The sequence below is a fragment of the Helianthus annuus genome, chromosome 1 (assembly GCF_002127325.2).
Source record: "Helianthus annuus cultivar XRQ/B chromosome 1, HanXRQr2.0-SUNRISE, whole genome shotgun sequence".
NCBI classification, from domain to species: domain Eukaryota; kingdom Viridiplantae; phylum Streptophyta; class Magnoliopsida; order Asterales; family Asteraceae; genus Helianthus; species Helianthus annuus.
Window position 1 is genome coordinate 146,004,105 of NC_035433.2, and position 72,089 is coordinate 146,076,193.

General features: G+C 36.2%; 5 protein-coding genes across 8 annotated transcripts in view; all 5 read left to right on the forward strand.

Annotated features, from left to right (window-relative positions):
• The first annotated feature begins 5,678 nt into the window (after positions 1 to 5,678).
• Positions 5,679 to 6,700, forward strand: LOC110934722. Its single transcript, XM_022177561.2, has 2 exons — positions 5,679 to 6,093; positions 6,172 to 6,700. Exons 1-2 carry the CDS (start codon positions 5,694 to 5,696, stop codon positions 6,627 to 6,629), a joined length of 858 nt encoding a protein of 285 aa, XP_022033253.1. The 5' UTR covers positions 5,679 to 5,693; the 3' UTR covers positions 6,630 to 6,700.
• Positions 6,701 to 11,417: 4,717 nt separating this feature from the next.
• Positions 11,418 to 13,743, forward strand: LOC110936590. Of its 2 annotated transcripts, XM_022178997.2 has the most exons (3): positions 11,418 to 11,632; positions 11,753 to 11,884; positions 13,322 to 13,743. In XM_022178997.2, exons 1-3 carry the CDS (start codon positions 11,521 to 11,523, stop codon positions 13,441 to 13,443), a joined length of 366 nt encoding a protein of 121 aa, XP_022034689.1. In that variant the 5' UTR covers positions 11,418 to 11,520; the 3' UTR covers positions 13,444 to 13,743. The 2 variants fall into 2 exon arrangements, with proteins under 2 accessions (XP_022034689.1, XP_022034688.1); XM_022178996.2 differs by having other exon boundaries at positions 11,421 to 11,884.
• Positions 13,744 to 17,638: 3,895 nt separating this feature from the next.
• LOC110936591 (monoacylglycerol lipase) lies at positions 17,639 to 24,006 on the forward strand. Its single transcript, XM_022178998.2, has 7 exons — positions 17,639 to 18,085; positions 20,339 to 20,377; positions 20,503 to 20,573; positions 20,707 to 20,771; positions 21,771 to 21,860; positions 21,943 to 22,035; positions 23,452 to 24,006. The coding sequence occupies exons 1-7, from the start codon at positions 17,673 to 17,675 to the stop codon at positions 23,863 to 23,865; spliced, it is 1,185 nt and encodes a 394-aa protein (XP_022034690.1). The 5' UTR covers positions 17,639 to 17,672; the 3' UTR covers positions 23,866 to 24,006.
• A 10,128-nt stretch (positions 24,007 to 34,134) lies between these two features.
• LOC110936592 (ABC transporter G family member 32) lies at positions 34,135 to 49,163 on the forward strand. The gene is made up of 22 exons (XM_022178999.2): positions 34,135 to 34,699; positions 35,796 to 35,916; positions 36,297 to 36,385; positions 36,857 to 36,941; positions 37,048 to 37,207; positions 37,291 to 37,367; positions 38,171 to 38,224; positions 38,315 to 38,707; positions 39,414 to 39,692; positions 40,394 to 40,710; positions 41,216 to 41,376; positions 42,156 to 42,259; positions 42,371 to 42,530; positions 43,227 to 43,349; positions 43,451 to 43,545; positions 44,440 to 44,772; positions 45,791 to 46,081; positions 46,170 to 46,387; positions 46,531 to 46,758; positions 47,664 to 47,835; positions 47,917 to 48,171; positions 48,741 to 49,163. Exons 1-22 carry the CDS (start codon positions 34,440 to 34,442, stop codon positions 49,011 to 49,013), a joined length of 4,248 nt encoding a protein of 1,415 aa, XP_022034691.1. The 5' UTR covers positions 34,135 to 34,439; the 3' UTR covers positions 49,014 to 49,163.
• Positions 49,164 to 70,063: 20,900 nt separating this feature from the next.
• LOC110936595 (putative disease resistance protein RGA3) overlaps positions 70,064 to 72,089 on the forward strand; it is a 4,541-nt gene continuing 2,515 nt past the window's right edge. For all 3 annotated transcript variants that reach the window (XM_022179003.2, XM_022179002.2, XM_022179001.2), the window contains exon 1: positions 70,064 to 72,089. This exon is cut by the window's right edge and continues 1,104 nt beyond it. In XM_022179003.2, coding sequence (XP_022034695.1) covers positions 70,269 to 72,089 — 1,821 coding nt within the window. In that variant the 5' untranslated portion in view covers positions 70,064 to 70,268.

Genomic DNA, 72,089 nt, shown 5'->3' on the forward strand with positions numbered 1-72,089 from the left:
TAAACTTGTTGTATTTGAATTTCTTGTAATGTTGACTATTTGAAGTTATGAAATGAAATGAAATTTGGATTTTCTAAATATTGTCACAAATAGCGTTATGATGTCTCTAGCAATCTTCACACTTCGTCTCATCCCGATGTTTCCGCCATTGGTTGGGGTGTGACAGATTGGTATCAGAGCCATAACTATAGGGAATTAGGAAAAGTAGGAATGCTTTAGCCTAGTCTATAGTTTTAGAACCTTATTCGTATGCTTTGCTTCTACTACATGATACTTTATTTGTTACTTATTTATGCTCTTTTAAACATGTATGTTACTCATGTGTAATATTCGACATGTTATTCTTACGCATTAATGCTTGTTTTATTATGTGTTAACACTTGTTTCGTTGTTCGATTCTTTATGTGTTATTCTTGACATATTTCTCTATGTGTTAATACTTGTTTTATTTCATTATTTAAGTATCATCCTTGATATGCTTTCTTATGTGTTTATACTTGTTTGTGTATCTCCTTCGACATACACTTCCCTCATGCATTTTACTCGATTATTCTAAATCCGACAACACTCATATTGTACAAATGAGACGAATTCACCAAAATAGGCGTGAAACCCACAATTTGGTGAACGACTCTCAATCTACCTATTCTTTTTTTTTACACGAGATATCGCGATTAAGCTAGGAGTGAAATCCACATCTTAATGGTAAATCTCAAATTTCAAGTTCTAGTGGACCCTCGTCAACACGTCGAAGTTAAATTTTGACCCGACGAGTACCAACCACACTTAGGATACGAAATCGTCAAGTTAGGGGTGAAACCCGCACCTTGTCGACTAGTTCCACTCCTTGGCATTTTTTTTCATAAATCCCGCCAAGTCTCGAAATTTCGATTGATTTGGGACATGTAGTAACCGGAAGGGTAAATACCGTTAACCGACTTGTCGGCGAGAGTATTTTACCTATTAGGCCAAAACATGCTCCTCAAATTCAAAAGACTTATCGACCACTTTGGTTAGTCAAAGTTCCGTTTTGGAACACTCCAAACTTTGGTCAAACATGTGTTTCTATTGTTCATTTTATACGATGCAATCTTTCAACCTCGAGTTTACCTTTGATTTCTCTTTTCACACGCACAACATATCGAACCTTTTCGATACACTTATATACGCATGATTTTCATATAATTTAAATTCATATTCCTTGTAACAACTAGTGGAGATGTATCATCGAGATTGGAGTGACTTCCTTACCTTGACGATTGACTCCACCCCTCTTCCCTTAAAACGACTTCACCAACGAGTTAGGGGTGATTCCCTTACTTAGGTGACCGTTACCCAAAACTTATCTTTCAAAATATTTTATTATGCAAACCCGATCATGTTTTATACCTAAATCATTTATCATTATTCAAAATACCTACTTATACCGATTTCAAAATACATTGTTTATCAAACGTACTTCTTATTCTACCATCCATTTTCACTCAAATCATATACACGAGATTCTTAATCATGTCTTTACCGTTTTACTACACGAATTTCCAAACCTTACGAAATGCTACCTATCAATTTAATCGGTCTAATGAATCTCTTGCCCATGAACTTCACATCTGATTTATTAACTGAAACACGTTCACATTATATCATCATACTAGAGACTTCCACTCTTAATCGAAATCAAACTAACCTTTCTCAATTACTTATAAGACCTCGTAGATGTTATATGACCGTTTACCAAATACTCTTTCCAACATCAATAAATCCTTTGTTAAAATTATTTTTAAACAATCACTAAATTCTTTTACTAAATTTCTTTTCTAAGGGTCGACGTTTTCACAAGAACTTTCAAAGTCCAAAATTTTCATGTTTTGATGCAAATGAAACAAACCCGTTATATATAAAAAAAAAAAAAAAAAAAAAAAAAAAAAACCTTCTCTACAACGCTTAACTCGTCATTCAAATTTCAAAACACGTGGGCTAGAAGACTTCATGGGGACCGAAAATTTTCAACATACGTGAACTCCTTTTTTTTTTTAAACAAAAGTAGCATTTCAATCATCACAAAATACGTTAAGCATGACCAATGAGTACTTTATGTTCCTTTACATATACAAACTATATTCTACCTTTCAAACCAAGCTCAATCTAATTTTGATTCGGCAAACTCAACGTTTTGTTTAAACAACTATACATGCACATCATCATACACATTTTAGTCGATATCTCGCGATAACATCATTTATATCGTTCGTACCTACATACTTAACTTTTTTTTTCTCCGCAATGTCTCAACGTACACCATATACGCAATATTTATTTTCATACCTACACCTATGTTCATACGTTTTATGCTTGTACTCATACACATACTACTTATACGTTTTACGCTTCTACTTGTACACATACAACTTACACGTTTTATGTTTATGCTCATACATACATGCGTATTCATACTTGAACTTATGCTCATACTTTCATCCTTACTCATGATTCGTACATTCGTACCTATACGCGAGCGTAATCCGAGGGATTCGCTTACGTGGGTCCCATACATGCTTAAACATAAACATGCTTACATACAACATTCTTCTACGTACACATTCTTATTTTCAAATTCATGTATACCTTGATTCATACATAACTAGTACAAGCTATGTGGATCATGCGACGATCAGTATAATCGCGGGTGCACACGGGATTATAGTGATAGGCGTATGAGAACCATAGAGTGTACTACTGTGTATGGTAAGACACGGAACGTAACATGACCCCGAGTAACGAAACGGACGTAATGTGGTTAAAACATGGTGGATACGCCGCTGGTACTTCCTATATATAAGTGTTTTCACCATGTTACCAAACTTTCGTAAAACGTGCCATGAGAAATTCAGTGTGTTGCAGACCTTTTGGACCTAATACAACTTCACGCAACTCACAAACGCATTATATCCGATTATTCATGACGAGACTTCATCCTTAACACACTATGTTCATCTATCCAACACTTATGCTATTCACATACTTGTACTCTTTAAGAGCCATTCGTTCATTCTATACTCGTATTATTTTATACAAAACTCGTTCGCAATCCAGCTTGTTTAAACATTTGAGTCCTAACTTACCTCATTACCTATAAAATAGCCTCCCTATTCTTGATTCTTGTGTAACTATACTTAGTATACCTCTATTGCTTTATTTAAAGTAACAAACCTTTTCGTTCCTCTCAATAAACAGGATTTACGAAAGTATGATTTTTTTATACTATCCTTAAAAACTTCCCCTTGCAAATCTACCTTGATGTTCTCCAAAATTTGGTACTTTTCAAAACTTTCAAACTTCCCAAGTTTCAATTCTTAATGATCACCTTTATGCCAAAAACTCTTTCAAGCCTTCCTCTTGAATAAATTTCGGGACGAAATTTCCTAAAGGAGGGGAGACTGTAACGCCCTGCGTTTTCAAACATCCTACATTTAGAAACCTTACGTGAAATTCTATCTTTGGAAATCTTGTGTTCTTATAACCATTCTTTCATCGTAATCGTTGTAAAATACGGAACTTGCTTCGTAAATAAAGCTTGTACATTACACTTTTTACCTAGTTAAATCATGTTTTATTTCATATTTCACCTTGTTACAAGTTAGGGGAAACATTGTTGCATATTATTACACAACTTAATTAACAAAATTACTCATTATAATGTTTTAAAAAAATAAAAAAATAAAGAAATATGGCAGCCCAATTCAGCAAAATTCAGCCCCATATAGTTGGGTTTTGTGGGCTAGTTTCAAGGTGTAACCCCTTCTAAACACTTCCAAAGCCCAACCCATTGAAACCCTAATCCTTCCCCCTATAAATACCACTTATAACCAGCCTCCCTACCACTTTTGCAACCCTAAAAACTCACAAAACATCCACCAAACCGTAGCTGAAAGTAAGGGTTCGAGTAGATTGACACCCCTTCACGAAAATGAGCATAACTCACTCAATTCTTATCCGATTCACTCGATTCTTTTTCCTACTTGCTTGTATAATCATGGGGTTCGATTCCTAGACTTCTCCTTGGAGAAATCAGACCTGGAAATGCCCCGAAATCGTCCATAAACTTTCTGTTTGTTTTTATGTTCATCAAAAACTTGTTTAAACCTATGTAACTTGTGTTCAACACATCTCATACCTATGTCCTAATGCTTACAACTTATCCCATGGTTGGTTAAGCTTAAAAACAAGGTTGAGACATTTAAAATCAGAGGATTAAACCTCATAAACTTGGTGTTTTGTTTAGGGTTTCAACCCACAAATCATGTCAAACATAGCCTTTGATACATGAGTGATTATGGAACAACTTGGGTTGTCCTACATACAATCCTCACATGATTTGATGATTTCTCAATAGTTAGGTTGTTTATGTTATTGTGCAAATCCTAGTTCGTGACCCTCCTTGGTTGTTATTACACCAAGTGAAGTGGTGAACATTCAAGGGGTTCCTAAATGGAAGCATGTCCTTCCTACCCCATACATGACATCTATGATAACACGAGGTGCCTAAATGAAGATTCTAATCTTCTACCTCCTACTTGAATTATTGGACTAAATAATATGTAGTACTTAACCTAGATATATATATACACTCATTCGAACCTTTAATGTTGAACTCATGTTTATATGTTAAAGTAGTAGAACATCACCTAAGACCTAAACCTTGTTGTGATTCTTATGGGTGTTCAACTCATGAAAATATTATCATAACCCTTGTGGTTACCAAGTGTCATACAAGTGTTATGGGTTGAAGATGATTACTTCCACATGCTATTCTCATATCTTACTTTTATGTTGTTTTTAAATACCGAATCTCGACTCTAAGCATACATGAACTTTAACCCTACACATTCAACCTTCTAACCTCATCAACTCGTCAACAATTGGATAATCGGAAAACATATGCAAACTTTGTGAGTATACTCGTACTTTTCCCCTTTTACTTTTACCACTTTTGGGGGGTAACATGTTTACCTATTGAAACTTACACATGAACTTTTGTCTAAACACACGAACATTCCTATAACAATGCTTGTATATGTGATGGCTTGATACTTTAAATTTGGGTGATTCTTATGTGTTGAACTTATCATTAACTTCGTACGAGCCAAACCTTGACATATGTAGCGCTATAGGATTAACGACCCGCCTCTACTGAAACTTTGGTTATGTCATGAGCAAGTTGCGTTTTCTTGGTTTGATATGTTATACACATGCCATATTTAATGTTTATCTTGAATCGCATGCTTGCTATGAGGAATTGTTCACATTTTTATCTTATGCTATGTATGTACCAAACTTGTATACTCGCCTTTGCTTTTGCATTGAATTATTTTAAACATGTTACAGGTTGATGAGGACGATGCTAAGAAAAGAAATAGCGTTGATGCCTAGATACACATATAGACGTTAGGGTTTAATATGTTGTATCAAATTTTGTTATGTTATCATGTTGTTTAGTTAAACTTGTTGTATTTGAATTTCTTGTAATGTTGACTATTTGAAGTTATGAAATGAAATGAAATTTGGATTTTCTAAATATTGTCACAAATAGCGTTATGATGTCTCTAGCAATCTTCACACTTCGTCTCATCCCGATGTTTCCGCCATTGGTTGGGGTGTGACAGATTGTCATAGGACATAATGAGCGATTTCAAATGGTTAAGCGAAGGTTTCAACACTCAACAGAAACAATTCATAGATGTTTTCATGAGGTCTTAATTGCGATGATGAATTTCGCAAAAGAAGTTATAGTTCCGACATCTTCTAATCCAATCGCGAATGCTTCAGAAAACCATAGAAGGCTAAAACAAATATTTCCTAGAGCAATAGGTGCGTTAGATGGAACTCTTGTACATGCAGTCGTACCTGGTGATCAACAGACTCGTTACAGGGGAAGAGGAAAGGGTGAATGCTTTCAAAATGTCTTAGGAATCTGTAATTTTGATATGATATTCACGTTCGTATGGGCCGGATGGGAGGGTATTGCACATGATTCACGTGTTTTGAAAGAAGTTGCTTTTAATCCGAGTTCCGGCTTTTATTTCCCCCCACCAGGTTTTTAACCTTTCCTTAGATTTGAAGTAATTGTTTATCTAGTTTTTTATTTAATAGTTTTGATACTAACATTTGCAGACAAATATTACCTTTGCGATGCCGCATACACCAACACTCGTGGGTTTATGACTCCCTATCGTAATACGAGATATTGGTTAGCCGATTTTCGACGACAACGTGCATTGACTAAGGAAGAAAAGTTCAACCATGCTCACGCACAACTCAGAAATGTGATTGAGCGCGCATATGGTGTTTTGAAGGCAAGATTCCCAATCCTAAAACAAATGGCCCCCTTTTCATTTCCAATACAAAGAGACATAGTGATTGCGTGTTTCACCATCCATAACTTTATAAGGAAATGGAATATTCATGATCAGTTATTTGTGGAGTACAACGATAACACTTTTTTTGGAGAAATGCAACAGGAGGAAAGTGATGGCCAGTCTGTACACGACATGGAATGGGGCTCACATGGCATTGAATATATGACTACTTTGCGTGATGAGATAGCTACTCAATTAATGTCAAATGCTTAAAACCAAAATTGTACGCGAGTTATTAATTTCTACTTGGATTATTATGTTTTCAAGAATTATTCATTATTAGGAGTTATGACCAAACAGATACATTATACTCAGCAAGAAATAATTCAGAAGGGTAAAATCGTCATTGTACACAGTCATTCAGAGATCCAACCAAACAGACTTAAACTGGTTCAGCACTTACTGGTTCAGACCTCTTACTGGTTCAGACCTCTTATTCATTCAGAAGTTGCCAAACAGCCCCTTACTCTTATAATTTGTTTATCAATCAATGATATTGATTTGTTTACATCATCAACAATTATATGATACCTTTTATTCTTGTATGTAATGGCATTTGTACTAGGTACAACATGAATTTAAACCTAAGTTAATTTATTAAAAAAATGAGATAAGATGAAATCTTGTACAATAATTCCTTGTGATATATGTTTACCACAGATAATGAAAAGTTTATATTCTTGAGATTTAAGTTGGGCAAGGATATTCTGCCAACAACTAAACACACTCCATCAATAATAAAATAACTTTCTTTGTTTTATCCGATGCATTAATAATATTGAAGACTTTTTATACGCTAAGGACAAAAAGAAAAGTTTTATCACACGCAAATCAATAATAGTTGTTTTGATATCTCCACATACTGCATCATTGATCACTAGGTTGTTCTTATCCGAGCGTTGTGGCGGGGAACCAATCCATTTTAAAAGAAAAAATAGCTAAAATAATTAAGAACATGATTATTGATGATGATTTATGTTTCAGAGATTCTCAATATAATAATATAAACTATCTGTAAGCCCATAACTAACTTTAATGACGCCACCGCTTCCCACAGCTAACCGTCCTATGGTAACTCACACACCCAAAGAAATTCTACTTTCAAGACTCTTTAGCGTTAGCATCACTTCCTTCGAACAAACAACCACCCAAAGGTTGCTTTTCACATATAGTGAAATATGTTGTAGTGGGTCGGTTTAAGCGTAGATAAAAAACACGTAACGGTGTATTTTTACATGAGTGCTAGATGGTCTAAAAAACCAAACACTTCGAAAATGTCTAAACAACTGGCCGGTTTAAAAATAACGTTACGTAAATGAATGTTGAAACGTAAATAAAAATAACTCATGTGCACCATTAATATTATTTGAAACAATATACAAAAAGATGAAACGTGTATACAAAATTAAGACGTAGTAACGGAAAATTCATGTAAAATTTCAAGCGGTCACTTTATTAAAGTTTCGGGATTGTGGTATAAAACAGTTTAAAAAAAAGATAAAAACAAAAAATTAATTAAAAACTAGTATTAACGGGGCCGGCATAAATCGTGCCAAGTAGCACTAATGCTATATCCGACCAGCAACACCGAAAAAATGGGTAAAAACAAAATAACAAAAACGGAAAAACAACACCGAACGAAAAACATACGTAAAATCATTGAACCATGCATGTATGTTGTGTCGTATTAATGCAAAAAATTTAGACTAAAACATAAAATATAGAAAAGAATAACTAAGTCGATCTAGGACCCCGCTCGTTGCAATGAATTTGTCAAACAGGGAAATAAAGACGCATTGTGACGTGCCTGTCAAATGGAAAAAAATTAGATGAAAAAACATTGAACCCACACGCGCATTGCGGCGTATTCACTGGCAAAATTTAGAACGAAACGTAAAACAAAAAATTTAAAAAAGATGAAAAGTACGGGGGATCAAATTTGAAAACAAAAAAAAATATTAGGGGTTAACTTACAAAAGTTGAAAAGGTTTGGATAAAAGTAAAAATAAAAATAAAATCAAAGAGGTTAAAATAAAAAAAAATGAAAACCTTTAAACTAAAAATGAAGGGGAATTGGCCTGTAATGATCCCACCTAGACCTTATTGGCCATTAATAATCTCACCTTAGAATATTCCCCCCACCAGTCCTACCTTTCACATATTTTTCCTACAATGGTCCCTCGTTAAATAAACTTAACGGAGTTAAGCTTTTTTCCAAATTACAAACGGATTTTTAGGGCTTTTGATCAGAACGATGATACAAGTCCATTGATGTAAAACTTGCCTCGAAACGGTGCTCCAAGTGACTTGATTTTGGTTAGTTAGAAATTTAAACACCTGAATTGAAGTGTCGTTTTCATCGTTTGGAGCACCGTTTCGAGGCAAGTTTTACATCAATGGACTCTTATCGTCGTTCTAATCAAAAACCCTAAAAAAATCTGTTTGTAATTTGGAAAAAAGCTTAACTCCGTTAAGGTTTTTTAACGGGGGACCATTGTAGGAAAAATATGTGAAAGTTGGGACTGTAGGATCGTTCGCACGACCAAACGAGTCGTTCAGAAGAGATCTCGTCCAATACGAAAGGCGGAAACAGACGTACCGGAGTAGAAACAGCTTGATATACACTCTAATTGTCTTGTTTATTGATATAACAGCAATTTACAGCCTGGAGACACTTCGACAGCACCTCGGCACTGGAATCACAAAAGTTACAAATGAAAGACTCAAGCACACTATATATAGGCAATGCATTTCGCACGAAAAGGCTCATACGAAATTACCAGATGTCATTTCGTACGAAATGAAACATCATTTCGTGCGAATTGGCTACTAGTCATTTCGTACGAGATGGCCAATCCATTTCGTGCGAAATGGCCTCTACACTCATGTTTGACATTTTTCTCGTATATCGTGCCCTGATCTATCATTCTAAATACAAGACTCGATATAAGACGAAGTCGACAGACATATGCACCAACAGGGACTGATGGGGGGGAATATTCTGAGGTGAGATTATTAATGGCCAATAAGGTCTATGTAAGATTATTACAGACCAATTTCCCAAAAATGAAAAGTCCAACTTTTTTTTAAAACCTCCCTATTCTTAGATTACAACATTATTAAGCACCAACATGTTATTAATTTATAGTATGAAAATTGGGTCACATGAGCATGAGCATGAGCATTACACCCTTTAGTGAGTACGTGTGAGGCCACTCCGGCCTGCATGGCTTCATTTTTTCACATTTATTGCTCGTTTTTATATGTTCGTTGAGCATTGTACTCGATTATATTTTCTTGCTCCTCGATCCAATTGTATTCTAGAAGTAATGAGAAATAAAATTTGCTTAGGAGAAAAGCTTGTTGTTTAGAGTTGTGATAGATAATAACAGATTTTAATGTGTTAGTTTAGTAGTTTTGAAAACTTTGAATTGTAATGGTTATGAGACTTGGAAGGGACTTTTGTGATTAAGGATAGTGGTGGGTAGACGGTTTATGAGATATACAATAGTTTGAAAAGCACCAGACTAAAAATGGAGAGGTAGGTTAGCATAGTGAAGTAGAGAGAGACTGGTCTCAACGATGTGTCTGTATCGACGTTCTGCTATGCCACTTGGTCCACATGTGTAGGAAGGTGTAGAAATAAGTTTAGACCTTGGTATTTGCCTCCATTATTAGTATAAAGAGACATGACGGATGTTTGAATGTATTTTTTTTTCTACAAGTGTCTTAAATTCGGGAAAAAAAAATTAAACATCTAAGGTGTTGTTTTGACCTACTTTGCTTAACTTCACTTCAAGCTTCACGTTGATTCCAACATTTAGCTTGTAGGGGATGTTAAAGTATTTTATTTACCTTTCCAACAACGATATCACATTCTCTCTTTTCAATACCAGATGTCTAAGACATATTTTAATGAAACAATACAATATTATAAAAAGAAAATATGAGCCATGACTAATTTTGTGAATATGATGATAATTGTCTCTCAAAAATATGATTTTCAATATCAAAATATAAAGAATAAATGTCCTCATTACTATCTTTAACTAAAAAAGTATCATCAGAGATTAAATTCCGAAGGTCTTTGACGTCAAAAAAAAGATCAACATTACTGTAATTGTCATGACCACCCCAACTCTGAATGTTTTTATCCGTATCATTTATATTCGGATCTTTACTTTCGCTGGCATTTTCAATAGGACCAAGACTGCTCGTTGATTTACTTAGCCTACATCTGTGTTCGAACTCCTTCTTAAATAACATCGAATTTAACCACCATCTTTTCATATAGTTTTATTGCTCCAGATTTGCATGAAAATACAATACATGAATAGTCATTCGACGAAAAATCCTTTATTCAAATAAGGGTTATTGGATTTTAATAATCCTAAGTTTCACAAGTTGGCCGATAATAATCCCAACTTTAAAAATTCCCTCCAATAATCCCAACTTGTAAAAGTTTGGCCGCCATTGATCCTTTTCTAACATAGGTGCACTTAAATCAATTAAGGAGTCTCTAGGTGTAATTGAATCTATTGAGAAGACCAAATTCTTATATGTTTGAAAAGGATCAATGGCGGCCAAACTTTTACAAGTTGGGGTTATTGGAGGGAATTTTTAAAGTTGGGATTATTATCGGCCAACTGGTGAAACTTAGAATTATTAAAATCCAATAACCCTTCAAATAAAGGATTTCCTATCAGAGTATCAGGAATCTATACTATATAATAAAAGAAACCAAATAAATGACACATATCACTTTCTAAGGTGATCTCTATAAAGTTTTACAATGATATAATAAACCTTTAATTGATTATAAAATAATAAAAATAAATAAATTCATCCAAAAATACGAACAGATAGGATGCATTTAGATATTAGATTATCCTACTGTGGGGATGGTTCAAATAAAGGATTTCCTATCAGGAATCTTACTAATATAATAAACAAAACCTTTTGGGGACACTTGGCATTCGTTGAGGGCCTCCTTTTTTTTTGTTTTCCCGCTCAATCCCCGACAACCCGGTTTTACAACTCACTACCCTCAATCACAACTAACCCGACCCATATCTATCCATATTCTCCGATATCCATTCCGTTGATGAAACGCCATTCTTCTTTAAACCCTAACTGCGGTCCATACCTAAACCCCAGCCGTGATGCTATGAAGATCATAATCGAATCCAACCGAAAGATCCTTCTTATGGTTCAAGGTTTGGTTATCTTTGTCAATTTATATTTTCTTCAAATTGCTTCTAAACTACCCAGAATTTCTTCAAGTTTTTTAACTATCGACGCTTACAACAATCCGTACATACTTTCGACGATTCTAGATCAAAACATGATTGCCATAGCAGCACATATGATGTACGATCAATTCTATTTTGGGTTGTTAATACTCGTCGCTGTCTCACCGGAATCCACCGTGGTCTCGATCTCGATCTCTGAAAATTTGGAGTTTCTTGGTAAGTCGAAATCTGTCCTTGATTTTAGGTTTTGGTTTTAATTTCATCTCAAAACATTAATTTAGATTCCTTGAGGATTGATGATAGTGTTAAAATGTGTAACCAGGACGGCAGTTCTGTTTTCTTGATTGGTTCTGTTATTATAATTTGTCACAATTTGAGGTTCTCAAACAATGGATATGACTACATCATGTTGTTTCTGCCGGGTAGATTTTGAAACTAAACAAATAAATAAAAGATTGGTTCAACATCAATTCCAGCTATCTGGAGGTCATTTTTGAAAATAAAATAAAGAGGCTTACAGACTACAGTATTCAGAATATTCTAATTTAATAAAGCATATTACATTTCAGATACTTCATGTTAAGTATTTGATAGATAAATAAATTTTTTGTTAACCGTTAGTACACCTATACATTCAAATGCAAACATATACATATTAAAATCCGTTTTTCTCAATTTTGCGGTCCAGTCCCGTCTGTTTTTTTTTTCATAGTCATGCAGTCGCTAGACGGCTGTAGTTATATTGTTTTATTCAAACATTGGTAGGACATAGATATTTTCCCGATTCTAAAATGTTGGAGAATGTGATGAGGATGATATTCTGAAAATTATGGTTTGCTTTTATCCCTTACATACTTGAGTTGTGTACACCTTTGATCATTATATTTGATTTCCCATGATTGATATATGCTTATAAATCCTTGAATGCAATTATGTGGGTCAAAATTGATCATGTATAGGGTCTGGAGGAGCTTGAGATTTCGAAACATACTCTCCACTACTGAGCGAAAAGTTCGGGGGTTGGCCGCCCCCTCCCGCCCCTTAAAAGCTTCGCCTATGGCTGAGATGTAAAAATTACAGAAAGGATGAAAAAACTATAACGGTTAACTTGATTAAAAGACCGACTCGTCCCTCGACTTTTAGGGCCTAAATGTCTCAGAGCGACTCGTCCTTTTCAAAACCAATCTTAGTTGTAAATGCATATGAAAGGTGTCTTGCATATACATATACATGTGAAGGTTCAATGGTGAACCAGAGGGGAATCGGCTTAAATGAACTCCAGTCGAAATCTTTTGATTGTCTTACCTTTTAGGATTAATTGTCCATTAAGTCTTCACTTTCAAAGCCATATTTTAATATTTGTTTGGATACAATTCTATCAACTTTAACTGGTCTTATATAGTAATACAAGCAAGTCCATTTATGTTGTTTATAGGGAAGAATTAAAAATCTTTTTCTGAGAAGTGACCCGTTTTGGAAATTGCTGCAAAGATCCTCAATGGCACAACCCGGATCTTTATTTTGAAAAATAATTTCTCTGGACTATTTTGGCACATTTTAATGAAACCAACTTTGCTTTAGAAAGTTATACATGTATGTAGTATTATGTACAGGATTAATTCTTTTTTTTTTGTTTTTCACCTTTTATTGTAGATGAAGCTACCTTGTCGACACAATTGATGTGGCAAGTGAGCAACAACAAAGATCATCTTTGGGGTGTGACTTGTGAGTGTTATAAGTGTTTACTTGTATGTTTCATGGGACTTCAGATGTGAACTCTGTGTAAATCTATCATTAAAGTTGCAATCTCGAAGCATGTTGATGGAGTTTTATGGACATTTGAAGGTGTCAAGATCGCTTACTACAAGTCAACAAACCCATTTGCTTCATCATCGGTATGTATATTTGTTGTTTTGCAGGTGTGATACACGGGTCTATAGGTATAGAAAGGAAAGTTTCAAATGATACGACCAAAGTTGTATATAAGAAAATATTTAGAGACTTGTGATTTCTTTATACTTTTGTGTATTGTAATTTATTTCATAAATGTAATAAGCATTTTTTTTCTTGGTTTTTATCATATTTTTATATTTTATCCAACTTAAATTGTTCAACTCGTGTATCACACGGGTAAATAACCTAGTAAGCATATAAATCCAATCACTACACATACGGATTTGTTGAACATACCCATATCATTCTTGTTCCGTTAGAGTTTGACACGTGTTTTATTTTGAACAACACAAATATTTGTATGTTTCTATGCTAACTAAAAATTCTAACAGTGATACAAAATGATATCGTATTAATTTCAATATTAATCATAATTTATATTTCTCTTATATTAATTTTAGAAATTTAAGGTCCTACTTAAAAATTCTAACATGAATATTTCTTTTATATTCATATATATTTTATATTGCATCACATTCAAAATTTTGACAATGAAAAAGACGGATAACCGTGTGTTATTCCCATTCTTTTGCTGCTTGGACCACTTCCTTATTTGGAAAAGTCAATTTAAGCCGTCAGATTGAGAATATAAAATTTCACGTCCTTTGTGACATTATGACATTATTGAGATGAAGTTTCTTTGGTTATAGATATAATGATAAATTAATTAACCTTTTAATTAGAGTAAAATGCACGGATAGTCCTTGTGGTTTTGCAAAAGAACATCTATAGTCCCAAACTTTTGAAAATTACACCGGTGCTCTCTGTGGTTTGACAGTTTGTTACTCGGATAGTCCCTGGAGTGGATGCCCGTTAGTTTTCTCCGTTAAGTGGATGTGAAATGACAAAATTACCCTTCATCTTCTCACTCTATAAAAACAAAACAACCCCACCCCCACCCCCACCTTTCTCTCTGTTTTCCCCCACCATTAACCACCAACCACCACCCACCTACACCACAAGTAACCACCTTCTGAACCACCACCATCTCTACACCCATAGAGAGAAACTGAGAAAGTTGAGGAAAAAGGAAAATATAAGAAATGCATAGGAAGTCACAGGATTATACTCGTTGCGCACATGCACGTCTCCATCCAGATACCATGCAATCTCATCTCCTTTATGATACTCTCGTTCACTACAATGTCAACAATTCACACAAAATGTCACCTAATATGATCTCAAAACCCTAGGCAGTTAATATCAACAATTCAGACAAAATGTCACCTAATTTTATCTCAAAACCCTAGGCAGCTCAAAATCAGCTTTACGTACAGATCCATAACAAATTCAACAACAAAACTCAAATTACCTCAAAGGCCTAAACCTAACCGTCACAGAAATGCTATCTCCGGCTCTCGATCTCGGTACACTATTAATCGGTTCACCAACAAGTTCATCTGATAACAGGAAACCTACCGCCGAGCGGCCGCCGTAACCACCTCCTTTGGAATACATCGAGTCAGACCTAGGTGTGGATCTGGAATTATTACCGGAAGCACCGTAGAATGACGTCGTAGCAGAGGGAAAAGAGCAGGATTTCGGAACGATCCAGATACCATGCAATCTCATCTTCTTTATGATACTCTCGTTCACTACAATGTCAACAATTCACACAAAATGTCACCTAATATGATCTCAAAACCCTAGGCAGTTAATATCAACATTTCAGACAAAATGTCACCTAATTTCATCTCAAAACCCTAGGTAGCTCAAAATCAGCAATACGTACAGATCCATAACAAATTCAACAACAAAACTCAAATTTTCTCAAAAGCCTAAACCTAACCGTCACAGAAATGCTATCTCCGGCTCCCGATCTCGGTACACTATCAATCGGTTCACCAACAAGTTCATCTGATAACAGGAAACCTACCGGCGAGCGGCCGCCGTAACCACCTCCTTTGGAATACATCGAGTCAGACCTAGGTGTGGATCTGGAACTGTTACCGGAAGCACCGTAGAACGACGTTGTAGCGGAAGAAAAACAGTAGGATTTTGGAACGATCTGCTTGAACGATGAGGATGATGAAGATGAGGAAAATGGACTTGACGGTTTCCGGTGGTGTAATAGCGGACTGCTTAACGGTGGGGGGGGGGGGGGAACAGAGAGAAAGGTGGGGGTGGGGTGGAGTGGGGTTGTTTTGTTTTTATAGATTGAAGAAGATGAATGGTAATTTTGTCATTTCACATACACTTAACGGAGAAAACTAACGGACATCCACTCCAGGGACTATCCGAGTAACAAACTGTCAAACCACAAAGAGCACCGGTGTAATTTCCAAAAGTTAGGGAATATAGGTGTTATTTTGCAAACCCACAAGGACTATCCGTGCATTTTACTCTTTTAATTATTTTATAGTCTCATGGGGTTGTGATTGCATTACTTGAAGCATTGATAGATCTAAACACAAGTAAAATATTAACTTGTGTTAGATATGTTAATTCAACCACATTTAAAAATCATCCTGACACGACTAGTATTGCTCATTTATATAAAAGAGTCAACTAGGTGAAAGGGTAGTATATGAGTTGACGAGTCGTAATTACATTGTAGTTTTTGTAAATAAGTTAAACGATTAATGTCAAGTCGACTCGACTCGTGTTACAACTGAGTGGATTTGATGTTGACTCAATTTCAATCAGAATACTAGTTTCTCGTAGGGATGTTAAAAAAATCTGTTTAAAATCGACCGAGACGTCCAAATCGAATTGAATTTGCCCATTCAAGCGTGTTAGAAGTATTAGGGTTTGGTCAACAACTTGACAAAATTGGTTTTCATGGTCGATTTATTGTTTGGAACTAGTCGGGTAAACCGAACCTACTGATAAACTAATACAAGTTAAGAGAAGAGAAAAATCCCCGGATAGTCCCCATGTTTTGGTGAAATTTCACTTATAGTCTCCATCTTTCTAAAATTACAGTTATAGTCCTTAACTTTTATGCACTCGTTTTTCGGATTGTCCCTAATGTGGATGAGGGCTAAGTTTCTTAGTTAAGTCAATGTGAAATGACTAAATTGTCCTTAGTCTTAAAAAACCCCATCCACATTGGGGGCTATCCGAGAAACAAGTGCCCAAAATTAGGGATTATAATTGTAATTTTAGAAATGTGAGGACTATAGGTGAAATTTCACTAAATCACATGAACTATGGGAACATTTTTCTCTTGAGAGTTAAAAAATAGAGTTAATTGCCCGGATGGTCCCTGTGGTTTCATGTTTCTTCACGTCTAGTCCCCATCTTTTGAAAATAGCAGGTATGCTCCCTATGGTTTGTTAGTTTGTTACTCGGATAGTCCCCTGAGTAGATGTAAGTTAGTTTGGAAATAACAAGTATCCTCCCTATGGTTTGTCATTTTGTTACTCGGATAGTCCCTTGAGTAAATGTCAGGGGACTATCCGAGTAACAAAATGACAAACCATAGGAAACATACCTACTATTTCCAAAAGTTGGGCACTAAACGTGAAAAAACGTGAGACCACAGGGGTCATCCGGGCAATTAACTCTAAAAAATTATATAATTTTGGTCAAAATAAAATTAAAATTCTCTTGAGAATTAAAAAAATATATAATTTTGGTCAAAATAAAATTAAAATTCTCTTGAGAATTAAAAAATATACAATTTTGGTCAAAATAAAATTAAAATTCTCTTGAGAATTAAAAAAATATATAATTTTGGTCAAAATAAAATTAAAATTCTCTTGAGAATTAAAAAATATATAATTTTGGTCAAAATAAAATTAAAATTCTCTTGAGAATTAAAAAAATATATAATTTTGGTCAAAATAAAATTAAAATTCTCTTGAGAATTAAAAAATATATAATTTTGGTCAAAATAAAATTAAAATTCTCTTGAGAATTAAAAAAATATAAAAAATTATATAATTTTGGTCAAAATAAAATTAAAATTCTCTTGAGAATTAAAAAATATATAATTTTGGTCAAAATAAAATTAAAATAAGTTTTTCACTTTTTCACTTTTACCCCTGTACGTGTTATAAGAAAGACCACCATTCTCTTCTTCTTTCAGACACCACATTCGGAAGCCATGGAAGCAACCGTACACGTGGAAGAACTCACCTCCGGCGCCAGTAACCGTATCATTCCGGTCTGCAAAAACCTCCACCGATCATTCTTCTCCTCCGCCTCCGTCCGCCGTGCACTCATCTTCCTCCAATCCATCTTCCTGTGGTTCATTTTCCAGCTCCGCCGTTTCCAGCGCCCTCAACACCGTCCTCCGCCGTCATCTAAGTCGAAATTCTCTTTCCGGCGAAGAGATGTCGAATATGAACAGGACGTTCTCCGGCGAAGAGCACTCGCGGAGGAAATTCGGATGCTTACGTCATCGATCGATGTTGATGACGTCACTAACCAGTGCCGAGCTGCCACGTGGATGTTTGTTGGTACCAGACGTAATGCTTTGTTTTGCCGGTCGTGGATTCCGGTGTGTGATGAGATCAGGTAGCTAATATTCGCCTAATTTTTGTGTAATTAATTGTTAATTATTATTATTTTTAAAAAATTTATTCTGGAAACTTTGTGTTATGCAAATTATCAAGCGCTGTGATTATGATACTGTGTATGTAATTACGCGTATTTGATTAGGTTTTTGTTGAATTTTGAAGGTGATTGTTGGAATTTTGGTGATTTGTTTTTTGTTTTGATGTTGTTTGTGCTTAAATTCAGCATGCAAAACTGTTTTCAGATTAATTTTGTTAGACTGGAAGGTATGGTGACGGAGGATGGGCTGCCACGTCACCCGCCACATCACCGGAAGTGAGGATGGGCCTAAAGGGGATGGACCAAGGGGGTGGAGGATGGGGCTAAACATATATATATATATATATATATATATATATGTATGTATGTATGTATGTATAGTTATGTGTGTGGAGGGGAGGCACGTCGAGCTCGTCCTCTGGGCAACGGTGAAGCCGGGACAAGCCTAGGGGGGGCGGTGTGGGGCTCGCCGGGGCAGGGCCGGCCCCCATACCCTCCAGTCTTACTAGATGCAGTGGCGCAGCTTTCAAGGGGCTGTGGGCGCCGGACCCCCGAACTTTTCGCTCGGTAGTGTTACGTATGTAGGTTTCGTATAGATTTTTTTAGGTATATACGTCTTCGACCCCCAGTTTTATAAATTTTTTTTACTTGTATAGAATTTTTAGTTTTTTAGGTATATAAGTTTTCGACCCCCGGTTTTATAATTTTTTTTACTTATATAGAATTTTTAGGTTCGGTGACTTTCGACCCCCGGTGGAAATTTTCAAGCTTCGCCACTGACTAGATGATGAAGTAACATAACTTAGTTATTGGATTGTGAGATATGACTTAGAAATATGGGGGTAAAATATTGTAGGCACAGAGCGCATACCCTTTTAAAAAAAAATAAAAGAAAAAATTGTTTTAGATCCTATTATTCATATGTCATCTCTGTGTATACATAATTATAGATGACAAATCTCAATATCAATAATCTTAAATCCAAGATCACCTACGTATAATATGTTTTTTTTTTGTAGAATTTGAGGCCCTATGGAAGTGGTGGCCCAAAGCGCTTGCTTTATTTCACTCCCTCTTGAGTCGGCCTTGGGTAAATGGTTCTAAGGAGTAGTGTAAGGTTGCCTAATTTTCACGTAATTGTTATGAATTTTGTTTCGGAAAGTATGTAGTGAGTTGTAATACGCTGTACGCATATTTGATCAGGTTTGTTGATTTTGGTAGGTGATTCTTTTAATTTCGGTGATTTGGTGTTATTTCGATGTTAAATTCAGCATGCAAAACTGTTTAAGATCAAATTTGTTGCTCGATGATGATTAATTATTAATCAACATAACTTAGTTATTGGACTGTGAGGTATAACTTAGAAATTTGGGCGTTATTTTACGCATAAATGGTTGAAAGGAGTACTTTAGGTTTTGCTTATTGGTCATCAAGGGCTAGTTGTCAATGTTCACATAGGTTTTTTGTGGTAAGGACTCCAGTCCAGTATCTGTATCTGTGTAATTTGCAGTACTGTTTATAAGTTCGGTTTGATTATGAAATCGTATACAGAGGTTTGTATAATGTATTGCCCTATAATTTGTACTTTGAAAACGCGATTAGTTTGACTTGAAGACTCTGTTTTAAAGTCAAATGGTGAATTCTCGACTTCTTGTAATCTAGAACACAAAAGTTGACGAATTTAATTTGAATAGTAGGGGCTGTTTGTTTACCTCTAAATGAGGCTCTTAATGATTAAGACCTCTTACTGGTTCAGCACTTAATGGTTTAGACTGTTTGTTTCACAAGCAGATGTCTGAATGGTTCAGACATTTGCCTCTGAATGGTTAAGATTTGTACAGAGTCTGAATGGTTAAGACCTCTAATCTGAATTTGTCAGACATTTACCTCTGAATGGTTAAACATTATACAAGCTCTTAATGGTTCAGACATCTTACTGATTCAACACTTAATGATTCAGACCTCTTACTGGTTCAACACTTAACCATTCAGATGTTGCCAAACAGCCCCTAAGACACCTTTGAGTGAAATATTCAAACTCGGTTATTTTTATTCTTTTCTCCTTGCATTTTTGTAAGCTGTGTCCTAGTAGTTGACACAAACTCAAGCACTCGTCTCTCCTTTTCCGATAAATCCAACCAATAAACGCACAGTCCACAAAAATTTCCATTTCAATAGTTTATATTTGCTAATGTAACCGATATCTTTTTCCAGGGGTATTTTAGTCATCATACACGGACTGAACGAGCATAGGTAAGTCACCCCCCCCCCCCCTGATTTCTATCCTCATCAAAATACGTTAACACGTCAATGGTGAATTATATTTTTAGTATATAATTAATGGTATGTTTAATTTGTCTTGTGATGCACATCTGCAGTGGAAGATATGCTGATTTTGCAAGGCAACTCAATTCATATAACTTTGGGGTATATGCAATGGACTGGATAGGTAGATATGTTGTGTTATATATATGTTACTGGACGAATGTTGACCGTATTAATTGCCATAAACCCAGGTTACAATACCTTTTTATTAAATTTACATATTTTATCTATAAATCTTATTAATTTGCCGTTTTTAGGTCATGGAGGGAGTGATGGATTGCATGGATATGTACCTTCGCTGGATCATGTTGTGGCAGATACTGTGAGTTAACTTCTGCACTCTCATACTTTTTCAGCTATTTGTGCATGGGTTGGTCTTGGCCTAAAACCATAATCATAACGATAATCGATCGGTTATGGCGGTTTCGGTTAATTGGTTTTGAAGGTTATAGCTGTCGGTTATGGGCGGTTAACCATGAATTTAGGCCTATCTAAAAATAGCTCCAAAATTTTATTGCCGAGTACTAAAAAATACATCATCATCATCATCATCTTAGTAAATCCCACCAATAGCAAAACTAAGGTAGGGTCCGAGGAGGGTAAGATGTAGACAGCCTTACCTGTACCCGTTAAGAATAGAGAGGCTGCTTCCAGTGAGACCCAATCTTAATATTAATACAGACTATCATTGAATATTCAAACAAAATGATATGATATAAACCATAAATTCAAACAAACATTCAATCAAAACGATATGATATAACCTATAAATTTTAACAAACGTTCAACCAAAAACATCAAATATTGAAAAATGGTGAAAAGTCCATAACCCAACAAAGATTTTGTTACATGTTGGTTTGGTTCGGTTATGGTGGGTATGGAAACATTGATAATCATAACCGACCCGCTACTTTCGGTTTTCATAAAAGCAATTAATCGCCCCACCGGTTTTTTATATGGTTCGCTTTTGTCAGTTAATTCGGTTATGGGTCTGTTTTTTTCGGTTTTTTGCACACCATTATGTATTAGGTATATGTTATGGGTGGGGTTCTAGAGTGAACACTAGTGGTATTTGTGAACTGAGTGAACAAATCCTGATCATTGATTTACATCATCAAATCGTAAAATACACTAGTGTATTTTCATCATCAAATCATGATCAAATCCTGGCCATTGATTTACACTTGTGTACCAATAATCAAGGGCTAGGATTAGTTCACACAGTTCACTATCAAGGGGGTTGTTCACAAATGAACCTAACCCTGTTATCATATGTATGTTTACACATTATGATTCTTTCATGTGTTTTCCTATATATTAGGGGTCTTTTCTGGAAAAGATTAAGTCAGATCACCCAGGAATCCCATGCTTTCTTTATGGGCACTCAACCGGAGGATCTGTGGTTCTAAAGGTAATAAGACCATCAATAATTAGTTGATAATATTTGTTTAATTGTTTATGAAGGTTAATTTTGACTATTGTTGACCAATTAGGCTGCTAGCTATCCTTACATTAAAGAACTAGTGGAAGGAGTTATACTAACGTCACCGGCATTGCGTGTTACTCCTTCGCATCCCATAGTTGGGGTAAGTACCCTACTTTAACATCATATTTATGATTAAATGACATTTTTATAGTAGTATTTGTTCATTTACACCATTTTCTTTTGTGTCATGGTCTGCATGGATCTACTATTATATCTCTATTTTTTTTGAACGGCCAACAAACTCAATCCCGAGCACTCTCGGGGCACCCACTGGACAAACGGAGTACTCCGAGAGTAACCCGAGTCCACCACCAATTCCGGGGAAAACCCGGTAACCACCCGCCCGTAGGCACGACAGTGAAATTACCGGTAAAATCTGTTTGGCTCAAGGATCCAACCCAGGTTTCCCTGGGTCTCCTATCATTGCCCACCAGTGCCTCACTCTGCACCAAGTGGGAGTCGAACCTGCATCTCTCAAGAGAAATGCAAGCTCTCCACCACTTGATCTAGAGATCATTGGCATTATATCTCTATTTATATTTGTTTTAGTGCCTCACAAATGGGACCCGATAAATAAAAACATTACAAGTTGAACAACATCAATGCATGATGATAGATTTCACAACTCCGAAGATAAAATGATTATACAATACGTATACACATTACACACCATACGCATTGTATGTAACTTCTATGATCATGATAGAGATGCCAAAATGGGCAGGGATCGGGTCGGTTGGGTAATGGGATATTTTGCCATATGGGTTGGGTTGACCTATTGAATTATTGATATATTAAAAAGGTGTAGATCTATGAATAGCATCCACATCTTTTCATTTTTCCTTAACTTTTAATATTGATAACTACATCCCATAACTTTCCAAAAACTTTGTGAAATGTCATATTTACCCCTTGAGTTTCTAAAGTTTCAAGTTTACCCTGGTACTTTCATTCTTTAACTTTAAAAAAACGCTATTTTCTTACGTGCTTATTTTTATGTAGGTGTTGGTTTAATTCAAGTTGGTTTACGTTTTGACATTTTTTTTACGGAAGCGAGTCGAGTCAAATATAATACGTTTTCTTACTTATTTTTTGTATACGTTTTGACGTAAATTTTGTTCAACAACGAGTCGGGTCAAATATAATACGTTGTCAATCGACGGTATGGATTCGAGCTATTGTACATTTCGACGCCTTACAACGCACAACGGGTAAAATTACTAGTTTGTGTTTATTTTTCCTTTAGTAAATACAACTTTAAATTCTCTAATTTGTTAATTTAACTGTTCATAGAAATAATAACTGATTAAAGTTGAAATTCTTTATAAACTTCAAGTTATTATTTTTAGTTACTTAATTAATTAGTTTAAAAAACTGAGATTCTTTATAGTGTATAGGATATGGTGATATGCCACCACAATTTTAAATATACATTTTTGTAAAAAAAAAAATATTTACCAGAAAATTGCATAACTAAAACCTAATGTAATGACTAATAACTTATGTCTTAATGCAGGCTGTAGCGCCATTATTTTCACTTGTGGCCCCAAAATACCAATTCAAAGGAGCCAACAAAAGAGGTATTCCGGTTTCTAGAGACCCTGCAGCACTAGTAGCCAAATACACCGACCCGTTAGTATACACCGGGCCGATGAGAATCCGAACGGGCCATGAAATTCTTCGGATCTCGTCTCACTTGAATCGTAACTTCAAGTCTGTGACGGTACCTTTTTTCGTCCTACATGGAACCGCTGATAAAGTAACGGATCCACTTGCTTCTCAAGATTTGTACAACCAGGCGGCTTCGGGTTACAAGCATATAAAGTTGTATGACGGGTTCTTGCATGATCTTCTTTTTGAGCCCGAGCGTGAAGAAATCGGGCAAGATATTATTGATTGGATGGAGACGAAGCTAAGTTTTCGTCGTTGAAAAGTAATAAACTAGATGTTGATTTTAATTGGTTTGTTAATAAGAAGATGAATTGTTAAGTGTAAAAGAAGAATTCAGTAATTGCTCAAATTTGATGTGCATTCCATATGGTTAAACCAGCATGTTAAGTATTAACTAACATCAGCTATTGTTTAGTTGTGAGCCGGGGGTTCTCACTGGAAGCAGCCTCTCTATTCTTAATGGGTAGAGGTAAGGTTGTCTATATCTTACCCTCCTTAGACCCTATCTTAGCTTTGCTATTGGAGTGATTTACCGAGTATGATGATGATGATGAGCTATTGTTTAGTTTACATGCTCACAAATTCATCCTTCTACTACTTTTATTAATGACATAACACTGTAAGGCTACATGGTATGGTGCCCATCCTCCCTTGGAGGATGATCCGCCACCTAGGCGCCACATCATAGTCCTCGCAAGGATGCTCCATCCCTCAAATTTAGTGGAAATGGGAGGATGATCCTAGATGATCCTACCCCACCATTTTTTTATTTATTTTTTATTTTTTAAATCTTCCACTTTTTTATTTTTTAAATCTTCCATTTCAAGTTTCAAAGAAATTAATTAATTCAATTTGCAAATTGAACAACTATTCGGACTTCAAGAATTTTATTGAATTGAGTTTTATGACTTTTTCTTTGTTGCTATGAGACAAAACCACCAACTCTGCTTTTCTCTCTTTATCTCATCTTCATCTTTTCCAACTTACTCAAGCTAAAAACCCTAAAATTTAAACAGCAGTCTGCCTCTCTCTTTGAAATCACACGTGGTGAGTATTTGAATTTGAATGAAAAGGTGAATTTGAATTTCTTTTTTTTTTATTTTATTTTGAACGGTCATAAATCCTCGGTCCCCACAACTTTTTGTCTTTTCTGCCCGTCTCAAACGTCTTCCTCTCGACGGTGAGGACGAGGACGAAGGGGGGCGGCGTGGTGTTGGCGTCGTCGCCGGTCCTGGACGGGTGGGGGACGGTCCCCATACCGTCAGTGGCGGACCCAGAAATTATTTTCTGGGGGTGCGAACGAGGGGTTCAACCGAAATTTCAAAGGGTGCGATCGGGATTTTAGCGTAGAAAATACACTAATTTTTTGTTGTTAAGGGGGGCGCCCGCCCACCCAGCCCCCAACTTGGGTACGCCCCTGCATACCGTCTAGCCTAACAGTTACCTATCTACTATAGTTAAAACTAATAGGAGGCCCAAGCCCGAAAACCAAGCCGAACCAACACTCAAACAAAACACACTCCATAGTTACAAATTTACACTAATCCGACCAATTTTAGTATCAAACTTAGATCTATGCTTGAACCATAAGAACCCACCAATCTAACTTCGCTAAAGCGCTTGTACATCTGATTTAGTTTTTTATTTTGGAGACAAACACAATGATTGTTTGATTACAAGGCGCCCATTTAATACACCACTTTCTCTTGTAACTTGTAATGATTGTTTGATTTAGTTTTTTATATTGCTAATACAAAGGCGATTAGTAGATTGATATCACTAAAAATATCATTATTCAATAAACAAATTTCGTACATTGATATCACTAAAAATATACTTAAACAAATAATTTCCGGCTAGATGTAATTTCCGGCTTGTTACTCGTTTACCTTCTATCTCGATGTAATTTCCGGCTAGATATTGGCCCGATAATCCACATAAAGACATCTTTTATTATTCAATAACAAATAATTAGAGAGGAACAAATTAAGTAATGTATTTACATCAACTAGTAAGATTACCCGCGCTAAGCTGCGGGGTTTCTGTCGATATCTATTTTGGTTCAGTATACCAACCAAAAAAAATATGCTCAAAGAATATCGACACATGTTTACATCGACCGAAAATCATAAAAATAAATTTAAATTGGACGGCGGGACCAATTGATTTTAAATTAATTGTAGAGTTAATTACATAGGTAGTCCCTGTGGTTTGCACAAACTAACATATTTAGGTACTAATAGTTTAAAATAACATTCTAGGGTATTGACTTTTTATTTTGTAACGTTTGGAGGTATTAACGTTATTTGTAGGTTTAAAATCACATTCTATTAGTACCTAAGTATATTATGTTGTGCAAACCACATAGACTAACTATGTTAATACCTTAGAAGTTAATACCTCCAAACGTTACAAAATGAAAAGTTAATACATTAGAAGGTGATTTTAAACTATTAGTACCTAATTATGTTATTTTGTGCAAACCACAGGGACTAACTATGTAATTAACACTCTTAATTGTAAATGGAAATGTAAATGTTATCTTAAATATAGTTTTAATGAAAAGGAACCTAAAACTAAAACACTAAACATAAAGAAAACTAAAAAATAAAAATAATAAAGTCCAGAAAAAAATCAAGAAAGAAACAAAAAAACCAATAGGATAAAAGCACTATCCACATAACTTGCTAATTGTAATTTGCGTTAAATCGTAGACCAATTGAAAACATACATAAAAATAAGCATGAAAACGAATTATATTTGACACATATTTCCAAGCAAAATTTACGTCGAATCGTAAACCAACTTAAATTTATATACCCACGCGTGCATAAAAATAAGCAAATAAGAAAATAGTTATGGCGTGTTGTGAATTTTTTTTTTGAAAGTTAAGAGGTTGGAATTGTTAACATTGAAAGTTAAAGAGGTAAAAATATAAAGAAAATAATAAAGATAAAAGAAAAAAATAAAAAAAACAACCCTTTTGTTATAAAACTAGAGATCAAAACTTCCTCAATATGAAATATATCTCTCTTAGTATCCCCTCTTCTTTATTACAGAATATTTTCTCTTGTTTCGTATATTGAATCACAAGATCGAATGCTGTTTATATAGAAAAGAAAAGGAAATAAAAACAAAACTGGTGGGGCCTATAAATAATAATTCGAATGAATTATTTCCTTTACTGTGCGCTTTTACTGTGCATATAATTGTCATCCACCGAATGAATTATTCATAACACTCCCCCTTGGATGACACTTTGCAAATTTTGGGGTAATTAAGTACTGCCTCATTAAAAACCTTGCTAAAGAAAAACCCAGTGGGAAAAAACCTTAGCTAAGGGAAAAAGAGTGCAGTCTATAGCTCCCCCTCAAGTTGCAATTTGTAAGGCATCATATTCTCCATACGTGACGCATGCCAATGTCATGAACGTGTTTCCTGAAAGTTGCTGTAGGTAGTGCTTTTGTGAAAAGATCGGATGAATTGTTGCTGGATTGGACATATCTCATCTCGACTTGATTGTCTTTAATAAAGTCTCGAGTATATTCAAAAATCTTGGAGGTATATAAGAGTGTAACTTGTAATACTCCCCTGATTTCATTATGTATCGTTTAAGCCTTCTGCGTAGATCTTTTAGTTAATATTTTGCCACTTCATTCCTTGATGCGTAATTCTTTATGTTCGCAAAGTTGTATATCTTCATATGAGCCTTCTAGTGCCTCTTCTTATAAATAAATATCATAAGATCCATAACTGTGATTTGTTACATTCCCTGCATTTACAAAACTAACCAAGCTTGTTTTGATAGGTTAGAAAAATATAAATTCATATCTTACATACCTTAGATGTATTGAAATATTTGTTTTAACACATTCTAATGTCTCCTTGCTTGACACATGCGATATCACACCAATAAATTCATCCAAGATATATATATATATATATATATATATATATATATATATATATATATATATATATATAAGCGTGAATAGCTAGCAAGAAATATTAATGCACAATTGTGATTATCTATAATATTTCTTGACTCGGAATCTCAACTTTGGTAGGAGATCAAAGTAGTCATCTGTTATAAGAAGTGACTGAATAACCTTTAACGTACATAAAAGATAAGCTTTGTTCATACTAAAACCGACCCGATATATTCTAGATGGACTTACCTTCATGCCTGAACTACAGGTCGAACAATAATTACATTATATCAAGGTCTTTCAAAAATTATCCCTCTAAAAGCTCGACAGATTCTCTCGATGTTGCCCAGATATCATCACTGTAAACTGGGATTATAGTGAACTTTTAGGAGAGGACTTTTGATAAAGATGGATGATATTATCAAACTCATATTGCTCTTTATCATAATATCTAATGAGTTGTACAACACTCAATCCAACTATTTTATCCATACTATCTTTTTAAGTTTGTAAAGATACATTCATGAGGTTTTGAAACCAAAGCTTCAGACATTTACAATCATTCACTTACTTCTTTTCACTTTGAAATGTATGTGCATGCACTCTTAGGAGTTCTATTACATAAACCTCCTCATTGATTTCTACATCATATGCAAAGATGTCTTGAACACTTGCATCATTTGTATAATACATATTGTACCATGCTTATACATTGTATATTGAGATACCATAATCACCAAGTACAGGTATTCTATGTATGTTTATTGGTGCACAAGAATTATATCCATAAGATATTTTCACTTAACCTTATAAGCACTTAAATGCTTTAGGATACTCATCAGGAGTTCCAATTATATTCAACGTATTCAAATATGAATCTGTATACAACAATCATATCATTCTCGAGAACTTATTTTACATGATTTTAATAAATTAAATCCTTGAGGACTTTCATGTAAACATTTAGTATCCAGTAATTCATAACTTTCATAAGACATGTATCAATTCTCTTTATATTACCAGACTATTTAAATACTGGAAAACCAATACATTCACCACCGGAGAATACGTCTCCTCATAATCAGTCATAGATCTTTGCGAAAATACTTGTGCCACCAACTTTGCCTTATATCACTTAATTTGATTTTAACATGATTCGCGTAAAAGACACTTTTGTATCCAGCATATTTTACAACTTCAGTTGTATGGACTGTTGGCCCAGAATTCATTAGAGAACTAAACTCCGCCTTATTTGCATCTTTCTATTTTGACCAATCATTTCTTAATATTCATTCATAGGCAGATCTTAAATCTTGATCCTTATCATTTGATCATTTTAAGCGCTTCATTATATACAAAAGTATAACGATGTCGATTTTATTTCGATTCCATACATATGTTAGACATGATACAACTTATCGAGATCTCTTTATTTCCAGGTACCTGAGGTTCTTCTTGAACCATCATGTCTATTGTCTCTTCAAGAGACCTTTTTAATATCACCTCGACTTGACCATCTTACTTAGTTGCTCTAACTTTCGAGGAATTGTATTACTATAATCGACTAGTCTACCATGCTTCACACTTCAGGCGCGCAATAGACTCATTAGAAAATATGTGGTGTCCTTTTGGGACACAAATATAACTGGAGCATAAGCAGTTGATTATGTGACTTACTTAGTCACTCTATTTAGGTCAGTGAACTTGTCTGGTAATTTGTTCTTTAATACTGGTAAATGAATTATACTTTAACCTTCTAGTTCATAGTTTATAGTCTGAGGATCAAGATGACATGATAATTCATTTCACTTTTCACTTTCCAACTGCTTGTTATCTCCCCCTAATGTTGGGAACATTCATTCACTAAAGTGAAAACCAATGAGCCATAAACGAATTTCTCACTAATGGCTTTAAGTATTCAATCACAGACGATTGTTTATACCCAACATATTCTCAAACCTTTTAGAAGTCCCATCTTTGTGCGGTGAGTTTTAATATATGTCGCACAACCATAACCTTTGATGAGACATCTTTGGTTCCTGACCAAAAACCAACTATATGGGGAGAATTATAACTTATTGGCTTGATGTGAATTGATACATGAACTTTTGTTCTCATGATCATACACTTTGCAAACACATCCAGTGATTGTCTTAATAAATCATGTCCAAACTACATGAAGTTTTACGTGTATTGCAATGATCATTATGTGAAATTGATTTATTATCAAAATCATTATATCAATCTGGAATAATATGCTTGCTATCACATTAGCTAAGCCATAATCACACAAACTTCAGGTTGTGGATTTGATAACCATTTAGACGATGCATCGATTTAAAAACACTAAACGGTATCATGTTGGATATGTATATCCTTTGCTTATTCCAGAATACTTAGGGATTTACACCCTACTTTCATTGATTAACTTTTCTTGAGAACAAAAATTACATTTTATAATTTTCTAGAACGATCTGTTAGTTCTTCAATACATTTCACATTATTATTTTACTCGGTGTGGTCTAACCGGTCATGCCAACTGATTATGATTCATAAACTTCTTATTTATGATCATATATGTATTACTTGTAAGTAAAAACACAAAATAGAATGTATGTATTAAACAATTTAATCATAATAATTTGATAGTCTATTATGATTTGAACAAACTTACATTATATAATGAATCAAATTCAGACTCAGAATCATAAAGTGGTGAAGGTGGTAGAGTTAGTTGCATACTATTAGCTATTTGTTTTAGCATGTCTTCCAACCATTTATTTCTTTCTGTCAGTCGTTTTATTTGTTTAGACAAATTTCGAATCTGATCGTTTAACCTAGCCACTTCGACTCCTATTGAATCTGAAGGTAGATTCAATTGAGGTACCGTACATGATTCTGTTATATTAATTGGTGGCAGTTGTTGTTCTACTTCGTTTAATAGTGATTGGAAAAACTGTTGCGGTAATGGTGATTGCAAAAATGATTCTGATGCTAACTGCTCTTGGAATATCATGTTTTCATCAAACAAAGTTTGTTGCATCATTGAATCTTCCTCGAAAACTAAAGGTGAGATGTTTTGTAAGATGTTCGGTTGAGATAGGTTAGTTGTAATATGTTCTTGTACGGGTGGCAGCTGTGGTTGTAGATCAAATCGATAAAAAGACGGTCGAGGAAGCTGCAACAATGATTGTTGTAAATTTTGTGTTGAGGTACTTTCTAAGATAACTTGAGCTTCCTCCGACTGGAATGGTTGATTTAGTATATAATTATGAACAGGGGTTAGCCTAACAGAGTTAAAATTTACAATCCCAGATGCCTTTGGTGGAGATAATCCTTGGATAATCTGATTACTTAAGACACCTAATGATTTTGCTATTTTTGTAATGTAAGACCCTCCCATGAGACTTCTCAGAGGATTTGTTTGTTGATTTAAAAGATATGTAGCAAGCTCGTGGGCAATATTACAAGGAACTTGCTCAAAAATACTATGCAGATGGAAAAGGTCGGTAGCACTAACCCTATGTTGATTATTCTTGCGCCCCGTGATAGTGTTGGCTAAAACACGATGCATATATTGATAACGAGGGTCTATGAATTTCATAGAATTATTATTGTTACACCACTCTTTCGATGAATGGCTTAGCCAGTATTCTTTCATTTCCTCAGGGGAATAAGAGGTTGATGCCTCCGTAAAAATAGGTTGTTTAACTTCTTCATCTGTATATATGCCCAGATGAACTGCGAATTCTGTTAATGACATATTATAAGATTGTCCACAAAGTCGAAAATGAATAGATTCATCGGTAAGACTTTTATCATATTTGAAATAGAAAGTGGACAAGAACTCATATACAAGTTCATCGTATGACGGTTCTAGGATGTCGAAGAAACGACGCCAGGGCGTATTAGGTGGTAGTAATCTCGCCAGTAAACCACTTGGATCAAACATTTCCATCTGATACCAATCAATACCGCTAATAGAAAAAACTTCAAGATTCTTGAGTTTTTGATACCTCTCACGATTGGGTAAATCAGTAAACCGAAGGAATCGATGAATGTTTGCTGCATTTGAAGATTCAGCATATGCTACTGGAAGATTTGCCATTTGAATATTTGGTTTTGTTGAACTAAGAAAAGTTTGGGTATGGGTTATTTTGGGTATGAGTTGAATTATATCAGAAGTTGTAGCTTATGTGTAGATTAGCTCGAGTAGTAAGTTTCTTATATAGATAAGAAAATTTAAGCTTACACCATACGTTTGGTTAAGGCTTCCATGATACGTTTTGAAACAGTTCACTGTAGCTAGTAAATGTTATATGGCATAAATAAATATTAGATGCATAAACAAAAATGTTAGGTACATAAATAAATGTTAGTAGTCCCATGATTATTATATCTCCAGAGCAATAGGTTCTCTGTACTAATTTTAATTTATCACAGAACTATATTATAAGTATACATATATATAAAGGAGAAACGGGATCTAAAAGATCATCCTAAAGGTGTATGGTTTTACAACTCACTGGTGCACCCTTAGGCTTTCAACCTATATATATGTATATATATTTAAATATATGAAATTCTTACATTGAGTATGGTAATAGCTCCTTTGCTTTTGTTGATTTGCTTGGTTGACAGCGCTCGTGATTGAGTATGGTAATAGCTCCTTTGCTTTTGTTGATTTGCTTGGTTGACAGCGCTCGTGCTGATAACGTGTTATAAAACTAGAGATCAAAACTTCCTCAATATGAAATATATCTCTCTTAGTATCCCCTCTTCTTTATTACAGAATATTTTCTCTTGTTTCGTATATTGAATCACAAGATCGAATGCTGTTTATATAGAAAAGAAAAGGAAATAAAAACAAAACTGGTGGGGCCTATAAATAATAATTCGAATGAATTATTTCCTTTACTGTGCGCTTTTACTGTGCATATAATTGTCATCCACCGAATGAATTATTCATAACACCTTTAAAATTGTAGGATATATATATTTTTTTTTGGAAGGTGACTTTCTATGTACTGGACCAGAGGTCACCGGGTTCATGTCAAAGACATTCCCCCGTCAGCCCCGCGCCTACGGACGCGATGTTCGATTGGGCCCCGGCCGTCGCGTAAGCTGACTTCCGCCCGGAAACCATACTGCTCCCACACGAGAGACTCGCTGGGGTAACAGCTGGGTAAAACCGGGTTGCCCTCAAGACCGCACCATGCCTCGGTAGGATACGATCCATCATTGGGACAACCCGCCACACAAGCCGTAGACGCCGGGATTCGAACCGGGGTGGCCAAAAGCAAACCCCCTGCAGAAAACCAACTGAGCTAGGAGGCGGGTCACAAATTGTATAACATGTAATTGTAGGATATATAATTTCAAAAATTGTAGGATATATAATTTCAAAAATACTTTAACAAGCTAAGGTTTTATTAATCTTGATGCTAAAGTCATGTTTAAGTAATGGTAATCGTGTGTGATACGTATCAAGTACATTATCCCACAATTGACAATATGAATTTAATAACTACAAGTTAACATTATATAACATGTAAATTAAAAGGCTAAATAGAAGAAGACTATGTGTTATATGTTATGTGGTTGTGAAAGGAAGCTTAGTCACGTTGAACTCTACACAAACACCGTGACACACCAAGTGTTAAGTGATAGTGAATGTGAATGTGATGAGTCTTCCGCTTTCGTGGCGTGCCTTTCACTTTCACGCCCATTTACATGGCTCTACACTTGTTTAACTGCCTATTTACATATTTTATATGTCCATTTAAATTAAATGAAAACTATGTTGTACGTTCGTTTAACAAAAATGACCAAAACTTAAACACTCATTTGTAACTTGAAACGGTTGATGTTACTTAAAATAGGTCTACAAATAGAACCAATTGATGTGACGAATTATACGTGTATTCATATTTTTTGAACAACGAATGTTACTCTGTTTCTACTCCTAAACAACATCGATATATTTCTAATCTTACCCATGTCAGGAATTGAGTGTTCTCTCAGGAAGACGAGAGCCTCTATCCCTAACCAAAATTGGAATAACATGACTAATTACATATATTAAGCAAGTACTGTCAATATTTTGATAGTTGTTAATTTTTAAACTTATTAACCTTATTATCTCAAACTTATACGAAAAAAAGAGTTAAATGCCATTTTAGTTCCTGTGGTTTAGGTTATTTTGTCAGTTTAGTCTAAATGTTTCATTTTTCACCTCTGGGTCCAAAAATGTTTCACCGTTGCCATTTTAATCCACTGTGTTAACTTTATCCATTTTTTATATTAGCGAGAAGGGCAATTCAGTCATTTTATATGTAATTCTGTTAACTAGAAGGACAATTCGACCATATAAGATAACCGAATTGCCCTTCTCGTTAACAGAAAAAATGGATGAACTTAAACCATGGAACTTTTTTGGACCCACATGCGAAAAATGAAACTATTAGACTAAACTGACAAAATAACCCAAATCACAAGGACTAAAATGACATTTAACTCAAAAAAAAAAAAAAAAAAAATCCTTGTTTAAATGCTTAGAAGCCAAAAATCAAGAGGGAAAACAAACCAATAATATTCTCAACCGTTTCCAACAACTCCAAAGAAACAACATTCTCCCCCAAATTAATTCTCACCAAAATCAACCTAAAACCCTAATTTCCCAAATCCCCTTTCTCGCTTCAATCCCACACAAATTCTTCACTAATTTTCAAAAAAATCATAAACAACCAATTCACAGAACCTTCTTGCTTCAACAACCCGCCTTTCTCATCCCAAACATATTCAAAAGTTGTTGAGAAAATGACGAATTTACTGAACTCAATTACCATAAATCCCTCACAATGTTCATCGCTTTCAGCATGGTTTGTTCGATCAATTGATTATAATGTGGGATTCTCTTGGGAATTTGTTCGTGCGGACACAGGATAACGATGAAGAGGCGTTGCAGGTGGCTGCGTTGCAGCGATCGCCGACGTTTGTTCGGGCGAGAACCTCGGTGTTTAGGAGTTGTGGTGGGGAGTTTACTCTTGTTGATGTTAGTAAGCTTGATGATGATGAGAAGAAGATTGTGTTGGATAGGTTGGTTAGTACGGTTAATGCGAATCCTGGGTTGTTTTTTGATCGGATTCGACGCCGGTTTGATAAGTAAGCCATTGTTTATTGACTGTTTATTTTTAATGTTTAGCCCTTGCGGTATGCACATATAATGTATATATATGTGTGGGCGCTCGGGGGGGGGGGGAAGTGAAGTGCACGAATTTTAATGTTATTTTACTATTTTCGTGAAAATAACGTTAAAAGAGGGGATGGTTAATCATGCATCATCTGGTGGCGTTGATAGCCGAAAGACAAGGGGGTGCATGCACTAATCGGCAGTTGTCTCAATTGCTGAGTGTTATGTGCCTTATGTCCAAGGCTTGATGCAAAACTACTATCGAGCCGGAGGTCTCATTGGAAGCAGCCTCTCTATTCCTACGGGGTAGAGGTAAGGCTGTCTACATCTTACCCTCCTGAGACCCTACCTTTGCTTTGCTATTGGTGGGATTTACTGAGTATGATGATGATGAGCAATGTGTAATTTTTTTAGATGTTTAAAAAAGCTGATCTCTTGCTTGTAAAAAAAGCTAGGCTCGGAAAAAGGTTCGTTTGTAAAGGAGCCGAGCCGGGCCGGGTCAGTTTGTTAAGGAGTCGAGCTTGAGCCAGGGTTGGCTTGGCTTGTGGCTCGCTCGATAACTGACTCGATGGCTCGCTCATAAACTGACTCGTTGGCTCACTTATTAAATAGCTTGTTAGCTGGCTCGTTTAATTTAAACGCCAAATTAAAATATATAAAAAGTTGAAAAAATAAACAAAAGTAATACATATAAGATTTTGAATCTTGCTTATTGCTTTTCGAAATATAATTATATGAAAAAATTGAAAAAAAATGTCTCTTATATATTGTTTTATCAGCTCTAATACTGTTTTTTTATGTTTGTTTTCATATATGTCAAAATATGTGAACACTACAGTATTAAATAATCGAGCTGGCTCAATCCTTTCACAAGCCGAGCTCGAGCTCGACTTTTCAGTTCGTTAACATAAACAAGCCAAGCCGAGCCCATCCCGGCATGGTTTGGCTCGGGTCATTTACAACCCTACATTTTCCATGTTGTAATAATCACTTTTAAGTTGTTAAGGGTGAGGTAAATTCTGATTATGCATGGTTAATTTCATCTGTGTCTGATTGTGTTCTTGCTAGTGTTGATCTGAAATTTCCGAAAGTGGAGGTTCGATTTGAGAATCTGCATATAGATGCGTTTGTACATGTGGGGAGCAGAGCATTGCCTACCTTACCTAATTCTGTTTTTAACTTCAGTGAGGTAAGTTTTTGGAGTAATAACATTGTATTTATTTTGTTTTGAATTTTTCATTTTTGATTTGAATAAAATGTTTTGAATATATTTGTTAGAGTTAATTGCCCGGATGGTCCCTGTGGTTTCACGTTTTTTTCACGTTTAGTCTCCACCTTTTGAAAATAGCAGGTATGCTCCCTATGGTTTCACGTTTTTTCAAACTAACTGACATCTACTCAGGGGACTATCCGAGTAACAAAATGACAAACCATAGGGAGCATACCTGCTATTTTCAAAAGGTGGGGACTAAACGTGAAAAAACGTGAAACCACAGGGACCATCCGGGCAATTAACTCTATTTGTTATGTTATACATGCTGACATATTACCCTGTGACATCTTTTCAAGGCTTTCTTGAGGAAATTAAGGATCTTTCCTGGCAGAAGAACAAAATTGAGCATTTTAAATGATGTTAGCGGTATTATTAGACCTTCCAGGTAAACATTTATGTCATAACTTTGCTTGAATATTCACATAAGAGTAAAGTACACGAATGGTCCGTGGGGTTTACCAAAATTTTGGATTTGGTCCCTAGTTTTCTAAAAGTACATGGATGGTCCCTGTGGTTTGCACTCTATAATTTTATTTAGTTCGCAGCCAACAAATTTAAAGGTTTTAGCATGTCCAAGTTACTAAATGTGTTACAAAGTGCAAACCACAGGGACCATCCATGTACTTTTGGAAAAATTTGGGGACTAAATGCGTTACAAAGTGCAAACCACAGAGACCATCTGTGTAGTTTTGGAAAGCTAGGGACCAAATCCAAAATATTGGTAAACCACAAGGACTATCCGCGTAGTTTACTCTTCACATAATAAAAAGTAGGAATTCCTAAAAGTAATATATTTTTTTTGTACAATTAGCCCTTCAAGTAACTACTTAATGTCAATTTGTTATTAATCTTTCAGGTTAACTCTCCTTTTGGGTCCCCCAAGCTCTGGTAAAACGACACTACTTTTGGCTCTAGCTGGACGTCTTGGACGTGGATTAAAGGTTTATAGAGTTTTATCACAGTTTAGCAATATTTACTTTTTACGCTGATGCTCATGAATTTACCATTTAATTCGACTTTTAAGTATAATATATTTATTTTGTGAAGTTGTCCGGAAAAATCACATATAATGGAAGCGAGTTAAACGAATTTGTACCTCAAAGAACTTGTGCGTATGTCAGTCAACAAGATTGTCATATGGCTGATATGACGGTTAGGGAGACGCTTCAATTCGCAGAGGGTTGTCAAGGTTTTGGTTATAAAAAAGGTATATTCAAGTTGATTGTGATTTATTTTAATAATTTAGTTGTTTTATATGTATAATGTGGTACTATGGAAAATTGATAATAGATATGATTATGGAACTTCTAAGAAAAGAGAAAAACGCTGGAATTAGACCCGATGAAGATCTTGATATATTTATAAAGGTGCATGCTTTTACCTTCTATCTTTTTTTTTGTTAATATATCCTAGTTTTCCCACGCTCACACATGGGGCTGCACACGAACTGAACGAACACGAACAATACCTTGTTCGTGTTTGTTTGTTAAGGAGATTTATGTGTTCACGAACTATTCATTAAGACATACCAAACAAGATTTTATGAGCGTGTTTGTTTGTTATGGAAATGAACATGTTTGTGTTTGTTGTTTGTGTTCATTTGTTAATTTTAGGCAACGAACGCAAACGAACGTTCATGAACACAAACTAATGTTCATGAACACAGATGGAAACAAACGAACACAAACAAGCGTTAATGAACATAATATGTAATACACTGATATTTATTAGATATATTTTATTTGTCAGAATTTTGAAGTATTCAAATAAAATATAAGAAATAAAAAGACTAATGAACTATCGAACACAAACGAACATAAACGAACACATTACCGAACGTTCATGAACATAAATGAACGAACACGGCCTCTGTTCATGTTCGTTTATTTAACTAAACAAAAGAAATTCCTTGTTCGTGTTCTAATAAGTGAACGAACAAACGAACTTCCTGCCGAACGGTTTACGAACTATTCGCTGAACGTTCGGTTCGTTTGCAGCCCTAAGTCACCCACTCCTGAAAGCTGGTAACCCAATATGAAAATATCGAAATTTTGTAGCTTTATAGAGAAAGAAAATACATATCACCAAAATAAAAATTTGATATATGTTGGCTACCTTTTTATTCAATTAGCCTAATTTTCTATAACAAAACTATATGTTTTCACTTTAGACGGTGGCACTTGGAGAAGACAAGACGAGTCTCGTAGTGGATTACCTTATGAAGGTACGCTATGGTTTCAAAGATCATATTTTAACCATTGAAAATTAAAAAAAATATTTTGAAGTGTTGTATGATTCTGAAATGTGTGCAAAGATTTTAGGATTGGATATATGCGCGGATACACTAGTAGGAGACGAAATGCGTAAAGGGATTTCCGGTGGTCAAATGAAACGGTTGACTTCAGGAGAACTGCTAGTGGGACCCTCACGGGTTCTTTTCATGGATGAGATATCAACCGGCCTTGATAGCTCAACCACTTATCAAATCATTAACTACCTTAAACATTCAACTCGTGCTCTTGATGGGACAACCGTCGTCTCGTTGTTGCAACCGGATCCTCAAACGTTTGAGTTGTTTGATGATTTGATTTTACTATGTGAAGGTCAAATTGTGTACCAAGGGCCCCGCAATGCTGCCATCGCTTTCTTTGCTTCTATGGGTTTTCAGTGCCCGAAGAGGAAAAATGTGGCCGATTTTTTACAAGAAGTAATCACCATCACTTACTTTTTTGATATCAAATGAGCCGAGCCTGAGCTCGACCAAGCTCGAGCTCGATTAACTTATGAGAGCTCGAGCTCGGCTCAAGCTTCCTTTTTAAAGCTCTAGCTCAGCTGTTGGTAGTTTCTTAAGTTCGAGCTCGCCTCGATTATCATCTATTAATTAATGTATTAAATAAAAATATTATAAATAATAGACTCGTTTAGGCTTGCGAGCTCGATAAGTGAAGCCCGGGCTCGTTTACTAAACAAGCTTATTTTTAGGTTCGGGCTCGGCTCGCAAACAAGTTTAAATAAGCTTGGCTCGGCTCGTTTACTAGACACCTTTAAATACGCAGTAAATGTTATTAAATATTAATAAAAAATAATATTACACTAAGGCTCGATAAGGCTCAAAGAGCCTGACGAGCTTCACATGCGAGGCTCGAGCTCTGGCTCGATAAATAAACGAGCTTTATTTTAAGCTCAAGGTCGGCTCGGGCTCGATAAGGTTCGGCTTGGCTCGTTTCGAACTTTTTCTCGAGCCGATCTCGAGTAGCTGTTGTTGTAGCTTAAAAGTGTTAATTGACATAAAAGGACACACATAATATTAATACTTATTAGATATGTGATTACTGTCAAAGGGCATTTAGGTAAATTTGGATCACCTCATTGTTCCCCTTTTTTCAAACTTAAAATTTTCTTTTTGCACTCAGGTTACATCGGTAAAAGATCAAGAACAATATTGGTCACTTGACGAACATTACGAATACGTTCCCGTTGAGAAATTTGTAGAAGTATTTAAATCAAACTTTCTCGGTAGAAATTTATCACGTGAGCTGGCGATTCCGTTTGATAAACGCCGTAATCATCCTGCAGCCCTTTCTACACACACTTATGGTGTAGAAAGAATGAAGCTACTCAAAATTAGTTTCAAATGGCAGATGTTACTTCTTAAACGTGAATCGTTGGTTTATATCTTCAAATACTTTCAGGTATATACTTACACACTTTTATTGTTATTACCTATTTTTTACATAAAATCAAAAGATACTTTATATGCACTCGTTCTTGATTCTACCAGTTTAGCAGGTCTTTTTTTGTCCTTTTCTATTGGGATTTTATTATTATTAGAGTAAAATGCCATATTCGTCCCTGAAGTTTGGCCAGTTTTGCGACTTTCATCGAAAGGTTTGTTTTCCACATCTGGATCCAAAACTTTTGAAATCTTGCCATTTTTATCCGGCTCGTTAAGTCCATCCATTTTCTCCGTTAAGGCAGGGGTATCTTCGTTTTTTTTGTTAACTTAAAGGGCAATTCGTTCTTTTTCACTTTATGTACAAGCATTTAGCATAATGTACAAGTATTCAAAAAAGACGAAATTACCCTTAAGTTAACAAAAAAGACGAAAATACCCTTGCCTAAACGGAGAAAATGGATGGAGTTAACGAGCCGGATGAAAATGACAAGATTTCAAACCTTTAGAAACCAGACGTGGAAAATAAACCTTTGGACAATAGTCACAAAACTGGCCAAACCTCAGGGACGACATGGCATTTTACTCTTCTTATTATTTATAATTATTATTGTTGTTATTATTATTTACAAAAGGAATTGAGGCATGGTATCTTACAAAATTCCATTCTTGTTTATTTTATTTTTTTTAACTGATTTTGATTGTTGTTTTTTTTTGCAGCTTATGTTGGTGGTTTTGGTCATGACGAGTGTATTTTTCCGTACAACTTTGCATCGTAATTCACTGGATGACGGTGGAGTTTATCTTGGCGCTCTATATTTCGCAATAGTCATGATATTATTCAACGGTTTTATGGAGGTCCCAATGTTAATAGCCAAACTTCCCGTTATCTACAAGCACAGAGATTTACATTTCTACCCCTGCTGGGTTTACACTCTTCCGTCTTGGCTTTTAAGCATTCCTTCATCAATTATAGAATCCGGTATTTGGGTGGCCGTCACATATTATCTCGTTGGTTTTGATCCCCAATTATCAAGGTGCATCTTCTTCAAATTATTTACTTTAGGAAATTAGATTTTAATAATCCCAACTTTAACATATTTGCCGACAACAGTCCCAACTTTTAACCTATTTCTCCCAACGATCCCACACTAACTAAAAGTTAACCCAGTTAGTTTTTGCTGACATGGACTCTCACACAAGCAGTTCACGTCATCAGAACTTTGCCACATAAGCAGTCCACGTCACCAAAACTGACTTATATGCCACATTAGCAGTCCATGTCAGCAAAACTTTTGACTTTTTTGCCACATAACCAGTCCACGTCAGCAAAAACTAACTAGGTTAAATCTTTAGTTAGTATGAGATCGCTGGGGAAAATAGGTTAAAAGTTGGGATTGTCATAAAACATTTCTTTAGTTAGGATTATTGTCGGCCAATATGTCAAAGTTGGAATTATTAAAATCCAGTTTTCCTTTACTTTTTAATCATTAGTATTTAATTCCCATTATTTATATACTTTTATTATGTTGATATCTGTAGATGCTTGAAGCAGTTCTTGTTATACTTCTTGTTGAACCAAATGTCGATCGGTCTATTTCGCGTGATGGGATCTTTAGGCAGAAATATGATAGTTGCTAATACGTTCGGATCTTTTGCCATGTTGGTTGTCATGGCACTCGGTGGATTTATACTGTCTAGAGGTATACTTTTAACTTTTTTTTTTTTTAATTTATAAAAGGGCCAACTTTATGAAAAGAGTTAATTACTTTTTTCGTCCCTGTGGTTTGTCAAAAATCACTATTTCAGTCCATTAGTTTAAAAATTGTGATTTCAGTCCCTGTGGTTTCACTTTCGTAACCATTTCAGTCCACCTCGTAACCATTTCAGTCCCTGTACTAACATAATAAATGGATTGAAATGGTTACGAAAGTGAAACCACAGGGACTGAAATCGCAATTTTTAAACTAATGGACTGAAATAGTGATTTTTGACAAACCACAGGGACGATAATAGTAATTAACTCTTATGAAAAAAGTGGCCAACTTTGGTCTGTTTTCTGTTCTTGGTAACCATCTTTTTAAAAAGCCAAAGAAAACCATAGAACTTTAAATATATTTTTTAAGTATTTTACCTAAGATACCAGTTATTAGGTACCGGAAAAAAGTCAACATTGTCAAAAGTTACCGATATGTGAGCTGTTACCCATGATTTTCAATCAGAATTTTTGAAAGTTGGTTACTTTTGTATGCAGTTTGTTGATGACATCACACATTCGGTCCGTTCTATGTTTGTGATTATCTAAACATTATGTTGTCCGTTTGATTACCGGTTGTCGGTTGATGTTATTATCTCAGACTTCCGTCTTGTTATCAAATTTGATCACCGTGTGCTAGTTTATCGATCCGATCTGTGTTTTTACAGAATTAGGCTAATAAAATATACATATTGAAAGTAAATCAGTGTTATAATATTATTGTAGATAGCATCCCGGCTTGGTGGATTTGGGGTTACTGGTTTTCCCCTTTAATGTATGCCCAAAATGCGGTTTCAGTCAATGAGTTCTTGGGGGATACTTGGGATAAGGTAAGACTTATATATAGCTGAAAACTCTAATTTTACCCGTTGACCCGTTAACAATAAAATATGCTCAATATGAGACGTTTTCTCTGACTTATATTTGTATCGGGTGCGCAGGCAGCTGGAAACAATACTGACATCCCTTTGGGAACTATGCTACTGAAAGTCAGAAGTCTGTTTCCGGAAGATTATTGGTATTGGATTGGAGTTGGTGCTTTACTTGGTTACACTATTTTATTCAACGTTCTCTTTACATTATTCCTTACGTATCTTAATCGTAAGTTTTCTCCTTGCTGTAACAATTAGGGTTAATGTATAGATAGTCAACCCAAATATCATTTTGGTTTGAGTTAATTACTGTTTTCGTCCTGTGATTTGTCAAAAATCACTATTTCAGTCCTTAGTTTAAAAATTGCGATTTCAGTCCTCGTGGTATCACTTTCGTAACCATTTCATTCCTGTGGTTTCACTTTCGTAACCATTTCAATCTATTTATTCTGTTAGTACAAGGACTGAAATGGTTACGCAAGTGAAACCACAGGGACTGAAACCGTATTTTTCAAACTAATGGACTGAAATAGTGATTTTTGACAAACCACAGGGACGAAAACGGTAATTAACTCTTTTGGTTTTGTTATTTTTGATTCGGGGAGAAAAGCATGCCGAAAAAGTACACGGATAGTTCCTATGGTTTGCATTTTGTATCACATTTTTAGTCCCCATCCGACAAATCTAAAGGTCATAGCATGTCCAAGTCAGGGACTAAATGTGTTACAAAGTGAAAAGCACAGGGACCACCCGTGTACTTTTGAAAAATCTGGGGACTAAATGCGTTACCAAGTGCAAACCACAGGGACCATCTGTGTACTTTTGGAAAGTTAGGGACCAAATCTAAAATTTTGGTAAACCATAGGGACCATCCTTGTACTTTACTCTTAAATTTTTTTAAGTGCCCTTAATATATTACATACAGCTCTTGGAAACCATCAAGCAATTATCCCTCGTGGGACCGTCAAATCGCAGAAGACGAGAAACGGAATTGTATCTGTTATCATTGAGTTAAAAGATTACTTGCAGCGTTCACCTTCATATGCTGGTGTGTAGCAGAAATAAATATAATTATATAACTAAATATACATTCTTTCTCAATCGAAGTTGACTAGTCAACTTTAACTGTTTTCTTCACGGTTACTGTAGGTGCCGAAGCCGACAGTCAAAGAGGAATGGTTCTTCCATTTCAGCCTCTCACCATGTCTTTCCGGAACATTAGTTATTACGTCGATGTCCCACGGGTATGTTAAAATTTTTCAAAAATAATATTTTGAGTAAAATGCCGTTTTCGTCCCTGAGGTTTGGCCACTTTTGCGACTCTCGTCCAAAGGTTTGTTTTTTCGAATCTGGATCCAAAAGTTTGAAATGTTGCCATTTTCATTCTACTCCTTAACTCCATCCAATTTTTAACGTCAAGTCAGGGGTATTTCCGCCATTTAATCTTGCCATTTTGATATAACCTTGGTTTTAAAAAGCGAGAGGCGCACAAAAGCGACGAGGTCTAAAATTGAGGCGCGAAGCGCAAAGCGCAAAAGCGGTGGGCTTTTCGTACCCGAGGCGCAAGATGTTTATATAATTTTTTTTATATATCCCATACATATCCCATAGGTTTTTAGCTTCCTTTAACCAAAATATAGCTATAAGCAAGGCTTTTATACCATTTTAACTACATGTACAAGTCAAAAAACCCAAGGTACAACATTTTTATGCAGTAAAATGCTTAGGGTACATGAGGCGCGCGCCTCAGGCCAAAAAGCCCACAAAAAAACATCAAAAAATGCGCTTTTTTGGCGCTTCCTGTAAAAATACAAGGCGAGAAGCAAAAAAGCCCAAGACCCTGCGCCTTGTTGCGCCTTGCGCCTAGGCGCGCCTAGGGCGCGCTTTTTAAAACCCAGGATATAACTAAACAAAACAAATAGCTAAAATGACAAAAATACCCTTGACTTAATGTTAAAAAATGGATGGAGTTAACGAGTCGGATGAAAATGCCAAGATTTCAAACCTTTTGGATCCAAATGCGAAAAACAAACCTTTGTACGAAAGTCGGAAAAGTTGCAAATCTCAGGGACGAAAATGGCATTTTACTCTAATATTTTTCGTACTTATCTATCAATCTCATATAATCTTTGCTCTAGGAGTTGAAGCAACAAGGTCTATCGGTCAACAAATTACAATTATTGGTCAATGTAACGGGAGCTTTTAGGCCGGGTCTCCTTACCGCGTTGGTCGGTGTCAGTGGGGCTGGTAAAACGACTCTTATGGATGTCTTAGCTGGCAGAAAAACCGGCGGCCATATCTCGGGCCAAATTTATGTTTCGGGTTACCTTAAAAACCAAGAAACATTTGCAAGAATTTCTGGTTATTGTGAACAAAACGATGTTCATTCCCCGTGTTTGACCGTTTATGAAGCATTGATGTTCTCCGCTTGGCTTCGATTACCTTCTGATATTAATGCAGCAACGAAAAGGGTATGAACTTAGTTAAATTTAGTTATCATTTTTTTTGAAAGCTAGTGGGGTCGAAACGTAGATAAAAATAAGCAAATTGCGACAGACAAGTCTACGTAAAGATAAAAAAACCATCTTGCGGCAGTATTCAAAAGTCATGGAAAAGTTATCGGTTCAATCCGTGACGGTACAGTCTCGACACTCGTTATGACCATAAAAACGAATATGTGCGGGGGGTTCGGAATGCAATTGAAATAACCTACTTACGACGGTACATATAGAAAATTTAGAAAAACATTACGTTGAGAAAGAAACTAAAAAGAAACGACTACAAATAAGTAAAAGGAAAAATTAAAAATTTTGGGTCTAAATTGTAATTACAATAAATGTAAAGGGAAAAAACTAAGAGTCTAATAGAGTAAACTGCCATTTTGGTCCATGTGGTTTGTTCACTTTTGTCACTTTAGTCCAAAACTCAAAACTTTTGCATCTGGGTCCCTGTGGCTTTAGTTTTCTTGCCATTTTGGTCCAAAAATGAAATCAGGTCATATTTGTCTTATAAAATCCTGCTATTTTGTCCTTTTCCTCAGGGGCAAAATGGTCATTTGTTTTTTATAAATAAATACCAGATTTTATAAGACAAATATGACCTGATTTGCCCCTGAGAAAAAGGACAATATTGCAAGATTTTATAAGACGAATATGACCTGATTTCATTTATGGGCCAAAATGGCAATAAAACTGAAACCACAGGGACCCAGATGCAAAAGGATTGAGTTTTGGACTAAATTGGCAAAAGTGACCAAACCTCAGGGACCAAAATGCAGTTTACTCTAATAATTATAATAAACTGTAAGGGTAAATAATGAAAAAAAACCTTATTAAAGTTGAGGGGCTAAACATGTCATTATTAAAAGTTAACAAAATAGCTTTTTAGTATATATAATAAAGTGATTATGCGATAATTCAGAATCACATAATCAGATTATCAGTTCCAAAACACATTTTTTTTTAAAAAAATTGACAATATAAATTTCAGGACTTTGTAGAAGAGGTTATGGAACTTGTGGAATTAAATCCACTCAAGGGAGCCCTAGTTGGTCTACCTGGAATTGACGGATTATCAACTGAACAAAGAAAAAGATTAACAATTGCAGTTGAGTTAGTTGCAAACCCCTCTATTGTATTTATGGATGAACCTACTTCGGGACTTGATGCACGAGCCGCTGCCATTGTTATGAGAACGGTTAGAAATATAGTCAACACCGGCCGGACCATTGTTTGCACCATCCATCAGCCCAGCATTGATATCTTTGAATCGTTTGACGAGGTAGCATTTTCGACCTTTTTAACTATTATGACTTGATTTGTGTTTGCTTCTTTCATTCGTAACGGGTCAACTGCCTTCAAACAAATAGCTTTTACTGATGAAACGTGGCGGGAAGCTCATTTATGCTGGTCCCTTAGGCACTGGGTCCCACAAACTGATACAATATTTTGAGGCGGTAAAAGGAGTACCTAAGATCCGACCTGGATATAACCCGGCTGCTTGGATTCTCGAGGTTACTTCAGCAACAGAAGAAAACCGTCTTGGTGTCGATTTTGCTGAAATTTACCGTGAATCATATCTTTATTTGTAAGCTAATATTTAAGTTACTACTTTCTATTTGTAATGGATTTAAATCTTTTTTTCTACAATTCAATATTAAAATCGAATCTTCAATACAAAAAAAAAAAAAGAAAAAAAAATTAAATTTTTTTATGTTTTTGTTTTTGTAGGCAAAACCAAGAATTAGCCGAGAACTTAAGCAAACCAGACAGGAATTCAAAATTCTTGAGTTTTCCAACCAAATATTCCCAGACATTTTTCGGTCAATTTCTTGCATGCCTTTGGAAGCAAAATCTGTCCTACTGGCGGAACCCGCAATATACAGCTGTTCGGTTTTTCTACACAGTTATCATATCGTTGATGTTTGGGACAATGTGTTGGAAATTCGGTGATAAAAGGTGAGCATTTTTAGTATAGTCTGAGTATTTTGATTTAGGGATAGTTTTTCGCTGACATGGATGATGATTTGGACATATGAGGTGAAAAAAAAGTTTTTTTTTTTTTTTTTTGCTGACATGGACATTAATTTTTTTCCTCCTCATATGTACACATCAACGAAAAACTAACTGGGTTAAGTTTTTTTTTTTTTTTTTTTTTTTTAACGGAGGTCCATTGAGAAAAAAATAGTTAGAAAGTAGGGACTAGAGGTTATAATATTCTCAATTGGGACTATTAAAATTCAATTTGCCACTTTTTAAAATAGAGTAAACTGCCAAAATGGTCCCTGAGGTTTAGCCACTTTTGCCACTTTAGTTCAAAACTCAAAACCTTTTAAATCTGGGTCCCTGTGGTTTCAATTTTGTTGCCATTTTTATCCAAAAGAAAAATCTGGTCAGATTTTTCAGTTAAGATCCAACTTTTTTGTCTTTTTCCTCCCTTTGAATGAAGGGAAAAAACGGTCAGATTTTTTTTAATTTGTTATAATAGAATATTAAAAAGACCATTTTGCCCTTCATTAAATGGGTGAAAAAAGACAAAAAATTGAATGTTAACCGAAAAATCTGACCAGATTTTGATTTTGGATGAAAATGGCAACAAAATTGAAACCACATGACCCATATTCAAAACGTTTCAGTTTTGGACTAAAGCGGCAAAAGTGACCAAAACCTCAAGTACCATTTTGACATTTTACTCTTTAAAATATTTATAGTAATCAGACCATGTTAGTGGTAAAAAAAAGTGATGACTTGGCAGTAAGTTTTGACCATGCTGACGAGGCACTGACGTGGCACACAGCAGAACTCATAATCATACTAAAGGTAGTTAAGTTGACTATTGATCAAATAATTCGTAACTTTTTCAGGGAAACACAGCAGGATATTTTTAATGCAATGGGATCAATGTATGCTGCAGTTTTATTTATTGGAATTACTAACGCCGCTTCAGTCCAACCAGTGGTTTACGTTGAAAGGTCTGTTTCATACAGAGAAAGAGCAGCAGGGATGTATTCTGCTTTACCATTTGCATTTGCACAGGTACATTCTGCTTATTTTTTACTTTTTGCACAGTTTTAAAACATATATTCTTAACATAATGTATTTTTTTACTTTTTGCAGGTTGCAATAGAGTTCCCTTATGTGTATGTGCAATCGCTTGTGTACAGCCTTATTTTCTACTTTTTAGCTTCGTTTGAACGGAGTTTCTTTAAATTATTTTGGTACATATATTTTATGTACTTCACATTACTATACTTTACCTTCTTTGGAATGATGACGATTGCTGTTACACCCAACCATAATATCGCTGCTATCGTTGCTGCTCCTTTTTACATGTTGTGGAACCTTTTCAGCGGATTTATGATCGCTCGCATGGTAACTAAAGTTTTATTATTAATTTTTTTATTCTTTGTGTATTTTATAAAAGAGTTAAATGTCATTTTAGACCCTGTGGTTTGGGTCATTTTGCCAGTTTGGTCCAAAGGTTTCATTTTTCTCCTGTGGGTCCAAAAAGGTTTCACTGTTGCCAGTTTAGTCCACTGGGTTAACTTCATCAATTTTTTCTGTTAACGAGAAGGGCAATTTGGTTATTTTTTGTATAATTTTGATAACTAGAAAGACAATTCGGCCATATAAAATGACCGAATCGCCCTTCTTGTTAACAGGAATAATGGATGAAGTTAACCCAGCGGACTAAAATGGCAACAGTGAAACCTTTTTGGACCCACAGACAAAAAATAAACTTTTGGACTAAACTGGCAAAATGACTCAAACCACAGGGACTAAAATGGCATTTAACTCTAAAATAAAAAAAAGTTCATTTTGTCAATGTTAAAAAATAAACTTTTGGACTAAACTGGCAAAATGACTCAAACCACAGGGACTAAAATGGCATTTAACTCTAAAATAAAAAAAGGTTCATTTTTGTCAATGTTGATCAACAGAGGCTTCCTATATGGTGGAGATGGTATTATTGGGCGAATCCAGTATCATGGAGTTTGTACGGGCTGCTGACGTCACAATATGGAGATGTGAATGAACCCCTAAAGCTTGCTGATGGTTTGCATTCAGTTCCGTTACGACAGTTTCTTAAAGAGGAATTGGGGTACCGCCACGAATTTTTGGGTGTTGCGGCCACTGCAGTGGTGGGTTTCTGTCTATTGTTTGCAGTGACATTTGCATTTACTATGAAATCCTTCAACTTCCAAAGGAGATGAAGATGTGTAAATTGTAATGCCTTTAAAAACTAGTTGACAGGGCGTCGGGAATCTTCCAACAAGTGTTTGTTTTGTGTTGTTTGCGGATTAAATCATGCGGTTTTGTTTCGATACGGTTATTAATAAACAATGTAAACTGAATTTGTATTATATTGTTATAAAATTACATAATGAAAGATCTAGTATATATAGACAAGAAGAGGAAAACCCTAAACACATTTAACTAAGCTAGGGCCGGCCCAAGGCCTTAATGACTTCGGTTAATACTCCCCCTCAAGCTAATGGCGGGAACTGACTTTAAGCTTGGTCTTTAGTAAAGCAAATCGATCAGTCGGAAGTGGTTTTGTGAAAATGTCTGCAATCTGATCCTTTGTAGATATGAATCTAACCATCAGTTGACCCCGAGCAACACGTTCACGAACAGTGTGATAATCAACTTCAATATGTTTGGTTCTAGCATGGAAAACTGGATTTCTGGAAAGATAAGTAGCTCCCAAGTTATCACACCAAAGAGTAGGAGCAGCCTTCATTATAACATGTAACTCACGAAGAAGAGTTTCAAGCCAAACAAGCTCTGAGACGGTATCGGCCATAGCTTTGTATTCAGATTCGGTTGATGACCTCGATACAGTCTTTTGTTTTCTGGCAGACCAAGACACTAGATTATTCCCGAGATAGATGGCAAATCCCCCCGTGGATCGACGGTCATCAGGGCAACCAGCCCAATCTGCATCTGAGTAAGCCTGAATGTAACTGTTATGCGAATCAGCATAGGCATGAAGATGAATCGGTGATGAATGAGAGATCAGCAAACCATGATTGATAGTTCCAAGAAGAAACCGCAAAATCCTTTTAACCGCAGACCAGTGATTTTCTGTGGGAGAGTGCATGAACTGACAAACCTTATTAACAGCAAAGGAGATGTCTGGACGAGAGAGAGTGACATACTGTAATGCACCCACAAGTTGGCGATACCGTACCGGATCCGAGAAGGCTGGACTGTCACCAAGAGACAGGGATGATGTGGTAGTACAAGGAGAGTGAACAGGTTTGGCCGACAACAAATTTGCACGAGCAAGTATATCCTGAATATATTTCCGTTGAGATAAAATAATATCAGAACCCTGACGCACAACCTCCACACCGAGAAAGTAAGACAAAGGGCCCATATCTTGTAAAGAAAAGGTGGCGCCAAGACGTTTTACAACCTGATCAATAGCCCTGTCATTGTTCCCTGTAAGAATAATGTCATCAACATAAACGAGCATATAAAGAAGTGTCCCATGATGTGAATATATAAACAGTGAAGGATCCGTTTTAGAGCCATAGAATCCAAGCGAACCAAGAGCCGAACAAAGCCGTTCAAACCAGGCCCGAGGAGCCTGCTTAAGACCGTAAAGGGAACGGCGAAGCAAACACACATGATCTGGGTAATGAGGATCAACAAATCCTTGAGGCTGCTGCATATACACTGTTTCCTGCAAATTACCATTTAGAAAAGCATTTTGAACATCTAATTGTCTGAGTGACCACTTCTGAGTAACTGCCAAAGATAAGACGGTGCGAATGGTAGCAGGTTTCACAACAGGACTAAAAGTTTCGTTATAATCAACACCCTCTTGTTGATTGTATCCCTTGGCAACTAAACGTGCTTTATATCGACTGACCGCCCCTGTTTGATCACGTTTAATCCTGTACACCCATTTGCAATTTATAACATGATAATTTGGATCACGAGGAACTAATGTCCATGTTCCATTCTTTAATAGTGCAGAGAACTCTTCGGCCATAGCCTTACGCCACTGAGGATTGCCATTTGCGTTGGTAAAGGTTACGGGTTCGGTTTCTGGCGCAGTGGTTGCATGATAAGCGGAAGGATTATATTTTTGTGGAGGTTTCACGTTTTGACGAAGGTGGCTGGGACGAGCACGATTTGAGTTAGGAGGCGGCTGATTTGAATCTGTTTGTGAGGTAGAAGACGGCTGAGTGGAAGTGGGTTGAGACTGATCCGTGGAAGTGAATTTATTGAATGCGGGAATTGTGGATGATGTGCGACGGGAATAGGTTTGTAGTGGTGGAGATGGAGGCTGCCCGACAGGAGCCGATGAGGAAGTTTCAGGAAGCGGCGGATCAGGAAGGTCAGCCACCGGAGATGCGGTTGTGTGAGGAGATGAAGGTGGAGATGAAGAAGCTGCTGCACTGGTTTGTGGCGGAGTAGGCTGTTCGGTTGGAAAAGTAGGACCATCCGGGTAAGAGGAGACATACGGATTAGAGGTGGGTGTAGGTTGTGTTGTTGGTTCAGATGGCGGTGTATGGAAAGGAAAGGCACTTTCAATAAACCGAACGTGACGCGCGATGTACAAACGTTCATGAATCGGATCGAAGCAGCGATAGCCATGATGGGATGGACTATAGCCTAGAAAAACACACGAGACGGAGCGGAAATCCATTTTGTTTGGATTGTACGCACGGAGATGGGGAAAGCATTGGCATCCAAAAACCCGTAAAAAGGAGAAGTCGGGTTGAATTTTAAAAAGGTGTTCAAAAGGAGAAAGGTTGGCGGTGGTTCTAGATGGCATTCTATTGATTAGATAAACCGCGGTGTCATATGCAAAATGCCAAAAACGAGAAGGCACACGAGATTGGGCCATGAGAGTAAGGCCCGTTTCAACGACATGTCGATGTCGTCGTTCAACCGTGCCGTTTTGCTCACTGGTGTGAGGACACGAGATACGATGATTTATGCCAATTTGTTTAAAAAATGAAGAGAGTTGTCGGAACTCTCCTCCCCAATCGGATTGTACCGCTTTAATTTTAGTGGAGAACTGTCGTTCAACCATTATTATAAAACGTTTAAAAGTGTCTAGTACATCCGATTTTTGTTTTATGGGAAAAATCCACATGAATTTTGTAAAGTGATCAACGATTAGGAGAAAGTAATTGTGGCCATCAAATGAGGGTACAGGAGCAGGACCCCAAACATCACAAAAGAGTAGATCAAATATATTAGATGTTTTATAATCAGAAGGTGGTAAATGCAACTTTGAAGATTTTCCAATTAAACATGATTCACAATGAATGTTAAAAGACTTGTCTAGTACAGGTAAATCAAATTTTGAAATCATAGAACGGAATAAACTAAAATGAGGATGCCCTAATCGTTGATGCCATGTGGGTGTGGAAGCTTTATTTGCTGAAAAAGCGACTTTAGGAACTGGCTGCGAGAACGGAAAGCGAATGGAGTAGAGCCCATCGTTACTTGGACCCGTGAGGAGGGTATGATGTGTAAACGTGTCCTTCACACAAAAAAAGGTAGAGTGAAATTCAAAATAGACATTGTTATCAAAGCAAAATTTTTGGACAGAAAGTAAATTTTGTTTGATATCTGGAACATGAAGAATATTCTTTAGGTGATAGGTTTTAGATGGGGAAAAGATTTTTTTGTAACCAATGTGAAGAATAGGAAGACCCTTACCATTACCAACGTGCAGGTTGTCCTCACCGAAGTAAGACTGGGCAGAATCGAACCCTTGCATATCTGGAGAAACATGTGAATTTGAGCCGGTATCTGTAATCCAAGATTGTGAGTTTTGAGACCTGAAATCAGTAAAGTTAGAGATAGGTTGCCTTGAACGAATAGTAGATGGGTCCCTGTTTGGGCAATGGGTAGGAAGATGGCCAATGCCACACCTATTACACGACCCGTACACAGTGTTTTGATTTGATGCCCATGAAAACTGTGAAGAACCTCCTCGGTTGTAAGAAGTGCCCCTTGATTGAGTGAAACGACCACCACGATTGAAACCATTACCCCCACGGCCCCTACCACGAGAGGTGTAGTAGGCCGACGGGCTGGAGGAGGAGCCTCCATTAGAATTGGCCGTGGATGCAGAAGATGAAGATGATTGTGGTTGAAGCTGAAAACCTAACTTTGTAACAAGTTGTTGAAGACTTTGCAGTGTTTCATCAGGAATGGATGACGATGGTGTAGTATGAGCTGTAAAGGCATGGACCGGAGGAACATCAGAGATTGGCTTCTTGATCATGTACTCGTGATCAGCAAGAAGCGCAGGGAGTTCAGTGAAGACAGCAGTGTAGTCACGAGAAAAGAGAATCTGTTTGACTCCATTATATTCTTCACGTAAACCTGAAACAACAAGCATTAGTATATCTTTTTCATCCATAGGTTTACCGATGTTTGCAAGAGCGGTGGCGTATTCTTGTGCTCGATCAAGATACGCAGTTGTAGTTTCATCACCATGCATCTGTAAACGTAAAAACTGGGATCTGATAGTAAATTCTCGAGCCGATGTTTGTGGTGCATAGGTTCGGCGGAGTGCTTCCCATAATTCACGAGAAGTTTTTGTGGTCTGCACATGTTGAAAGCACTTTTCTGAGATTGTGGAAGAGATCAGCATGCGGATGTGTGCATCATTCGATATCCATGCTCGATGACCAGGGTTAGGGACTGATTCAGATGTCTCTGAAGATGATTTTTCGGTTAAAGGAGGCTGGACCAGTTCTGGCGGGCAGGGTATGGAGCCATCAACGTATCCGAATAAATCGTTTGTGACAAGAAAAGGATGAATCATGGCCTGCCAATTGGCATAGTTTGTGGGTGTAAGGGTAAAAGCAAACTTGTGAGAGTTATTTGCTGTTTTATCTGCTTTGGTGAAGGGGGTAATAGGAGGTGTCATGGCTGCAAGATGGAGGACGATCGGTGAAGAAAGCCGATCGAAAAAGAAAGGTTAAGAGAGGCAGAGATGTCGGCGGCAATTAGGTTAGACTGGCTCTGATGCCATAATAAACAATGTAAACTGAATTTGTATTATATTGTTATAAAATTACATAATGAAAGATCTAGTATATATAGACAAGAAGAGGAAAACCCTAAACACATTTAACTAAGCTAGGGCCGGCCCAAGGCCTTAATGACTTCGGTTAATAGTTATACACTGAGGGTGTACAAGGCATCAAATATAGAAATAAATAGAAAATATTTAGGTTTTTGTAATTTGAACAAAGTCATGTAGGTGACAAATTATATGTACAATGGATATTCAATTTCCTTTTCAGTTTAAACAAATCTTGTCAATGATACTAAAGATGGTTTAGTATGTATACTCTTGAAAATAACAAACAAACAAGAATTTTTGGCTAGGGGAGTTGATACTCTTGAATATAACATCGCCTTTTTTTAATTTCATATAAAGATTGCATTGTTTTGCTATTAAATAGTTTAAGAGGTTTCATTTTCATGGTTCAGTGAAAAATCTTGGCATCAATGCTAAGAAGTTTGAGTTCCGGGCTGAGATATCTTGGCTTATGGACATAGGCTGAGGTATTTTGGCTTATGGACATCCTTGTCAACTCTCTTTACAATATTACAGTACCAAGGACATTTACTTGAGGGAATTTTTTATTATTTGGAGCCCCAGTTAAGTGTGATTTGGCCGGGCCGAAGCTGACACGGGTAGCTAAACATGTTAATAGGTTCGACCTCTTAGTGACCCAAACCTGTTTAGACTAAACCAAATACCTGTGAATTTCGTGTTATTTTCATGTCATATTTTCCCTTAATCTTTTTTTCTGTGTGACAGAGAGAAATGGATGTATTGGCTCTTCTATCCAGACTCGATTTGCAAAGCATCCATTTTACAGATTCGCCCAGGTTTACTCTCTTTAACCCATCATCAGATTCTCCCTTACATTAAATCTATATGAGCTCGTGCGTGCGGGCATGCCTGTACTATTGCGTCTCTGAAGTTCAGCTCTCTTCGTGTTCCACTTGTTGATGGAGCAAATGTATTTTGTGTTTTGTAGAGGGGGCAATCTTGACCCAAGGCCTTCCAAGTGGGTCACTTTGGGTTGCTTTTTAAATTATATGGGTTGGTTTGGGTAAGATATTTTCACTCAATGGGTCAATTAAAATTCCATCTCATATATTTTCGGGTCAAAACGGGTCGACAACTTCAAAGAAATGGATCAATGTGGGTTGGTGTCTTAAAGAAACAGGACAAGTTTCGGATCGAAACGGGTTCGGTTCGGATTGAGTTTCGGGCGGCCATCGGAACGTAGTAGGTTCTTCTGATCGGATTTCGGGTCGGCACGGGTTTCCGCACGGGACAGGTTTCTGGCCGACATGAGTTTTCGAACGGACGAGTTTCGAGCCCGGATGGATTTTAGCACGAGACGGGTTTTTTGTTTCGTTTTGGTTGCTATTTTTCGTTTGATTTTTTCAGTTTTTTCGTTTTGGTTCAGTTTCGGGTTTTTTGTTTCGTTTTGGTCGCTTTTTTCGTACGATTTTTTCAGTTTTTCTTTTTCCAGATTTTGTTTTGTTTCGTTCCATCTCTTTAATTTACCAGGCCTAACTCCCGTGATTTCAAAATCGGAAAATACCATCGACCACCCGGCCCGAAACCCGTTCTAACCCGGAACCGTTCTGACCCGAACCAAAACAACCCTTTTTATAACTGACCCGTTTTGACCCGGACCCGTTTTGACCCATGACCCAACCTGACCCTCCCCGCCCCGACCCGTTTACCAGGTCTACCGACACAGAAGCCAATTGGGAGAAATTTATTCTCAATTTAAAAAGGAGCTTGCTGCAGAGGAGGAGAAGGAGAAATTGAAGCTGGCGTTGACTTCTGATGTGGCAACAGTAGCGGTTGCGGTAGTGGTGGAATTGAGGAGAGAGATGGGGTTAGGGTTAGGGTTAAGGCAAAGTTTTCGGTTCCGCATTCACGGAGGGAGATGGAGTAGGATTCTGAGGATATGGGAGAACGGCGGTTGCCCGGAAAGCCCAAGAAGCGGCCCAAATCTCTTCAGAATCAGTTGGATGCAACTGTTTTGATTATTATTGATTTAATTCATGTTAGTTGATGAGTTTGTTATAGCATTTAGAGATATTATTGTGTAGATGTAAATGAAGTATTATATATCGAAGGCGGTAGCGGTGGTGGCGGTGGGTGGTGACGGTTGATAGCGGTGGCGGTGGTGATCGGAGGTGGCAGTGGCAATGGTGGCGACGATGGTCGAAGGTGGGTGGTGGCGATGATCGGAGGTGGCAGTGGCAACGGTGGGTGGTGGTGACGGTGGTGACGAGGACGGAGGTGGGTGGCGGCAGCGGAGGTGGCGGGTGGCGGCGGAGGTGGGTGATGGTGGCGGATGACGGTGGTGGTGGTGTTGGTGGGTTGTAGCGACGGTGGTGGGTTGTGGTGTTGTTAAAGAAGGGTGAAGTGGGAAAGGGAATGGAAAAAAATGGTGGGGACGGATGGAATGATTTTGAGGGAATGGAATGCATTTTGGAATAGACGATTCCATTCCATCGATCAACCAAATACTCTTTTCTTCATTCTCTCACAATGGTCCATTCTATTCCTCATAAGGGTGTTAAGCGGATCGCACATTGGGTTGTCCGCACACTCTCAGGTACAACCTCAAATGCACAATGTACAGCAAAACGTTGCATGACCACACACCTTGGACAGGCCGCACACTCTATGTGGGTTGTCCAAAAGTGGGCCGCACACTCCGCTGATGACTTTTATTATTGCTATTAAACTATTAACTCGTATTGGTTATGATGAAAACTGATTTATTATGATGTTCAATATGATTGGTGGCTTGATCCTGGTCAGTCGCACGTCTCGTGGTAGTACTCTGCATGTGGAAATCGAGGATGTGATATTATCGGTAATATTTTCTCTCTAGAATTAATATTTTTCTCTTTGGGGTTCAGCAACTAAATTGTTAACGGGCCAGTTCTATTTTTTTGGTTTAGTTCAAGCTTGTTTCAAGTTACAGAATGGCAACCACATAAAATCAAACTGCATGAGAAGAAAACTAAAAAATGTCAAGTGTTCATTTCAGGTTATGTTGAAACTAAAGAGCAGTCTCCGTAATTTTGACATCAATAGTTCTTCAATTTAATTCCATTTCAGTAGTAATCGGGATGTCGTCTTCTCGCTAGGCCAATCCTCGCCAAAAGGCCAAATAAATCTTGTTGCCAAATCTTGTGTTGCTGCTCTTGAACTAAATGATATGGGGTGTGTTTCTACTTTATAATATTTGCAATGGGTCATGCTATTCACACACGGTTTTCACACCCCAAAGCGCCCCGCTATGGCCAAAGAGGGGCGCTTTGGTGTAAAGTCAACAGACAATGTCTGAACCGGTCAGACCTTGTCTGTTGCTTTACATCAAAGCGCCCCGCTATGGCCTAAGTGGGGCGCTTTGGTTTTTTTTTTTACATTTTGGGGTAAAGCGCCCCTCTTAGGTCAAAGCACAGAGCTTAGGGTCTTTTTTAAATTTTTTAAAATTGTTTTTAATTCACAAATGCGTCGATAATAGTCTAAATTTTACGCTTTTTCCATTATACATCATTTTTAATATATATGGACTATACTGCAAGTTTCGGATCAAATCGGTTACGTGTGATGTCGTATTCCATTATATCGTATCATTTTGGTTTGAAAGCACAAGTACTCCTATGAGTAGTTTTATGTGTATCAGCCGCCTACCGTACATCATGACGTATTTTTTCATTAATTGTAGTATTATGATGTATATTGTCATTTTGGGCCGTACAAGTGCGTATTGAATCTGATTGGGTCGTGTCGGTGACATTCGGTTTTTAACGTGATGTAATGCATATATTGAACAAACACAAACGTACTCTTGGATTGTAAAAGAATTAACGTGATTATTATTAAACACATTTAACTTTTCGTTCAGTAGTGGAGAGTATGTAGTTTTCGTATAGAAATTTTTGGGTATATACGTTTCCGACCCCCTAGTTTTATAGAAATTTTAGGTACGGTGACTTCCGCCCCCCAGTTAGAAATCTCAAGCTTCGCCACTAAAAGCACTTAACCATTATATAAACTAGAAGATTTCACTAAATAATGTTGGGATCTAATACATAAATAAAATCTAAGTTGGTCAAAAGAGTTTAACCTAACAAATAACAACTTATATTATGTGTGAAAGGAATTAAAACATGCTACTTATTTTAAGTATACTATTGTTATTAGTTAGAAGCGATTTTTTAAAATAAAATTTTACATGAACGTATCATGTTAAAACTTGTATGGACAAAATATTTTAACTTATTAAATTAAGAGATGTGATTAAAAAGGTAGAGTAGCTTCAGCATCGAGAAGGGTTTGATCTATAGCGTTGAGCCTGTGGACACACTACTTTTCCTGACGATGTCGTCGGGATAGGCCGTCAAAAAAAGTCGACTTGTCAGACAAAATTTCTTGTAGTGTCATTCATGGACCCTTACCTCTACTATCTAGCTATCATCTTACTATATTACTCAAATATAGCTAGCAGTTATATTTCAAACATATTAATTTTTCGTGTCGGCATTATAGATGAATTTTGTTTTTCAAAAAATGTTAACAAGAACTCATTTAAGCTCCGTTGGTAGTGGGGTCCATGCCATCTTTAACCAATCACACTTTTTTTTTAAGTTTACCACTTCACAAAGTGTCTAACCATTGCCAACGTTTTTCAACATAGTTTAAACACTTATGACTGAATGACGTGGCACACTCTCATTGGTTAAGTTTGAAGTTTATCACTTTCAAGTGTCTAACCACTCCCTATACCCTAATGTATACTATATTTCATTGTGGCAAGTGGCATTGTGGAGCCCACAAGAATTGCTAAATGTATACTATAGCACGGATGGGACTAGTCAAAGAGTTGGAAAGGGTTGTACGCGACAGTGAGATGCCTCAACAAATTAAATATTGAGATGGGACTTCACCTTTAGATATATGTGCACAAACAAATTAAATATTATAAAATTTGGACCAAAAATGTAAAATTTGAGCTTAAACGTAGACCAGTCACCAGTCAAAAATACGCCCAAAATGTAAAAAAAAAAACCCAAAGCGCCGAGCTTAGGCCAAAGCGGGACGCTTTGATGTAAAGTCAACAGACAAGGACTGAACCTATCAGACCTTGTCTGTTGACTTTACACCAAAGCGCCCCACTTTGGCCATAGCGGGGCACTTTGAGTGTTTAAATAGACTAAGGACGTGTGCGAATAGACTAGGCCTTTGCAATAGGCAGATTCTTATGTTCTTTTTTTTTTTGCATTGCAGATATTTGTGTAGATTGGTCATTGGAGTTAGATGCTGCCTTGGATGTTCTCACCATGTGCCATTGCATTGCTGAATTTTTTTTACTACATTTTTTTGCTGAATTTTTTTGTGCTATTTTTTTTTGTATTAGATTTTTTTTATGCTATATTTTTTTGTATTTGATTTTTTGTGCTATTTTTTTGTACTAGATTTTTTTGTGTTGTATTTTTTTGTTGTATTTTTTAAAAACAAAAAGGTGACACATCTCATTTTCACTCATATTTATAAGGACCAAAATGTCATTCATTCCTACTTATTAGGAGTGACACATGTTATCATCACAATACTTTTTAGACTACTTAGGCAAAATCCATTTTTTAGTGGATCCTTCCCCTATAGGGTAGTTCAGGCCTTTCATATTATTAACTTGTGTGTATTTCCGTTTACCATCTTACAATTTTAGTGTTTAAGAATTACTTAGATTCTGTTTGTCGTTAGGTAAATCAATCTAACGGGTCAAAATTCTCACCTCTAACTTAAATTTAACCTGTCTCACTTATAACGGGTAAAAATTCCCACCTTTGTGAATTTCATAATCTATAGCCAAAACTGGCCCGTTTACTTAAGTTGTAAATTATCAATTTTTAGTTTCACTCGACTATAGTTGAAAAATAATCTAAAATAATTTAACGAGTTTGATGAAGATTTTTTGAACACTTACAATGATGAACATGTAGAGAGAAATAACAAATCATATATCTTTGAGGCATCCAAATATTTTTATATTCAAAGAGGTAAATCTTGATTCTTTAGAAGATGCACACGACATGACAGTCATGTTTATTCACGTTGTGTTTGGATGTTCATCTAATGTTTATGCAACTAATTTGAAAATCTTTGTGGTTTTATCGTAGCTGAGAATTGGTATCCTTTGATAATTGCTTTTACTAATTTCATTGGTATTAATTAATATTTAATCCAAAAGTTAAAATTTGACTTTTGAATTGAAACCTAGCATTTAACTAGATTGCGTTTTATTTTATACATATGTACATTTGATTATTTTAAGTTTATTTTATTAATGTAGCATTATGTTTTGTTAGGTAATTTCAACGGTTTCAGTTGCAAGTATAAATTGAAGACGTCGGTTTGGGTTGCAAGTATGGAGACACCGGTTCAGAAGTTATTGTATATCACTTTCATCTAAATGTGTTATTTTAAAACTTTTGTAATTTTGTGTTACTTTGGATCCTATGTAACATATATTCATGGTTTATTTTATATTGGTTTGAAATTTATACATATAAAAAGCAAGTGATCATGAATAGTAGATTTAATTTAATTACTTTATTAAAAGCAAAAGCAAGTCATCATTAATTTATATTATATTATATTATATTATAATTATAATTATAAATAATATAAAAGAACAACTCAAAATCCTAGTAGTAATTACTGTAGCTCTATAGTGCTTTTGTCTTTTTCCGAATGTAGATTAGATGTTGGGTTTTAGGGTGAAGAACAATTACTGGGCCGTTTCTTGAAGCCCATTAACTCCAGAATATATATAAATCATCAGGTCCTAGAGACAAGAATGCAAAATCAATTATTCAATCGATTCTATGTTATTTCCCACTTAAACATATATTGTCCCATAAACCAATAATATTATATATAAATTAATCATATAAAAACTACACACTGAATTCTAGTCATATAATTTACCAACTATATTGGATATTCTTTTCCATTTAATCAACAATTTTTTTGTAAGCGTATAATTTACGAGATTAGAACACACAAATCATCATGATTTAATTCCTTATTGGTAATTAATTCAACGTTATTATTAATCTTAATTACTAAAAAGGTATTAACTTTAAATATAATATATTATCCGACATTTGTATTCGTTTTATGGTTTTATATCGATTTAAAACACATATCAATATTATCTTTAGCATATCTCATTTGGTTGCTATAACGAGTGCCGGTATCAGTAGATACTGTAACAAACAAAACCAATATCAGTCGAATATTTGCTGCAACGCGCGAGGTAACTTACTACTTACTTTATTAAAAGCAAGTTACATATAAAAAGCAAGTGATAATGAATAGCAGATTTAATTTAATTACTTTATTAAAAGCAAAAGCAAAAGCAAAAACAAAAGCAAGTAATCATTAATAATTTAATTTAATTACTTTATTAAAAGCAAGTTAATTACTTTATTATTTTTATATATGAAAAGCAAGTCATCACTAATAGTAAATTTAATTACTTTATTATTATTATCGATGAACAATTAAATAAATACATATTTTATTAATGATTTATGTGTTATTTTCACCGAGATACTTATATATAAATAAATAATAAATATATTAATAGAAAGTTTTGATGAATAATAATAAAAAAAATTTAAATATTTATTTTTATTTTTAGTAATATTTTATCTATTGTTCATTTATTTTTTAGTAATTAATAGTTAGGTATTTATTTCTTTATTTTTTTATTAGTAGTATTATATTCGGCATATAATTTGTTTTCTATATATTTGTTTTTATTTTTAGTAGTATTTTATCTTTTATTCTTTTGATTTTTTGGTAATAAATAATAATTGATAATTATTAGGTGTTTGTTTCATTATTTTATAGTGGTATTATATTTAGCATTTAATTTGTTTTTTTACAATAACTTTAACTTTTGTTCGTTAACTTTTAAAAAGTATGTAATCTGCATTTACGTTTATTTATTTTTTTAACACTATAAGTTATTTGCGCGCGTATTGTGATGGCCTGTTACCTCGGGCATTGGATCGGTATCGATTCTGTTCGTTATAGTACTGGTATGTTCATACACTCGGTATCGAAATCAACATGTGTTTACATCGTCTAAAACGATAAAAACAGACACCATGTTGTTTGAACAATATCGATCAGTTTAAATTATCACGGTACTGTTACTGATATTCAATTATCGTCACAGACAAAGTTGTATAAATATTTTTTATTGAAACTGAAACCATAAAAATGAATACAGATAACAACGGTACGATGTTGTTTGGTACGATAGGCTAGCGATTCAATGTTAGTTATTAAAAGAAAAAACATGAAAAATAATTATCGATCCCGAACTTACGTTGTTCGTTAGGGGTATCGGATCAGAGTAGGCTCGAGCGAAAGCGGAACAAACACACACACACACACTAGCAGAAAATAAAGAACACGAGAATTTACGTGATTCGGTCAAGGTGACCTACGTCCACGGGTTGCAACTAGGGTTTTACTTTTATTAGATGCTCATAACTGTTTCAGAATGATACAGACTACAATTACACCATAGGTATTTATAGAACAAGATTAGGGTTTCCTTCTTGGTCAACAAGTTAACTAAATGGGCCTAATAACTAGGGCCGGCTAACCCTAATTAGCGCTAGCTACCCGAAACCTACGAACCCAACAATCTCCCACTCGGAGGCTTTGCATAGTCCACAAAGTGCATCCAAGAAACCCATCATCAGTAACTTCAGTAACCTTTACGTTCAAATCTTCCCAGCCTCTAGTTCCAAGAACAAGCTAAGACTTCAGTCACATCTAAGCCACCTAGTTGTAACCACACCTCTTATCAAGTACCTGAGAGACCAGTTGAAGCTTCCACATGTGACAACTAGCACAAAACCGGTAACTTTCGTACACTTTAATCATTATTTAATGATTACAATTAGGTGCTTAAATGTCAGCATTGACTGATTAGATGCTAAGCAAGTGAATTCATGCACGTTGTATACTACAAAATATTGCTTTATGCAAAAACGAGAGCGTTGCGTCAGAAATATTAGTAAACTCACCGGTAAGACACACTGTGTCAACGGAACTGCAGAAAGCAGTCAGACAATAAAATTGGAGCCTAGGTGTAGGTCCAATAACAAGAATACATTAAAACCCAAAAATACATATAAGGGTTTAATTTATAGACATTGCGAAAGCAAAAATAAGCACTAAAAGCACCCAAAACGCACTTTAAGTGCACAATTTATATAATTCAGCAATAATTCAGCATTTAAGCATATGAATATTATGCAAAAATGTCGTTTTATTATCTAGAATATTTCTCTAAGTGTTGGGAATCGAAAGGGTACAAGAAAGGTACTTAAAAGACACTAGAAAGTGTAATTTAGCACCTAAACGAATCGGTATCTAACCGAACAACCAGACTTTACCTGGAACATGAAAATATTGTCATTAATACTATTGGTCTTTTTTCTGAGCCAGTTAGGGTCCCTGAATACCCTAACACCCGTCCTAAGACACAACACACAACTAACCGGGTTAAGTGTTTAACTAACTTACTTAACCTAACTTGACCCTAACTATTTCGATTGGAAACGAACTAGACCCCCCCTCCTAACCGGCCCTAACTAGAGGAGACACACTTTGTACAATTGTGATTATTTAAATCTTTGTGTTGGATATCTACTTGACACAAAAACCTTTGGTCCATGATCAAACATTTGTCAATAAAATACAAGAATGGCACAAATGAACTTTCACACATCAACACCCACCAAACATCTCTCTCTCTTGCTCTACATACTTCGGCCAAACACCCCTCACCCCCATCCATCCATTTTCGATCTTGAACATCACATTCCAACACCATACAAGTGATAAGGGTCGCACACGAGGAGTCTTGGAGCTAACGGAAGGCGAAGGACCTTTCTACTTTGCTTTTATCCACCTCTTCTTCGCATAGATTCTTCCCTAGCCCCGAGCTAGAGGTATAACACTTAAAACACTCTCTCGAACTAATCTAAGGTGGTTAATAAGATGTGTAACGGTTAAAAGTCGGAAACTTGCGTTTTGGAACATAAAAGTCTACTAAAAACATGAATCTTGGTGGTTAAAGGCATAATAGTTGTGTAAAAGTTGTAGTACTTGAAAGTGATGATTATTTAGGCCCGATCTACGTTGTGGTAGCTCGGATCACCATTTAACCCGACTTTGTTAAGATCATAGATCTTGACATAAGCTTGTTTCGGACGGTACAAGGGTTAAAAGGTGAAACTCTACCACACGAGAAACATGAACTTGTGTAAAAGTATTTTTACTTGTAAAATAGTGTTTAAAACTAGCCGATCTATGTATCTACAAGTGGTATTTTCAAAAGACCAAGCATCAAAAGAAATCACATGTTCTAAACCGGATCTTACACAAACAAAAGTGATTTTTGTGAACAAACAAGTGTGTGGACACTTGTGTAACCAAAGTTTTAACAAAGAAATAATTTTCGTGAAAACCGACTAGAAGTTGTGAAACTTCATATTCTTTAAAAATAAGGTTTTTAAGAAATTAAACTTATTTTTAAAGATAACGAGACTTACTAAATGTGCTAGTAAGTTACTACACGTTTTTGTAAATATACAAGTTCATGAAATGGGGAAATTGGTGATTATTATTGATGATTATTGTTGAAGATTGATTGTTGATGAATTAAAAGAAAACAAACACATGTTTTGAAAACATGGAAAACCTTCATTTTTAGGGGAAACTCTGTCAAAATTTTTATAAATTTTGACACTTAGAAAAATATAAGTTTTTGATAAACTTATTCCCTAAAAAGGTATTTAAGAGTATTACCAAGGTTTCCCTAATTTTTGGTGATAAGAAATGAGGATTTCTTCAAGAATAAAAATGGATATAAGTATGTATATTTTTGAGAGAAAAATATATATTATTTTATCACCAACTTTTGTGCTAAGTGTATATAGTATGTGTTATACGTGCTAGCGTATTAAGACGTAAAAATACACTAAATACTCATGAGGAGTATAAACATGAAATTACACATACAATATACAAGACACATAATTCGGGTGCAAAGTGCAAAACACAAGATACTTATATTAATTTGCGAAAATAATATAAGTAAGATACTTAGTTGAAAATATGAAATATTTTTAACACAACACTACGAATACAAAAGTGAGTGACTGAACTTGTGCGACGCAAGTCTAGTGACTAACGTTAAGAAAACGCGTATAGGTTACGACGTTAAATAAGCAAACCCGGTGAAGTTTACGACGCACAGGAACGCAAAGTTGTGAGTTCATGCTCCCCCTTTTCTCTTAACTGTTTTCAGTTTTATAACTTCGGGGGTGAAATACATGTTACAACTATTTTTATGTTTAACAAATGGTATGAATATAAAAACCACACTTGGTGAGAATGAGTACCAAGTGTGTAGCGATATAAGAATACAAGAAGCGCACTTGGTGAGAACGAGTACCAAGTGTGTCGTGAAATAAGAATATGAGAAGCGCGCTTGGTGAGAAACGAGTACCAAGTAGGATGCGCTATGAAAAATGATGCGAGGAATCGTGTCACGGATAGGGTACAGAAGCTCCATTAATCAACAATATACCTAGACCGCAGAATAAAAGGTTAGATCTAACGGGTGCCGGGCAGCCACACTCTCGATGAGGGCGAGTATCGAGTAGTGTTTTTGTGTCTCAGAATATACCAATTAAATGCCTAAGGTTTGGTGACTTCCTATGTCGTGTCACATGTTAATGGCTTTGCAACCCATTAACAATCCTGATACTTACAGGAATACTTTATTTACATAAAATTCATACCATTCTAAAACTTGATGAATACTTGAGTACGTGGGGTACTCAAGAAAAGCATGGATTATACTTGAGTACGTGGGGTACTCAAGAAGAATTTGAATCATACATGAGTACGTGGTGTACACATGAAACTGGATTTATGAAAACTCGATTTATTCACAAACTATGTTTTCATACAAAGTATACAAAAATGCAAAACAAAACGGCATGAATTCACACCAACATTATGTTGACGTTTTTCCAAAACTCACATGTATTTCAGGTAACTAGGATGGAAGTGCGCGTGGTCTTACTTATGCTCTTGGATGTCGCTGATGTTTATCTTTAAATAAAGTTGTAAACTTTTAAGACAATGTTTTATATGACCTAGCGATGTAAACGCTAAACGTATGTTTCAAATTATGGTATTTGAAGTTATTTTCATGAGCATGTAGTATGTTTACCTTTCGTATGCAATGAGAACCTTTCATGATCACACCTCGTGCTTCCGCCGCAGAAAGGGGTGTGACACCACAAGCTCCAACCCAACAATTTTATCAGACCCATTCTCCATCTCAACCGGCTTGCACGATCCACCAGCTCCAGAGATACACCGAGAATTAGTACCACTCTCTACATTTTGCAAACTATTTCCAGGAGAGCCTTTTTCTTCAGTCGAAACCTTCGTCTTCAAACCCAATGGTTCTTTGTGATTGTACCCGAAACACAACCCGTTCTCCCAGTATCACCAAATCCCCTGACTGGCTTAAACTTAGACCCCCGACCACATTCAACTGAAATCCCCAAAGCACCAGGATTCAAGTTCGCAAATTGAACCCTCTTCCGCTTAATAGATTCAGTGAACCAAACTTTATGTTGTACAGGAGCAGGACACTCGTTTTTAACATGCCCCTTTTCACCACAGTTCCAGCACCTCACATTCTTCCCAGCTTTAGACAAGCTTTACCCACGACTCTCACTTCTTCTGTTATTACCTCTTCCCCTGCTAACACTGAACATACCAGAAGTAGAACCTCCACTAGTGTTCCTCCGGCGAACGTCTTCACCCAAAACACTATCCCAGACCGATCAAACTTCAAATTTCTAGTTCCAGCAGTTTCAGTGACCGTTGTCACAAATCCTGACCAGCTATCAGGTAAGGAAGATAACAAAACCACAGCCTGAGTGTCATCATCCAACTTCATGCCCATAGTTGCTAACCTGGACAAAATTGAATTGACTTCGTTAATATGATCAGTAACTGAACTGCCTTCGTTCATTCTCATATTAAACATTTCCCTCATCAAGAATACCCTATTACTGGCAGACGGCTTCTCATACATATTTGACAGAGCTGTTAACATACCACGAGCAATTGTTTCTTTCATGATATAAAATGCAACGCTCCTCGTCAAAGCCAATGTAATTTTACCTCTTGCCTTTTTGTCCTTTGAGTTCCAAATTGCTTTGGCAGCTTTATCCATTCCAGCAGGTTTTTCTTCCAGTACCACATCCAAATCGCATTCACCAAGCAACGCCTCTATTCGCATTCTCCACCATGAAAAATCAGTACCGTTGAACTTCTCGATTCGGAACTTCCCGTCTTCAGCCATAGCAAACGAGAAAAATTAGAAATAACAACAAGGAACCAAGCAACCAAAACCCGAGCAACTTTCAATAAACCAGAAACCCGAAGTACCCGAACCAGCGACTTCTCTTGCAAACCCTAATCGCCAAACACCCCAAAACCACCAGATCTGCAACAGCAAACCCTACGACGCAAACCCTAGACCTTACGAGCTGTAACCAGAGAATAGGTACGGGCCGTAAACAAGTCAGCGGTGACGGCAGCAACAGCAAATCAAGATCTCTCGTCCAGCTCGCTCTCCCTCTCATGCGATAACCGTGTGAACCGTGTATTTAACTGAACCTTTGGCTCTGATACCAGATCAGAGTAGGCTCGAGCAGAAGCGGAAAAAACACACACACTAGAAGAAAATAAAGAACACGAGAATTTACGTGGTTCGGTCAACGTGACCTACGTCCACGGGTTGCAACTAGGGTTTCAATTTTATTAGATGCTCAAAACTGTTTTCAGAATGATACAAACTACAATTACATAATAGGTATTTATAGAACAAGATTAGGGTTTCCTACTTGGTCAGCAAGTTAACTAAGTGGGCCTAATAACTAGGGTCGTCTAACCCTAATTAGGGCCGGCTACCCTAAAGCCTATGAACCCAACAGTAACGACAAAATATATGTTGTCAAACAAGAAACCATAAAAAACAATACATATTGGTGCAGATGTTGTTCAGTTCCATACAATATGGTAGCGATACGTTCTTAGTTTATCGAAAGTAAAGATAATAAAAATAAATATCGGTACCGACAGAAATGTTGTTCAGTTGGTTTCAGTTTGGATCTGTACGATAGCGATACAATAGTCGTCTTCGATAAAGTTTATATAGCAATTTAAAAAAAACAAACAAGAATAGAAACCAACCGAACCGATATCAACTGAACAACATTGGTACCGGTATTGATATTTGTTTTTTTCGATTGATGTAATGTTTTCTCTTTCGTTTACTATAGCAAGTGTCAGTACCGTAACGAACCGAACAGATATCAACCGAATTCTTGCAACGAAGTGCGGGGCAAAATCACTAGTTAAATTAATTTTGTTTTTTGTATATTTTATTTTCATTTTTAGATAATTTGTTTATATTTGGAATTTATTAAAAAATTTCCTGGAATTTAAACTATAAAATAAAAATATTTTTTTAGCTTAAACACCAAAAGATGCGGTTTTAGAACCGTTTCTCTTGAATATACTAGGATAAAGTAGTTTTTGCTTAAATTGTCAAAAGATGCGGTCTAGAACCGCATCTCTTGGACCCGCATCTTTTGGCTTATAGCCTCAAAATGCTATGCCATAAGATGCAGGTCTAAAACTGCATCTCATAGCCAATTTACCCGCATCATTTGATCAATTATGTACTAGTGTTTGCTGTTGACCATTGATTAAAAACTGATCTAATGGCTACCATTAACCTCCTTAACCTCCTGCTCAAAGAAACACACCCCTTATCTCTTATCCTCCTAAAACACACACCCATCTCAAACACCCATTCAACCTTCATGTTCACCAAACTCCATCATTTACCACCAAGAAACAACCACCACCTTCTGCCACCAATCGCCAGCATCAACCTCCGGCATTCTACGGTTCACCACCCAGCAAAGCCGTCGTCATCCGCCACCATCAACCGTTGCCGTATCAACCACTGTTATGACGTTTGAAGTTTCACCGTTCACCACCCAGCAAAGCCGCCGTCATCCGCCACCGTCAACCACCGCCATAATAACCTCACTGTTGTAGTTTTTGTAGAGTTATGTAGTGTTTGTTTACAGCTCCGTCCACTTATTTTGTATTTGTAAAAACCATGTAATGTAAACGGATCTTAATAAGAAATTAATCGTTTTTTTGTTATTGTGTTTAAGTTTCATTTTCGAGTATAAACAAACAATGATGATTTGTACGTTTGAAATCTGGCGAATTTCCCAGCAATACTCCGGCAGAGGCATTAGCGGCGACGTATGCATTAGCGACGACATTTTGTTCAATAGCGACCAAGTATTAGCGACGACCTCACTAGTGGCGACATGTCGCTGCTATTGGCTTTAGCGACGACAAATGGGGCCTTTAGCGGTGACGGGTGTCGCCGCTATTGCTACATATTTCTTGTAGTGCCTTAGGTTTAGTGAGCATAGTACCCATTTATTAAAAAAAAAATTAATAACAATAAAACAATACGAAAGGGCACATTTTAAAGCTTGAACACGGTACATGATTTCTCAGAGACGCCTCACCGCTCACGGGTTCCGAACCATTTTATGTGCATGTACAAGTCAAAAGCAATAACTGAAACTTTCGGATCAGTTCAGCGGGGGCTCAAAACCGAGCTGAACCACTGTATGCATACCCTAGTTAGGGTTCATCTTCAAAAACCATTAACAAAGGTGCAATAGGGACATAAACGGGTCCTCGATCGATAGAGTTAACCCAGACTCAGACTCCTGTAAACACACACAAACATCACACTATTTGTGTATGTACATAAGAGTTGGATATTCTCTTAAATTTTGGGTCAAAAACCTTAAAGTATCTTGTTCAAAAAAGATAAGAAATAATACAGAAACTATGCCATCAACTAATAGAGTTGTATAACTCAAGTCACTATATATAAAAAAAAGAAAAAAAGAAATCCGTATTACAATTGAAAAAACAATGGTTTTAAAATATATCCTTTGTTAAAGTCTTTTGGTTGAATACCCTTCTCGCAATAATGTAGACGACATGATAATGCATTAGTACAAGTAGATAAAAAAGTAATACACCACAACGCTTTAACTACTTGGTGAATTGCTTTTTCAGTTCTTCAGTTCTTGAATTACGATCGATCTTTCATTTGCATGTGAATTGCTTTTTCAATTCTTCAGTTCTTGAATTACGATCGATCTTTCATTTGCATACACATACTTTTGAAATGGGAGATGCATTTGTTTCAGCCCTTGTGAAAGAGCTGACGAGTAGACTGACTTCTGAAGCCATCAAAGAGTTTGGCCTACTTTGGGGGTTTCAGGGCGATGTTTTAGCTCTCAAGGATGATTTCGACATGATCTTAGCTGTTCTTCAAGATGCAGAAGAGAAACGCAGCAAAGCAGAGGCTGTAAAGTTGTGGCTTCAGCGCCTCAGATCTGCATCCTTGGAGGTAGAAAATGTGTTGGACGAGATCTCAACTGAAGCTTTGCTACAACGTCTATACAAACAAAGAGGCATGAAACACAGGGTAAGTGCCTTCTTCTCCTCCGATCATAATCCGCTTATGTTCCGTGTTAGAATTGCTCACAAAGTCAAAGCCATAAGAAGAAAACTGGATGCGATTGTATCCAACGGATCTAGGTTGGGTTTGACCCCTGCTGCACTAAGTGATGTAGATGTGGACGTTGCGGATGAGATGCCAGATAGGGAAACGAGCTCGTTTATGGATGATTCTTCAATCGTCTTTGGAAGAGATGAAGAGATGGAGATGGTGACTAAAGCGATATGTGACCAAGATGTCGGAAAATGTGACGATGGTGAGGTTCCGGTGTATTCTATATGGGGTATGGGAGGTCTGGGAAAGACCACTTTAGCTCAGCTAGTTTATAACCATGAAAGGGTGAAGCAATGTTTCGAGTTAAAATGCTGGATCTATGTTTCTGAAAAGTTCCAGGTTAAGGAGATAATGAGAAAAATCATCACATCCTTAGAAAAACAAGAGTGTACACTCACACCTCTAGATGTGTTGCAAGAGTCCCTTCAAAACAAGCTAGGGGGAAAGAAATTTTTGGTTGTACTAGATGACGTTTGGGTTGAAGATGATGAAAATGAAAAAAGCATGTGGGAGGAGCTAAGAAAAACATTAAGGTGTGGGGCAGATGGGAGTATTGTTGTGATGACTACACGATCCCAGGCATCTAGTCAAATGTTTAGTAAGGTTCCGAAGTTACAACATAAACTGGGATGTTTATCAGGAGACGACTCGTGGTTACTATTCAAGAAGTATGCATTTGCACAGGGAAGAGAGAGGAACGACATAAGTGAACTAGAGCCTATTGGAAGAGAGATAGTTGAGAAATGTAAAGGACTACCTCTAGCAGTGAAGACCTTGGGTAGCTTAATGTGGTCGAAAAGTAGTACAAGCGATTGGCTACATGTGAAAGACAACAACATATGGGATTTGGATGAAGTTAAAGTCGTGCCTGCTATTTTGAAGTTAAGCTATGATAAACTGCTTCCACATTTAAAAAGATGTTTTGCTTATTGTTGTTTGTTTCCTAAAGGTTGTGAAATGGAAAAGGATGTAGTGATTTGGTTGTGGGTTGTCAATGGTTTCATTCCACCTAGAGGAGGAAAAGACTTATATATGCTTGGGGAAGAAATTCTTAACTGCCTTGTTTGGAGGTCATTCTTGCAGGTTGCTAAACTTGACGTTTGGAGTGGTATTTATAAAATGCATGATCTGATGCATGACATGGCACATGATGTGATGGGACATGATTGCTTAGTTATAGAGGGTGCAAGTAACAAGGTTGAAACACCAAATGGGGTGCTTCATTTGAGCTCATCATGCCCCGTTCAATTTTCATATGAGGTTTTAGGAAAGTTAACATCGTTAAGGTCAATATTCATGTTCAGGCGGGAAGAGGATGAATGTAGCAAAATTTTCATGCAAGCTTATGTAAGGGTATTACATTTGGATGGTATTGGGTTAAGGAAATTCCCTGAATCAGTTTGCAAACTCAAACATCTAAAATACTTGAAT

Bases quoted from the DNA above. Each gene is read 5' to 3' on its own strand.
- LOC110934722 (XM_022177561.2), top strand. From the start codon at position 5,694: ATGGTTAAGCGAAGGTTTCAACACTCAACAGAAACAATTCATAGATGT. The intron at 6,094-6,171 runs GTTTTTAACCTT...TAACATTTGCAG, and splicing joins CTTTTATTTCCCCCCACCAG to ACAAATATTACCTTTGCGAT.
- LOC110936590 (XM_022178996.2), top strand. From the start codon at position 11,521: ATGAAACGCCATTCTTCTTTAAACCCTAACTGCGGTCCATACCTAAAC. The intron at 11,885-13,321 runs GTAAGTCGAAAT...CTTTTATTGTAG, and splicing joins TGAAAATTTGGAGTTTCTTG to ATGAAGCTACCTTGTCGACA.
- LOC110936591 (XM_022178998.2), top strand. From the start codon at position 17,673: ATGGAAGCAACCGTACACGTGGAAGAACTCACCTCCGGCGCCAGTAAC. The intron at 20,574-20,706 runs GTAGATATGTTG...TGCCGTTTTTAG, and splicing joins ATATGCAATGGACTGGATAG to GTCATGGAGGGAGTGATGGA. The intron at 22,036-23,451 runs GTAAGTACCCTA...GTCTTAATGCAG, and splicing joins CTTCGCATCCCATAGTTGGG to GCTGTAGCGCCATTATTTTC.
- LOC110936592 (XM_022178999.2), top strand. From the start codon at position 34,440: ATGTGGGATTCTCTTGGGAATTTGTTCGTGCGGACACAGGATAACGAT. The intron at 37,208-37,290 runs GTATATTCAAGT...AATTGATAATAG, and splicing joins AGGTTTTGGTTATAAAAAAG to ATATGATTATGGAACTTCTA. The intron at 40,711-41,215 runs GTGCATCTTCTT...TGATATCTGTAG, and splicing joins TTTGATCCCCAATTATCAAG to ATGCTTGAAGCAGTTCTTGT.